This window comes from Asterias rubens, chromosome 5, assembly GCF_902459465.1.
Source record: "Asterias rubens chromosome 5, eAstRub1.3, whole genome shotgun sequence".
Classification (NCBI taxonomy): domain Eukaryota; kingdom Metazoa; phylum Echinodermata; class Asteroidea; order Forcipulatida; family Asteriidae; genus Asterias; species Asterias rubens.
Window position 1 is genome coordinate 11,569,862 of NC_047066.1, and position 60,948 is coordinate 11,630,809.

The window sequence follows — 60,948 nt, forward strand, 5'->3', positions numbered from 1 at the left end:
GCCCCGCCCCATGCTGTTAAGCCATCTTGAGGGACAACATGAAGTAGACCATACATGCGAAATTGGTTCAATTTATGATTTCAAAGAAAAGTGGTGAAAGTTCACCTTTAGTCGATGCTGAATTTGCAAATACATCGTATGTCGCACAGATGTGGGATTACATAGTTCACCGCGGTCACTTACCGAGCCCGCTGATGACGTCACAGCAAGGATGCTTTGCATAACAGTCATGTTTCTGAATTTGGGACCACATTGGTCACACAAAGAGGGGATGCACACAGACATACACTACACAAAATGTTTTTTTTTTAATTGACATCATGGCCTGGATACCAAAAAAAGAATCAAAGTTGACACCATGGAGGGTGTTAAAATAAAAGTAATTTCAGCCATCAAAAGTGTTATTTTAAAGGCATTGGACACTATTGGTATTTACTCAAAATAATTATCAATATAAAACCTCACTTGTTAACAAGTAATGGGGAGAGGTTGATAGTATAAAACATTGTGAGAAAAGGCTCCCTCTGAAGTGACGTAGTTTTTGAGAAAGAAGTCATTTTTCCTGTGGAACACTTTCGTTCAAGGTACCGCGTTGGTCGATCTACCGGTTTTATTATTCTTGGATTGACCATGGTTTAACCTGACAGTATTGGTATTTCTGCTGTCTATATTGTGGCTAACTTTGCCTGGCTCCTTGACTGCCCAATGAAAACGGTAGTGGGTAAAGTCCATTGTTTAAACAGGGAAACCATACTATTTTTCTTCCAGCCTCAGTTTGGTTATAGAATTAAGTGGGTAACAATCACCGCTTTGAAAACGAATCAACTTGGCAACATTTCTTTACTGCGCTGGATTCGGATGTTGTTGTTTACGATGGAATTTCAAAAAACAGCATAGAGTACATTTGACAGACTTAAATGTTTCTATAATAATAGCGAGATTTAAGATTAATCTCGTTAACCTTGTTCAAAGCCCATAGGCTCATCCCATGGCCACCCTTCCCAGAAAGTCAATTAGTAAGCTGCTTTAAATCCCATTTACACAGATAGATGAAGACAAGGCAAAAACACCTGCTCCTTTTTTGTTAATGCAAGATAATTGTTCAACTTCCTGCATTGAAAACAACTACACGGTAGTATCGAGTTTAACTAAAATACCCAAGCTGATGAAGAATATACTGTTTTGAAAAGTTAATTATGGACTTGACAGGTTCTATTGCATTTATGTTATCGCCAAATGCATATCAGTCAAGCAACATATTGTATCAGTCAATATCCACAACTTCAGTGCAAGCCTTACCAAAACATTTATTTGCGAACTCTTCGCACTAATTCTAGCCTTAGCTGCAAGAGAATAATCACATCAGTCATCGCCGAGGTAATGTGAAGTTGTAAAAAGGAGGCCGATATTGTTCAGAGGTTCTCCGAAGGACAGGCTATCAATGTTGACAACTTATTTTCAATACCACTGTGATGAAGAAGACGAAGAAGAAGAAGGTTGACAAGAAGACGAAGACAAGTGAATGCCCTTTACTTCCTTATCCCTTTGTTCAGTTCAATTTAATTCGGTGAGCAGGGACTAAACGTGTTTTGTTGGTCAAGTTGTGTTTGACACTAGAACAAAGAAAGACCTCGCGATGGGATTGATGTTTGGGAATCCCACTCTATATAAGTGTCTGTCCTCACCAGGGACATCTCTACAGGTTCTCTTGAAAACAAGGGCAGGATTGATAATGCTCTTTCATTCGTACTGCCGACGTCCTTCTCGGATAAGTTTGAAAACAATACGTAACAGTCAAAGTGACCAAACTAGGACCTGACTATTTCCCATCCCAGTATCATTTTGGATATCACGTATGAAAACGGATAAGGAGTACCGTCGCTCCTTGCGTGTAACTTATGGCCACTGGTTACATAGAGTTACCAACAAACCTCTGATCAGTTTCCAAGGTCAACCTGATCCACAACAGTCTAAAGTCCTCAACTCAACCAATGGAGAACCAAGAGTACGTACATGTCATGCCTCGGTTTTCTTCCTCCATGGTCATGCCAACCATGGTGCCAACTGAGTTCAACTGGAGTATGCGTGTCCTCGAATGGTCCCCGTGTTGTGCTCGATATGTAGCATGGTGTCCCCCTCCTCGTCTTCAATGTGTTCTGGGAACCTAAGGAATTCGTTAGGGGACTTTAGGGGAATAGTGTGTGTACACCCCTATCTCCGTACTTGAGAAACAGAGTGTGTTGGTTAAGTGTGGTCAGGTTGGTGTATGGAGTCTTCCACTTAAGGGACCCCGGTTCGAATCCCACATGTGGCACTATGTGGATTGGGTATTTAGTCCCTCATTGACTGCGTGGGTTTTCCCTGGAATAATTCTCTTGAGTATTTTCTTAAACATCTAAAACTGAAAACTCGTCATTGTCTTCTCCCCTCATTCAGTTGTTGATTGACCAGGCTTTGGTGAGAATGATCATAAATATTATGTAGATATATGTGAATGTGGAACTACATATTGGGCATGGTATGTAGTAGGCCAATAAGATAACATGTAGATCTCGATTATACTTCTACGATCACCAGGGTACAAATAGTGTAAAAGGCCCGTGTCAAAGATCCCTCATAGCTGACTTGGAACGTAAACAGTTCAACCACAAAGGTTCCGGGCTTCATAGCTCCACAGTTCAGCCATGGAGGAAAGGTTAAACCATACGGCTATGGCATTCATAGAGGACTTGCCTTGTGGTTTCAACGGACCCTTGATAACTACGGATCCTCCGATCAAAAACATCAAGTACAACATCCCGTTAGGTCATTGAGAGTTCAACAGCTTCCATTTCTGACGATGTTTGACAGCAATTGACACTTGAGAATCTTCTGCAAAAACAAGTACCATCATCATTGATTTGTGTAGGCCGCAACAAATGTATCTAAACAAGTTGATCTACGTACTGGCCATGATACCTCTCGTGACTCCACCATGATCTTGTTTTGTCCACTTTGTCTGCACGCAGATGTGCACGACACCTGTCCTAGGATTAGTTACGTGGTGCGACTGTATCTGAAGAAACACATAAGAATCACATCCAAAACAGAGAACTTCACGCAGTGACACCCATCCAAAGAAATTTCCCTTGCATCCTTTATTTTGTTAATTTATTTAAAAAATTGTCATTAATTCAATTAAGAAGGGATCCTCTTTTTTAAGGACTTGGTGAGGGAGAATTCGGAAGTGCAGTGGCGTCCTTTTAAAGTGAGGCCTTTGGTTGCGATTGGACGGTGTCCCCGTGCAGTCTGGACACGGTGGGGAGATCCTCCAACGAGAGGTCACACAACATGATCCACTTCATCAATAGTGCAGGAAAATCACCTTGCCCTGTCTGAGATAAACTCTCAGCTCGGTGCAATTTAAAAACGAGGTGTTTACAATATTATGAATATTGCCCTCTTATCTTCCTGTTATGCTCCCGGCAGATTCCAATCTTGTCATAACAATTTTGGGAGACGTTCTGTCGAGCGGTGAAGTCACGACTGGTGCCTATATAGACTGAAGAGTTTATTTTAGTTGCTTATACTTTTAGATTGCAGGTGTTTCTTTGTTGGTATCTCATCTAAACTGTGTATAGATAGAGTCGCTAAACGTAAAGGAAACAACTTCACAGACTGTCCTTGCTCTATCTACACAGACTAACACACACCAAAGTTGAAATATCATCTTTGAGATTATATGTTGTTTATTTTGTGGATACAAATTTTTGTCTCGACATCTTGACCACTGATCGCGTTTTGTAATCATGTCTAATTTACTGATAAATATTATTATGATGGAGACATTCGGCCGGAACCAGACTGCCAAGATAAGCTTTCGAATACGATGCTTTCGAATACGATGCGACAAGAATGAACTGCACTTAAATAATATCGAGAAAGGGAAACAACTTCACAGAAAGGGAAGCACCAAACGTCATGCATATACTTTGAAAACTCGCAAAACCTTCTGCAAATCATAGATTTTGACAAATCCTAAGAAAGCACAGGTCTGAATATAAATTTTTGGATTTAAAGGCAGTGGACACTATTGGTAATTACTCAAAATATTTATTAGCATAAAACCTTACTTGGTAACAAGTAATGGGGAGAGTTTGATAGTATACAAATATTGACTGCTTCGAGTGCCATGGTTAAAACTACGACTCCCGAGGTGGTCCCCAGAGCGTTCTATTTTCACAAGGCGCAGCCGAGGGAAAATGGAACGGTCCGGGAATCACCGAGGGGGTCGGAGTTTTAACCATAGTACGGGTAAAAACAGACAATATTTGTTTTATAACACCCCATCATACCATTTATCATCCTCGTACCCGTAACGTTCGTACGGGCGTTTCAGATACACAGATGCACAACTGATTGGGTTCGAGGTGGGTAAAAAGACGTCTGGGTACTGCACGCCGTGTGATAGTCGTCGGACTATCACACGGCCGTCGTTTCTAGTAAAACTAAGACATATCATGTGACGCGCTCTAAACCAATGAAAAGGCAGAATATTGGTAAGGGGTGTTATATAATAATTTATAAAACATTTTGAGAAACGGCTCCCTCTGGAGTAGAGTAGTTTTCGAGAAAGAAATCGACCCCTGGCCAGACAGAACTTCTTTGATCTGGGGTTGATATTTCCAGAAGACAATATCCGGGAATCCGATCTCCGAGCGTGACCTTTGTGCGTGTCTCAGAGTTCTCAAGGGCGATTTGTCAAACAGGGCTTTTGTCTTCACCCACTGACATCACAACTGATAACGAAAGGTGTGTTTGTTATATCCAGTAATCTATGGACGGAACAGGTGGTCCTCCCTGTCAAGGGGTTATCTACCAATGGGAAGGAAACATCAAAGGAGGAAACTCAAGTGACAACTGTTTTCTAGCGATGAGGCAAGGTCGAACACCGTTCACACTTCCACAGACCACAAAACTTACATTTGGCATGATACAAGATTGAAACAAATAAACAAACTCCCTATGGTGGGAGATAAGGAACAAGCGAAACACAATGGATTTGTAACTGCTGTCAAGCGGTCAGGCGGGCAACTTAAACAATACTTTAGGCGCAAGGATGATGTGACCGCATTGACCGATAATGTGTCACTTCTTGTTGTCAGAGAATGGGAAAGAATGGATAAATAGGTCTGTCATCGGCTGCAATCACGCAGTTGATTCAAATTGTTTCAAAGTATATATATTTATACATCATATATAATGAATTGGGACAGGTGCGTGTACAGGTGTTGTGATCTCTCGGGTTGACCTCTTGCATGGGTTGACCCTGACCATGGAGGTAGAATGACCTGAAGTAGGTAAACAGAGCATCGTCGATACATAATAATACGGGATGCCGCGCTTCGCACGGTATCCTCTAGTCCGGGTGATTCTCACGTGAATGTTGGAAAATGTAAAGTGGGATGAGAGGGGGGGATTCTGGAGGGACACTCAGAGTCAGAGGTAAATCATTTTGTACAATAGGCTCGGTACGGTAGGTAAAATCGATACGCAATGTTGTCTTGTCTTATGATACAATTTTGACCATGCAAAATAATGCCCACCTCACCCAACTCATCCCCTTTCTCCAACTATACGAAGCATAATTTGGGGTGTATGCCCGGAGTTGAGTTGTAATAGGCTTTCTTTCATATAGGGGTCAAACTGTGACCCCGTTACTATTATCTAGAAAGGTATACGGTCCATGGTCAGAACCGGTTCTTATCCTGCTAGTGTAAAAGTGAACAAAATTGTGGCTTAAAGTGCACATAACTTAAGTTGTATTTTAACCATTAAACCTTTTTGGGGGACACCGGCTCTAAAACAAGGAATCTGACGGAGACAGTATAGAAGTTCTTCTGTCTGGTCGGATATAAATTGTGTCACCATTCACATACCCATCTATTCACATCAGGAAGAGAAAACAACTTCTAGTCTACAGAAAACGCCCATTACAAAACTAGCCTATTGTAGTCTTGTTAACATCTCCAGGAGTGATTCTTGTCTGAGATGTGATAATTGCAACATGACCGGCAGACGACCAAAGCAAATGCAATCCAGATTTACTTTAAAATGTATCCTCAAAGAACTCATCACTCGAGCTGGTTTAGAGAATCCTATTATTAGAATGGGCTGTGATCGGGAAATTGAATTGTTGGTTCTATATACTGCTGAACCATAACATCACCGTCGAATCATTATATATGTCTTGTCTATCATTCTCTAACATTGGTTGGGGTTCATCGGAAACTACGGCCCCTTTCGAAACCACGGCTTTGGCTTTGGATTCGGCTCAGACTAGCTTGGCCCTGCGGTTGTTTTGACAATATTGCGCGTGCTTTGCAGAAGCGGTCAGGGGCTTCATACGAGAGAACGGAGCCTGAAGCCGAATCCAAAGCCGAAGCCGTGGAGTCGAAAAGGGCCTATGTTCCCGTGGACACCGGGGATAATTTTTTTCTACTTTTACCTTGTTGGGTAATCCTCGAGGTGTGTATATTAACTAGTTTTGATGTTTCATCAAGCTGGCCAGCAGGACCACTTTGATAGAGTTTTGACTGGTCTTCAGGGTGTTTTTAACCTCAAAATGGAAAGCGGACCACTGAAAGCGCTTGTGCATGCCCTCCATGTGTGATTATTGATAATAATTAACATAATACCGTTGTACATTGCTGACTGCACTTTCTGTTGAAACATTCTTGGTGTGTCTGTATACTTCATGGACACGAGAAGTTACGAGAAGTTACGAGAGTACACTTTTAGTTAGGGGCCAATACTTTTTAAATAATAATGACTCATGCCGTCAAAGGTTACGAACAAACCCCTGCCATGTGCGTCTAGCTCTATGGTCAGACACTGATGGAGGGTTGGTTTAGCACTTTTGCACAGGAAAGCTGCACCGTGAATTTACTTTTTAAAAAAACGTTGCTCCATGGGCTTATATATGCTTCACCAGATTTACAAACGAGGAACGCTAAGCTCTCGCAAAGCATTGTGTCATCGTTTTGAAGAGATTGTAATTATACAAGGGGAAGGGTGCGAATCTCCTTATAGCCTAAATTCACAGGAAATTTGTGGGTATACAGTACAAGGTTGCTTAAAAACAAAAGGCGACAGTAACCTTCAATACATCCAGTTTCGTTTGCCGTTGCTAAGTGCAACATAACACTGGTTCATCTATTAAATACTAAATAGGGCCTATCATTTCTTGTGACACTAAAAGTGACCGAGTGAGTTCAAACTTTCACCCCCCCCCCCCCTAGTTAAACGACGCAATGTGTATAGGATATATACATGTACATTCCTTCTGAAAGCGCCCTCTTTTGAGTCCATCTCTTTCAGCCCATGTTAATTTCCCATTATGAGAGGACTGAATCTCCGGCGGACAGATTTTCCTTAAAATGGCACGTCAAGATTTTTTGCACTTGAGAACCCCCCCCCCCCCCCAGCCCACCCCCGAATAAATAAGGCAATTGTGTAGAAATGTCGTTTGACAGCGTTCTCTACCGAATCAACCTCCATTCAGTTTTTTACCATATTGAGGGGGGGGGGGGGGGGGCACACACACACACATACACCGACATTTCCGAAAACATCCCCCTATATGAAACCGGAAAGATACACACACCACACTATAAAGGCATTCATCGCTTCAAGTACAGAACAGGCCATCTTGAATGTTTGAACTTGGATCTGAATAACTAGTTTCCTGCATTTATACGAAGGAATTCCTAGAGTCAGTGACCTTTCATGTGACCGACGCAGCTACCTCCGGAGTATTCATTCATCATAATACTTTTCGCAGATAAGCAGATCTATGTGTTTAAGGGTTCTGACAATAAGTCCATATACTAACTGTGAATGACTTTGTAATGAAATAAAATTTACACTTAGAATTTTCAGCTTTATTAGACATAAAGTTTTTGAGAAAAAAAGGTGTAAATCACTCAGCGATGTTTTTAGGAGAGTCGCGTAAATACGGTATGAATTTAATACTTACCAGTATTGATAATATACCAGTTAATACGTTGTATCCTTTGCTAGAATAACGTTCGTGACATTGTTTTACACATTTCTCAAAAACTACAGCACCTCGGCAAGTAATATTGTAAGGGAATTCTTTCTACCATCATTATCTTCAAACCGTGTGGATATTGTGCTTTGTATAATCACTTTGGTTGTATGAGTTTTCTCATGGAGATAGGGCCTACCTCCATGGTCAAATCATGTCCTTTATGGTCAATTAATGTACATTATGCCCGGTAGGTCTAGTGTCGTTTTGTTGCAAGGCCGACGCAATGGAACCATACATCGATGTACGCGATTATCGGCAGAGGGGCGATCAAACAATAACAACACGTTATCCAAGACGCCAGATGTCATTCTGGAATCTCAAAGGGGCGTTTAGAGAAATTATTCAAAGATGATGCGATGAAAGGTTGCTGCTATCAGTCCATTTTGAATCAAATTCACCGAGGGGTAATGCATCTTGTGCTCATTATTGTTAAAAGCAAAAAAAAAATGTCATCCTGATATGATCATGGATATGATAATAAGTAAAGGTTCGTGGGTTCTTAAAACAAATTGCCGATACAAATCAAAACTTGCTACTAATACCACCAGTTTTGTATCTCAACAAGGAACAATATTTGTCATGTAAATCACATTTTGTCACATTTATACTGAAATTACACGTATTGATTAGATTAAAAAAATAAAAAAAATTACCTTTAAAGGCTTTCAGCGAACACCATGCACTGTATAAACGAGCCTTTAAAGGTAATACTTTAATGGTGGGTTGGTATCCAATAAATAATGATATATCCAGATGCAGATGATCCATGAAGTAAACCCGTGGGCCTATATACTAAAATTACTACGCGGTTTACATTCACATTCACCATCAGGCATGTATATGCGTTTTTGAAAGGGCAATTGGGGCAAGGGGGAAGGGCACCAAGGCATTTTCTCATGGGCAAAGGGCGCCCTATGACTATTAGGAAAGACACAAATTTGAGCATTTCAAGGGCATCGCGGTATTGACCAGGGGGATGGAGGCAATCGCCTTCGTAGCCTTCGTTAGGCGTAATCAGGCCTGCATCATCTGGGCCCAATTTCATGGTTCTGCTTACCGTAAGCACAGAATCGGCGCTTACGGAAGCAGGGAAATCTGTGCTTACGGCAAGCGTATTTCACGGGTTAGCGGCGAATTTGGGCTTCTGCGCGTGCGTACTTCACGTTACTAGGCATTCTACCCTTACGCAGAAATTCGGCGCTTGCACGTAAGCGGGGAATCGCGATCGTAAGCGCAGAATTCGGTGGTAAGCAGAGCCATGAAATTGGGGCCTGATCATTATGATCAATAATCCCATGTTGCATTCGGTCTGAACCTTGGGTGTTGCCCTACAGCAAGTGATACATCCCCTCGTTATATGGGTGACATTTACTCAAAAGGTTATGTCTTCTCGCTCGGTGTTTGCTTACCATGAAATGTCTCCCTTGATAAAAACAGGATTACCAACCAACCAAATTTCCATTGATTGCATATTGCTCAGCTGATGTTTGCTTATCCTGAAAATCGCGTGTAAATTTGGTTGGTTTCCTGTTTTTATCAAGGCAAACATTTCATGCTTACCAAATTGTTGTGCTTAGCAGCTCTATGAAATGTGGCGCAGGTCGTTTGACTTCATAGCATCGTGTCAATTTAAGACCTTGATGAATTCAGCGTGATCCTGCCTTTGTTTGCGTCATCCTATAAACTCTTCTCAGTCAAAATACAATTACAGTGTAATTTACACATTAATCCTGGTTTCCTGAATCTCGTAATGATACATAAGACAGACGCTCAGTAATGTAGGCTTGTACAAGACAGGGTTTGACTCGGCTTAGGCCTACACAGTTAAAGGCACTGGACATCCATTATTCTCACTTGGTGTATCCATGGAGGAAGGTGGATCCAAACAAGCATAAAATAACCAATCTGTGAAAATTTGGACTCAGTTGGTCATCTAATTTGCCGGAGGATAATGAAAGAAAAAGCACCCTTGTTACACAAATATGGGTGCTTTCAATTTTTTTTTTTTTTCATATAGCTTCAGGCCTGAAGTATTTTATTATTTGGTTGAGAAATTACCACTTTCTAAAAAATAACTACATTTCTTCAGAGGGGACCGTTTCTCACTGTTGTATACTATAAACAGCTCTCCATTACTCGTTACCAAGTAAGCTTGAGTAACTACCAAGAGTGCCTTTAAATGTAGGGTTCAGAGATTAGTTGTTAACACAGTTCAACTTCGTAACGGAATATATAATAAAAGTCACATGTGAAAGTTTCATTTGATACAGTGTATACTAGCTGAGAAAGCAGCAATAACTGTTGCAAGGTTTTCACTCCATGCTAAATCCATCCACGTTTAGCGAGGTGACAGTGGGTACCCACCACATCTCTGGAAGCATTCGCGAACGGACACCAACCCCGGAAATCTAGGGAACGATTTTAATTTGCAAGAATGGATCGTTTCTATGATTTGGGGTGAACACTTATCCAAACCATATTTTATACTTCGAAGGGAACCCTTCCTCAAAATTATTTATACTTTCAACAGCTGCGTTTTTAACTTAAGGCTACTCAATTTATCAATTTATTTACCAATGTGTGACCCTACCTTTAATTTCACTTAATAATATTTCACAAAATAGTTGACCTGACGTTTTGACCCTATAAGGGCAGAGTTTTTCTCGAAGGCTAAATGACCAATATTTCTTGATAATAAATCAATCCACTTAGCAAAAATAAAGTGTCGGAATAGACCAGTGTGAATGTCAATTAAACTGTTTAAACGAGAAATGTTTTTGCAGCCGTTTACTGATGTTGTTTACTGATTAGGATGGATGGGAGCAATATAGATGGATGTAGCTTCTCGATAGGATTGGATGTTCAACGAGCCAGTGTTTTACTAATTAATAGTTCCAGTTTCACGAATGATGGTGAATATCCTTTATTTTCAGTTTCACGAATGGTGGTGAACATCCTTTAATTCCAGTTTCACGAATGATGGTAAACATTTACTGGATGTTGCACTCCTGCTGTCGATTTCACAAAACTCTTCACTTAGGACGAGTCCCAACCCTGCACTGTAGCATGCAGACCTTAAGATTAATCCTAACTTAGGACGAGTTACTCATCTTAAAGGAACACGTTGCCTTGGATCGGACGAGTTGGTCTATGAAAAGCGTTTGAAACCGTTTGTTATGAAATGCATATGGTTAGAAAGATGATTTAAAAGTAGAAAATAATAATGATCCACACAAGTATCACTCAAAATTGCACGGATATCATTTTACGTCGCGAACTAACACGGTCGGCCATTTATGGGAGTCAAATCTTTGACTCCCATAAATGGCCGACCGTGTTTGTCGACGACGTAAAACGAAAACCACGCAATTTCGAGGCATATTTGGGTAGATCATTGTATTCTACTTTTACAACATCTTTCTAACCATATCGATTTTATAACAAACGGTTAAAAAACGCTTTGCAAAGACCAACTCGACCGATCCAAGGCAACGTGTTCCTTTAACTCGAGATAAGACGAGCCCTAACTCTTTGTGAAATCGACGGCTGGGTCAGAATTGACCCGCATTCCAGGACCAAGGAGCCCTGACCCATTTCTTGGTCAGGCTGACCAAGAATGGAATGGAATTTTGGCTCAGCCACTATACGTCAGTTTGACATAAGCTAGGATCATAACTGACCCATAAATCGACCAGAAACAGATACCATAATCCATCCGATTTAAGGTTGTCCAAATGCATTGGGCATGCACCGGGTTTATGAGGGTTTTGTTTCATCGTAACTCATCGTACGAAGGTCGCTCAACGCCTCGCATCTCGATACACTTTCTAATTCAGCAGGTTGCTTATAACATTGAGGTAGCCTACCTAATTCTACATCCATACTGATTATAAGTCTTTGAAACTTCTAGCAGACGGGTTGCAACTTGTAGACGGATTGCAATCCGTCTCATAGTCATATCATGTATGTTCGTCCCCCATGCTTAAACTGAAAGCCATACAAATGTTGTACCACTGTATGGTTGTACAACGGTTGTACCCTCCATGGCAATACCATCGCACTTATGGCACCACAGTCAAAAACATCATTTCGGGATTTTCTGATTCCATGCTGAGTCTTATTATTACTTGGTAGCAGCTCTATACCCATTATGTACATAGCTCTATACACGATATTATACACTTTCACTTCCTCATATACAATTCGAACATCAGATATAGACATTAATCTATAAACCGTACTCTCTGACGACGACAATGATGACAAAACCACATGTCAAAGCTTGTCAATGTCACATCAATGTCAGGGCATGTATAGTTGACTCGGGCTTTCCACACCTCCTTGATGTTTACAAACACACAAGGCTTTACAACAGTCTGCAGTGCTCGTCTTTCAAAATAACCTGAGCCTCTGGTAAATTTAGACTGAATATTTGCCAAAGTTTTAAGCTTGGAGTGCAAAGTTAAACATGTTGACAGCAGATCAACTGAGCAACATGGGTTTTGCAAAGGAGAATGTTTGGTTTGCCGGTTTGTGTTTGGTTTAAAACACATTTTACACACACTCCAAATCACTTCATGTGAGCATGTGAGAAGCGTTACCAATCAGATGTTAAAGGTACTGGACACTACTGTAATTACTCAAAATAATTGTTAGCATAAAAACTTACTTGGTAACGACCAATGGAGAGCTGTTGATAGTATAAAACATTGTGAGAAACGGTTCCCTCCGAAGTAATGTAGTTTTTGAGAGGGTGGGATGTATATAATAGATGTTAAGTTTGCATAGGGGATAAAGAATATTAATTTTGTTTTTTACCCATACACCGATGTGTGTTAGCACTGTACTATTAGTACTTTCCCGAGTCCTGTGTAAAAAAATCACAGGCATGTTACTCGGGTGGGATTCGAACCCACGACCCTTGCAATTCTAGAGCAGTGTCTTACCAACTAGACTACCGAGGTTGCCCGGCAGCTAGAGGCAGTTCGAATCCTATGTTTTGGCAGCGGGTACCGCAACGATATAATAGATGATAGAAGTGGGCATACTGGTCTTTGACAATTACCAAATGTGTCCAGTGCCTTTAAAACAGCAGATCCACTTATATAAGCAATAATGTGTTTTCTTACCGAGATAATTTGGTTTGCAGGTGTGTGTGGTTTAAAACACGTTTTACACACACACACCAGATCACTTCATGACAGAAGTTTTATCGCGGTCTAATTTACTTGATACAGCTATTTAAATTCCTGGATGAATCTGACACTTGCCATTCTATCTGTGATTGGACAGGTATGACTGGCCGTTCTTTATTCCGATCTCCCTATTGACTTGTTGTGATCACAGAGACGATTTCTGCATCAAATGACCACTGGTCATGAGGGTTGAAATACAATCATTTGACATTGATGAATTCTAGGTCAACAGACAGTCACAGCTGTTTGACAAAATGTTGCTGGTGGCCGGTTTAGGCATAGCATGGAGGACCTTCCTTCATGGGCATACAGCAGGTTTAGGTTATCCGGATTTAAAGGAAGAGGGGCATTCAAAACACTTCTCTATTTATTTCTCTGTGGTCGGACGTTTCCTAAAGCCAGGTCGAAACGTCGAGTGTTTTACACAGACTGTTGTTTAAAGAATTTATATATAAAATGTTTAATAAAATACTACAATATGGCGGCTAAAAAGCCGAAATGTACAGTGTCCATTAACGTCCATTGTGTTGTTTCTAATGATAACAGATCTTTTTGAATTCATATGATAAGTTTTCTCAGTTTTCTCAGTTTTCTCTTAGCTAGTTAAAGTTAGAATGTTGTTTGTTTAGCTAAGTGGCGACAGCTCACAAGCTAAAGTCCCCATGTATACTTCTTTAGATGCGCCCCGCAGAGTACACTGCAAATTGCTAAAAGTCTCAAGAACCAAAGAAGGAACCTTTCACCATAATAAAGTATACCACCTACCTGGACTGTGAATGGTAGCTAGTGGACGCTGATGAGGAGTAGCCGGGGCTTTGGCAGCCGGCTCCCGGCAGGAGTAAAGACGTGACGGTGAGAATCAGGAAGCCCGACCAGATCAAACAACGGACTATGCCCAGTAGGGTGTCCTGGCCATGGTGGTGTACAACCCAGCAGCATCGGGACGGTAGAAGCTCCATGCTGGACGAAGAAGAAGATGTCATTCCCTTTGACAACAAAACACACTTGTGTCATCCACCAAGCAGAGAAACCTGTGTTGAGTACTTTATGGTGAGGTCACTGCCGGATGGAATACAGCTTTGGTGATGTTGCACTCGAGCTCGGAGAAAGAGAGAAAGAAATCACATAGCGTTGGATCCAGATAGTTTATGAGCGAAGGTGTCCGGACGAAGTGGGCAATAATCCATTCTGCTCAGTAGGAGCTTATTTTTGTGATACGAGCTACCGGTGATTGCATGCCAAGCTACTTAGTGTAGACTTCGCTGCCGCTGATTTGTGTGTTGAGGTCGGTGGTGGAAGACACAATGATTGACTGGTTGTTGATGACTGCCAGTGACGGGGGGTGCCTGCTGAGATTCACCGAGAGTGCTCTGTGTGCACGCACGGCCCCTGGTGATGTCACACGGCCTATGTATACTTTAGTAGTCACTAAACTGTGTACCTAGACTTGTGGACAAGTCGTTATAATCTGTCGCGGTGAGATAACCGAGTCGTGGTGGTGGCGTATGAATCAGGTTTCCGCGATCGAATACTGCTCTCGTGAGATCTATGCTCTCGCCCAAACTGTTGGCTCACTGCCGACTTCTACTCCCCCGTTAGCGCCGTTTGTCACATTATTTTATACAATCAACATCTCCCCATTACTCGTCACCAAGTAAGGTTTTATGCTAATAATTATTTTGCCTTTAATGCTGGGGTTTAACTCGTTGTTACTTACGCGGCGAAATTGTCAGCCTACTGCGTTCAAATGCGAATGACAAGAACAACTATAACACTTTGATTAATTATTTTCACCAACTTGGATTGAGACAATTTCCTCGATTCAAATTGGATGTAATTGACCATTATTCACCACTCGTAAACCCAAATCAACAATTCTGCCGGGGTTCACATCCGTAGTGAACCGTCATTTATGACAACAAAATAAGCTTTGCATGGAGCTCATCTTTAAAAACATCGTTAATCTTGTAAAATAAAAAAGTCCATCTGGTAAAATACTTATTCGAGTTCAAATCTGAGGACATTTTTGACATTTTGATTGTTCGCTACTTTGTGTATGATTTATAGCTTGGTATTCAAGTCGTTCGGCAAAGACACACGCGAAAAAAATAAAATAAATACCCAGATGGGCTCGCATTCCGCACAAGCAATGGACTTGAATTCTACATATTATGGACTTCACCATAAAGTGTCGCGTTTGATTCACTAAATCATAAATTCCAATTAGTCAGTAGTTAAAGTGACAGAAAGCTTGTCATTCACTGCGCATGGAGGGTGACTGGGACCGCCCATCCGGTCCAGTCGAATTTGTCTGCCTGACCCGAGCAGTCTCAACTCACCACCCCTCCCCCGAACTGTCCCATATATCTCTTTTGCATGCAAATAGCTCCAGAGTCGCACATGTGGTTAATTTCTCTTCGTGTATGTTATGAGTTCACGGAGTTCTGTGTATTTGTTTGTCTAGACCTTGGAGTACGTCTGAAACTGTCATTAGAAGTTCAGGGTCCACATCGTACTGATTCATGTTCTCAAATCACGTAGACCTTTATGCTGTCTTCATCTTGGTCATGTTCCTTGTATCGAATAACAATAATGAATGCTAATAATCATTTTGCAAATAGGAACCAGACTATTGTGTTCTTCCAGCCTCGGTTTGGTGACACTGATATCAGTGGGAACAAATCAGGATGGATGCACCATGATTAAGGTTCATAACAGTATGAACTCCTCGGATCATTGATATCGGTATTATGATCTAACGCAACTTTAGTTGACACTTTTGAGTCCACTGTACCCCTAGCAACATAAACATTTTTTTCCTAATGCCTTTAACGACTGTTTTTTTTTATGATATGCATTAATTTGGTGGAACCCCCTTCACTTTTGACGAGTGAGGGCAGTATTCAAGTGCGCCAATGCACTATAGCCCCTTTTCGAAACCACGGCTTTGACTTGGGCTACGACTTTAGGCCAGCGCATGTAGCCTTAGCTGAGAGCCTGATACCAATCCGTGGTTTCGTAAAGGTCATAATGTTGGCTAACGGAGCAATTACAGCATATTTTGCGCAAACATCTCTACTTTGATGAATTTAGTGCGTTAACCAATTAAAACAAAAGTATATTGATCAGATTAGCATTACAACAATAACAAATGAGCTGTCGCATAATTAATTGGATGATTGGCTCTGATTTGTTTATTTCTGTTCTAACCAACAATAATATCAGTTTATTCATCATCATCGATTGACTGAAAGAACTTGTGCTTGGGCAAGCACGATGACGGATGCACCACGTGTCCCGTTCCATATCATCCAGAGTCACGAAAGCAACACTTCGGTATAATCTCCATGATTCATGTGTAATCCCATAAAATGTTGCATTGTTTTCGTTCATCTGAAAAGCAACGTTTAGATACAGGCAACAACGCAATACGTCATTGACTGATTCATGCTTGTAATCCCATAACAATGTTGCATTGTTTTTCATCTGCAAAGCAACATTGATATAATAAAGGCAACAACGCAATACGTTATTGACTGATTCATGCTTGTAATCCCATAACAATGTTGCATTGTTTTTCATCTGCAAAGCAACATTGATATAACAAAGGCAACAACGCAATACGTCATTGACTGATTCATGTTGTAATCCCATAACCATTGTGCATTGTTTCCATTCTTTTGAAAACTTGAAGCAACATTGAGATAAAGGCAACACAGCATTACGTTGATTCATGTTGTATAGACTCGAAAATATCCATTGCGCAAGCGCTAACTGTGAAGGTGCATGCTGGTCTAATTTAGCGATCATATACTTGATCGCAAAACAGACCAGCATGCACCTCATTCCACAGCTAAAACGTGCATACCGAGTATTTGCGATATAAAGCTTTCGATAGTACAAAGCATTTTTTTAACCATTCTACTTTGAATTAATGTGATTTATGGACAAATTTATCAGTTTTTATCACCAAGTTGAATCTGAGCCCGTTTCTCAGATTGTGTATTCCATTTACGGATTAATTATCCTGCCTGATCATAAACCGCTCAGGATTTTCGACGATATCTAAAAAAAAAAAAAAGTTACAACTTGTTGCAATGAAAAGTTCATATTAGGTTAACTTCATTGTTTATAGTACATTAAAGGCAGTGGACACTATTGATAATTGTCAAAGACTAGCCTTTACAGTCGGTGTATCACAACATGTGCATACAATAACTAACCTGTGAAAATTTGAGCTCAATCGGTCATCAAATTTGCGAGATAATAATAAAAGAAGAAAACACCCTTGTCACACGAAGTTGTGTGCGTTTAGATTCGTGGAAATTACTTCTTTCTCGAAAACTATGGCACTTCAGAGGGAGCCGTTTCTCACAACGTTTTAAACCATCAACCTCTCCCCATTACTCGTCACCAAGAAAGGTTTTATGCTAATAATTTTTTTGAGTAATTACCAATAGTGTCTATAATAAAACAATATTGACCTGTTATAGAAACCAAAGGTATACGTTTTCTTCAGACCTTTACAGGCTTGTTACTACACAAATTGTGACGGGTCACATGAAGTGTGGATCTTGTCTTTGACAAATTAGGATGTCCGCCGTGTACTTTAAAGTTCAATGTCATGTTTTTATCATTTGCAGTTGTGTTAGAGGAACCATGACGTCATCAGCCACTACATGCCTTATCTGCGGCTTTAGCCACTCACGGTCATGATGACACTAAATTCACAACCTTCAATGATGAGACATTGTCCTGGAGACAATAGCCGCCAAGTTCATGGTTTCTAACCGCATAAAGACTGTTCGACAGAGGATCAGCAGCTGATGTATTGAACAGGTCACCGAGTATCTGACCTCAACATTGACCTTAAGGTTAGTCATTTTAATAATTTTTGATTGATGCATTTATTTCAAGAATAGGCTACCCGTTGTCAATTAAAATCAGCTTCTTTCTCAAACTTTCCCCAGGTTTGCTGAAAATAGTATTGCTTAATATTAACCCCCTTTTACAAATGAAACGGGTGACACGTTTGGACGTGTTCAACAAACCAAAACCTTCACATGAGGCCCTTTAAAGCAAAAAAAAAAAAATTGCCGCTTTTCGCCCACCTAAGTAAAGCTTGATTTCCGGGATCTGAAATGAAAAAAGGAGAGTAAATAGAAAAAGAAAATTGCATTTTCACGAAACGTTTAACCTGCTTTTCTACTATTCTAATAGCAGAAAAGCAAATGGCCACTGTTCGTCTGACAGCATAAGCAGATAAACTAAAACCTGCTTTTGTGGTAGCAGAAAAGTAGAAAAGTAGAAAATGCATGTCCACAAAACGGTCAATTTGCTTTATAATGTAGTAGAACAATTCGTACAAAAAGCCCATAAAATCTGCTTTTCTGCTAGTCTGATATCAGAAAAGTAGATGGCCACTTTCGTCCTCCCTACACTGTTGCAATGATTCTTTGAAAAAGATTTGGTATAGCTTGGCAACTACGTACAAACAACGTGGGTATTTCGTTGCGAGTTTTAATCAATTTGAAATTTGCTTTTGATTTCCTGAAAAATAACTAATGATCCTAGTTGGGAGGAATAATTACTACACTGTGTTGTTTGCTGTTGATGGCACAACTGAGAATGTAATCTGCCTTAATAAAATACAAGAGGGCGCTAGATAACTTTCGCGTGTTCCGAAACCCATCCATTGTAAGGCATGTTTTGTGGGTGCTGTACACGCCGAGAAAATCATTTGCAAGCCTTATAATTTATTTTCTGTTAATCGAAGATTTGAAGGTCATTACTGGGATTGTTGCAATGAATGGTGCGACAATGCGCTTTTAATGTTGTTGACCTGGGACACTTAGAGCCCACCAGTCCTCGAAATTGCCACATTTTGCAGACAACCTGGTGGCCAGTGGTCTTGTAGTAGGTAGGGAACTTTGTCCCCCAGTGGTTCTGTGAGAACTTCTCCTGTCCCACATTGGAAACAAACATGCACTGAAAGAACGATTCAAAAGAGGGCGCTATATACGTTTACACTTCCAGGTCGCAGTATGAATCTCCCGCGCACCGGCCGGCGTTGTGATTATTGTTAATGTTAGACATTGGAGAAGGGACACACTGGTGAAATTAAACAGTCTGTCTGATTAGTTTGGAAGCCTTCAACCTTTAAAGACAGTGGGCACTATTGGTAATTGTCAAAGACTAGTCTTCACAGTTGGTGTATTTCATCATAATGCCTAAAATAACAGACCTGTGAAAATCTGGGTTCAATCGGTCGTCGAAGTTGCGAGATAATAATGAAAGAAAAAGGTTGTGTGCTTTCTGATGCTTGATTTCGAGACCTCAAATTCTAAACTTGAGGTGTCGAAATCAAATTAGTGGAAAGTTACTTCTTTCTCGTATAAAACTACATTACTTCAGTGGGAGCTGTTTCTCATAATGTTTTATACTTTCAACCTCTCCCCATTACTCGTATTCAAGAAAGGTTTTATGATGATAACTATTTTGAGTAATTACCAATAGTGTCCATTGCCTTTAATAACTGACGTGGAGCAAGAGAATACACAAGTTTACAATGCAAGGGAAGTGGTTTTAGATCAAGGGATCTCCTATGATTTTATACCCAGTCAGGCATTTAGGTGATCAAACACATTGGTCGTCAATCAATTCGTCACCGACAGCACAAACTAATACACGTAGATACCAGTAAATCGAACAAAACAGCGTTTACAGTTGAATGATTTTTGAAAAATCAAACTTAGGTGTCAGTTCGTGAAAACAGAAGTTACCAGAGTTCGGTGCAAAGTTGACTAGCCTCATCATCGTTCATAAACAAGTAAAGCTCCTAATGCCTTTAATCTTCATTAAATTGTAGACCTCGATTAGCATTATCTAAATGCAACAACAAGAAAACTTGCGAAAAAAACTGTGTGTCATTTCGTGGTTTCAGTGGCAAATACGTAAATAGATGTATACAATTGCTTGCGAACGTGGTCATTCAAAAATAAATTCATCTTCTTTCTAAACCATGGAGTTTAAACAAAAACATGTTTATTTATTAAAAAATGTCTTCTCAGCATACCGCCGAATTGGGACATACTTAAAAATCTTTAAAAATATTACAATACTATTTATACCAATCTTCTTTATACCAATTGTTTATTTGTTATAAAGTTGTGCACTGCACCTCATCACACCCCTCTGGATGGGCACGGATGCCCACTTTGCACATTGCCTCTGTGATCCTCCGTACCTGGCTGGCATCGGCCTTCTACCAGTAGATTGAATGTTGTTTCTGTTGATGTTAGTCGATCACCTGTTCGATCCTTACACTCTTGATGTATTCACATTCATCGCCGTTCTCGGTGCTCATTTACAGTTGATCAACCCACAATAATAGGCTATTTTGCATACAGCCTAGAACCTTAACAAAAGAGTACTCCCTGCGCGTTCAGCTGGGCTTGGGTTGGTTCTTTGTTAAAATTGTTTACCCTCCCAGGTCACTGCATCGTGTCATTTAAAACTACAGTTTAAAGTCCACCGCTATACCACACACTGGTTGTCTCGCTTAAGTAAGGCCTGTATGCCCTTGATGTCGTGTGGTGTGGCACTGCCTGCAAAAATAAATTCTGGTATTAATTTTGTGTCATTCCGACGCCACATTACACGGGTTCAACATTGGATCACTACGACGTATCCAGTTCATCAGCAGCTGTTTGGACGAGTTACCGGTTCAACATGGACAATGATGGGTAAGTAACCTCACAAGATCGTCCGTTACCGAAATAGAGAGTTGTCTCAATTAGTATCTAGGCCTAACAGCCTTTGTAACAACAGATCGGCTGAACATTATCAAGAACGTTTGTCGGATCCATGATGTTGTACCAAATGAGTTCACATGGAATGGTGCCATATAGTGAGGGTGCAGTTGTTAAAGTTATATTGGAGTTATTTTGTATAATTATAATGTGCCACTTTAATTGTTGGCTCACATAAGTTAATGTGGATAGGGAAAAGTGTTGTCTCCTGGTTCAGCTTGAGTAGTATGATATACATTTGGCTCTTCCACAACATGTATAATTGTTTATTTATGTTCAAAGGTTGTTTTAAATAGCGTTTTCGGCATTTGTCGTCAGTTGTCGGCTTTGAGTGCGACCGATTCATCGACCTGCACTGAAATCGGATGTTCAATATCATGTATTCTGTTGGAATGCAGCTTCTTTTTGCGTTGTGCCGCACGATTGTCCTTGCGTAAAGTTAATTTGACACTGTGAAGTGTGAACTAACAATGGCTAGTTGAACCCGATGGAGGAATCCTCCATTTCAACCATGGAGCGATGAACCATGGGGGGGGGGGGGGGTTGAACCTGTTCGAACTGAGCATATCAAAATTAACTGCATGGAAGTGATCTCCGTTAGTGAAACATTATTAATACAATAATTGTGAGAAATTAGTCCCCCAGTGAAAAAGCTTGGTGTAGAAGTACAGTATATGCAACATTTTCCGTTAATCCATGGTGGCGTTGGTAGTTCTGTGTGTCAATTGGAGACTCCGTCTTTTATTGCTATATATTCATCGAAGTTGCAAGAAAATAATAACAGAAAAACGCCGAAGCCAACACAAATGTGTGTGCTTTCAGACGGAACAAACTACGCTACTTCACAGGGAGCTGTTTTTTCACAACAGCTCTCAGTTGCTCATTACAAAGTAAGTTTTTTATGCTAATTATATATTTTGAGTAATTACCACACGTGGTCTGTCCGGTACCTTATTACTAGGTCAGGTTGACTGGGAAACTGGTTTTGCTGCGAAACATTCGCTGCTAAAAAAAAACATGTTACTTCAACATTTAATTCGCATTCGCAGGAAGAATGAACCAGGCTTTACTTAAATTCGTTATAGTTTCTGGGTCAATTTGATACGGTCTCCTGCACATGCCATGGACATCTGTGCACATACTGAACCAGAAATGGGACCCGCCCATATATAATCCGAAATCCTAGTCAAATCTGAGCTGTGAGTCAATGCTTTGTGAATAACATAAGTATAGTACATGTACATGGATCCATAAGTTTTAGAGTGCTTCGTGAATAACATAAGTATTATACTATAATAATCATAAGTTCAATCAAACACAAATTAACACATACTATTCATGATGCTGTTATTTTCTTTTTCAAATTCTTTCGAATTATAATTGAATAATAATCAGTAGTCCAACGGGCGGACCTCCATTTAATCAGTGAACATCAACAAGGATTTGGTCCAGTGTTGATTTAGATGATAATAATAATCGTCCATGCCGTTATATTATAACATAGATGTTGCAAGCTTAAACACTTACCAAACATAAGGACCTATATAATAACCAAACAAAGTAATGGCCCAACTTGTTGTCCCCGGTACGTTGAGACGTGGGGTTAACCCAAAGGCTGATAAAGTGACAATTAATGGTTGGATATGACCGATTGGTTGTCTATCAAACAACCAACTGTTTGTAAAAGTGGATAACCTTCAATAAACACTAACACGCTTTATATAACACCGGGTTTTATTTGTGCATCAAAGATGAAGATCAGAGCATTCAAACTTTAATAACACCCGATTTCAAAACAAGTATGGGCGTAGGGCAGTGCGTAATTTCGCATATGGAAACATATATTACGTGGTTAAGTATATATAAGTTTGTGGTTTACTTATTATATCAAATTTTGGTTATGAATACATTGATGTTGTGGAATTAATGTTTACATGAGCCATGTCAGATTGGTATAGTTCACGACGTAAAAGAACCCAGAACACTTTTATGGAAGAGTTGGGGGTAAACTCCGATGTTTCTTGTTCACATCAAGCACCCTTGTTTACAGGTTTCCTCAGCGTGCGAGCTACCAGTGATTAAGTTCACTTCATGATGATGAATCCTTAGTTCCATTACCAGAATTATATACATTTTGTTTTTCCTGCAGTACACCTTTAACCTGTGTGCAATTTTCCCAGACTGAACAAATTATGATCTGGTTTCCACCAATGTTATCATAAGCCGTTTGCGTCAATCATTACAATTCCCATCCACTGCAGCTCCCTGGGAGTGTTTACCGCAACCATACCCGGAGTAACACCGCCGGGGTCCGCGCCGAACTCACGGCCGAGTAAATCCGTTCAGTCTACCTCCATGATTCATGAGGTAACCTTTTGCCCGAATCTTGAACTCAAAAAATGATCCGGTTCTGCTTATTTCACGTCCATTGGCTTAACATTGATCTATTGGAATGTTCACCTAGTCAGTTTCTTACGTCATGTATATCAGATAAAAAGACTATCCCCCTTTAATAATAATAATATTAATAACCTTACTTATAAAGCGCTTTTTACAAAAGCGATACAAAGCGCTAAGGTTGTCCCCTACTTGCCTTTTCCCAGGTTCTATCGTGTAAACTTGGGTGTGATCCCTTGTATATCGGTGAAAGTTGTATGGATTCTGACTGGAAGCCCGGAACAATAATGAAAAGGGATGGGGAAGGGTGGAGAAACAACCAACAAATAGGGCTGCAATGTATATAGCTCCATTGTAGAGCGCCGGCACGACATCCAAACGCATTGGTTCAAATCCTACTCTAGTCTATTTGTCACCAAATCGGCATATTTTATTTGTAAAATTTTGAATACGGTCTACGTTGCCAGTATATGCCATACTCATGTATAAGACAATTTATGTCAGTATGTTTTTGCTTTTTCTCAACAAGTAGACACTGTACTTAGCTGAACCTTTCACATTCTTATTTTATTTTTAAAAACCATCATGAAACCCTGTTCACACGAAAGCAATTCAGCAAAGGTCCCATGCTTAACTTAAGCATGGTTTCGAATTTTTTTTTTTTGCACAATTGGTGAAATGACAACTGTCCATAAAGGACGGCAGAACTTGGTCAGTCCATTCACAAGAAGTGCACTTTGTACACCTTCACAAAAATCAACCATCTAAACGCACACAACTTCGTGTGACAAGGGTGTTTTTTCTTTCATTATTATCTCGCAACTCCGACGACCAATTGAGCTCAAATTTTCACAGGTTTGTTATTTCATGCATATGTTGAGATACACCAAGTGAGAAGACTGGTCTTTGACAATTACCAATAGTGTCCACTGTCTTTAAAATTATAACCACTGGCTAGCTACACACACACACACAGGGAAGCGGTGGCGACGATTAACTCTCAGTACACCGTTGTCTCAGTGAAATCTCTACTCTGGAGATTCTGTTCCTCATTCGGGAAGTTAACATGGGCTGAATTTTTAAGAGGATATGGTTTAAAAGAGGGCGCTATCAGAAGAAGTTTATACACGGCTCGCAGTATCTGCTACACCAGCGGCTTCGTGCTCCTAAACAAATAATAGTGCTCGCTGTCTATACGGGGCGATAATGCTGTATTTGGCCTAATATTAGCGACATCATTGTTGTATATACCTTTTTGTATCCCATTCCGCCCCAATTAAGAACCAATTGCGACCTGTCAATCTAAATGTGTGCGACGCCGCCCCGACCAGGGAGCTGGGACTGTCTGGTGCTAGAAAGTAGAACAGAAAGTGACAGATCTGTCTGCATTTGGGCCATCCCAACATAACCCATTAACCAGTTGGGACCGATCCCAAGTCATAAGCCTGTGTGTGGAAGTTGTGATTCAAATACAGTCTTGTAGTCACGCTTTGTTCTAAACTTCGCACCGACCCCATCCATCACACCTCTCATACCCAATTCCCACCCCACATTCGCACTCGAAGCTTTACGCTCTTCCCGGCCCTAGTCCCGACAGGCGAGCAAAGTTATAGCATTATACCTGTACAAACAATCCATTTTCTCCTACACCCATTCACCAATACACCTGTTTCACCCTCACAGCTTATACCCCCACCCCACCCACACCCTGCTCGAACCCATGCTTCATACTTGTACCATGTTTCACAGCAACCCCGTATTCAACTGAACCGAGGTTGACCTTCACTCATTCATACACGTGGGCGTATAGTTGATGCATGATGTCGTATCATTTCCATTGCTCTATTAACCAAACCACGAGTTCTCATGACGTATCAATGGGAGCTATTGACTGATGACGTCAGAAATATTCGACCTTCATAATTTGCATATTAAATTCCCACCTTCCTCTACACACATCTCTACCTCCATGCATACACTCTGTACGGTGTAAACGGGTATTATATGTGAGTTAGGGAATAATATTACGGGTGTGCGTGGGAATAAATGCAACCATCCAAACACACACATCACGGCCATTTTGAACCAGTGAGTTTGTTTACTAATATTCGAGAAAAGATTAAGACGTCCTCTGGTGTTTGGGAAAAAGTTTGAGTAAAAATCATGAGTAACGGTTACGTGTTGTGTAATGGTTCAGGACGAACACCCCATATAAGGTATGAAGTTATAAATTGCTGTTATTTGTAGTATGTTGTTTGATAATATTTTGAATGCTTTGCATGGTCAGTGACGGTATTTCTTAGAATCACGGAAACGTGTATACATGACGTGGACCGTGTGACCTTACTCTATGGTGTGATGAACTGTCTCTTATTTAGATCCCCGTTTATGGTCGTGTCGTATACTATAAACCACGAGGAAACACTATTTCACCATGTTACAAACCGATAGACACCGTCGTGTTTATCTTTCAGTTTGGAAAGACAGTAATTTTCAAGTTGGACTATTTTACACTTTAGCATGTTTAGTTTGTAACGAACCGATAGTTCAAGTGTAAGTTGAGTGTAGATTTGTGACAAATAATCTACACTTTCAGCAATAGAATGACGTTACAGAAATAGTTGAATACAAACAAAATTCTGAATTGTCTCGAATCTTGAATTGTCCCTTCTAGAATATTAGTAAATCCTACCTCCATGAGTAGGCCTGATTTTCTGACTGAACTGTACCATCTAGAATTGGCAGAGATTTTCTTTAAAAATAGAACGTACATGTATACGAGATTTTCTGAATTGTGACATGTAGAATATTATGAGAGATTTTCACATAGAGAGCAATTATTACAAAGGTTACTTTGGATATTATGTTGCTCGATAAGACCATCTATGGGTTTGCAGCGTTCTCCCGTTCATTATACTGCACGGAGCCGACCAATCGTAGTGACTTGTCTTCCTCATTGCAATTGTGTGTCATCATTTGCCAGCAAGTTCTCAATGTCACCATTATTTTACCATCCGCTGTCCAATTTAATTAAGACTTGCTTGGAATAGTAACTTCAAGTCGGATTCAAAGTCTGGAAAATAAATGTTGCCAACTGCCTACCAAAATACCAGTTAATTAACTGTCAACAAAAATATCACTCTATCAAGCCAAGGTTTCATAAAGCCCTAAGATTCATCAACTAAGATGAGTTCTCAGTGTTGCCATTGTGATTTATGGCGACCTCATCCTTTGCTTAGCAATTTTTGAAACGACCCCTTGCCCTATAATCTCACAAATTTTCTAAACACTTCAATTATGTTTTTTTTTTTCATTTAAGATGTTCTATTTATTTTCTTTTTTGAACTAATTATTATTGTGACAGACCATTTCTGGCTTTTAACAATGTATTTTCTATTGAAATAATATTTTAACTCCTCTTAATGTTTTTATAACGCTGTAGATTATGTCGCAGTTCAGCGGTATACTGCTTTGACTTTTTGCAAACAAATAAGCCAATAAGGCTACGGAGAGCAACAGATAAAACTGAATAAACATTTGCGTTAAGCTTTCTCACTTCCTTTATCTTTACAATACGACAATTTTTGTGATTTTATTCAACAGATATGAAGATCCGTCAGGAATGGAAAAACCAAGCAAGCAGGGGCAACCACATGGCTTCGATGACGTAGAGTAAGTATAGTCTGCTCATTAAGTAGTATTTGATGAAGCGTTGCACGATGTGGAATTTTTATATATATACATTTCCTTTGTTGATGAACAAACCGCCTTGGTTGGAATGGACGGCAGAATGTAAAACACTCAATCGTTTTAACAGATGTTTTAACCAAATTCACGATTTCTGCAAACTCGCAATTAAATACAACACCTCCCATAATTATTTGTTTTGTTTTCAACACATTCAACAATTTTTTTGAATGTTTTTGTATCATTGTTACAAACAGGAATCTGTGTTTGGATTGCATTTATCGCTTCCCATATTTTCCAACCTGGGTTGGCAAAAACTTGGGCTGTGACGTTGCAAAAGAAAGGTCCACTAACTAGAAACTAGTCGTAAACTTGCTAGAACATGTACAAGTAATAAATCTCTTTTGTTGGGAGTGCTGGCTCTGAAATAAAAAGCATTCTCCTGAAGTGGAGCAGAGTATACTGTTCGAAACGTTCAGACCTCACCGGCTCTTTTCAGATACAACGTTCTTTACCCAAGAGACTTAATTCATTGTTATACCTGCAAGTTTTCTATTTATTTATGGTTAATTCTTAGCTATACTCACCTTATTCGAAGAACTGCTCTTGGGTTGAACCGTCTTTCGCTGAAATGACTTTGTAAGGAATTTTTCTCTTTACACATTTTGATAGATGATGTTGTTTCAAGACGAAGAACATACACACTGTTTGTTTGGCAGGGGCCAGGACGCTGCACAAAAATACATGTACCATGACAAAAAAAATTGTAAGAGGAACGATAGACTTAAGCAGCACGATAAACTTAAGCAGCCAAGATAGGATGATCTCAAATATATAGATGTTACAGTTTTCTAACAGTTGGGGTCCATAGGAAACATTAAAAAAATATATTGAGTCTCTTGTAACAAGGGTATTACGTAATCATTATCATTCATAAGTAGTTTTTGACTCTCGGCTAAAAAAGCCGCGCGGCTGGGTGCATTTTTGACTCGAGTTATTAACTACTACAAATGTAAATGCAAATTTTTAGAGTAAAATGGTTTGTAACTGGTATCTACGATGTCTATTTGGTAATAGTTGAAATATTGAGGACATCCCTTATTGGCTCTTTAAGCAAATTAAAAGCCATTTTAAATTTAATATCTTAACTTTCTGGTCAAATGTGCCAAAAAGCGGAACTAGCATTTTTTTTTTTAGTATCCTTGTAGATTTGCTTTCGAAGTTTTTGTTATTTCCACAATCATTGGTTGAGATAGAGGGATCCCTGGAGCAGGGGGGGGGGGGGGGCTGCAAGGCACCTCCTTTTAAATGGTAAAATACGCCTCTTGCTAAAAAGCTTTATAAAGCACAATCTTGGATTAATAGGGGTAAAGCAATTTTCTTGTGAAGGTACTGAGATAATTGTCTTCAGTTTGTTTACTGATGTATTCGGCTGTGAGTGACTGACATTAAAATGAATAGGGATGGCAAATAATTTATTAATTGATTTTTAAAAATATTTTCCAATTTTGTGATCAAACGAAACATTGTTACTTACTCTTTGTTTTTATTTTCTCAGCTTAAGTGTATCAGCCAGCGTTAAGAAGGGAAAACACCATTCGGATCCCCCCAAATACAACGACGATGTGTAAGTAAATCATATCTAAACTGAGTATAGCACTACTAATGTGCATTTTTGTTATCCCAATTTTTTTGCGAGGTTATTACAAAAGTGTGACCCTATAACCTTCAAAGGATGACATGAATTGCTCTTCCGAAAACAATCCATGCTACATGTTGTTGATTTTTGGTTTAACATTGGTTACATCTTTCGTATGTAATGATAATTCGGTTTGCTTTAATGTGTTAGCTTTTGGAGTGATCAGTTACATTCTACATAATAAGTCATTAAGAGTCTTGATTTGGCGAGAAGATGAGGCGTTGTACTTCATACACAAGCTGCGCTTTGGGCACGCTTGTGTTCTTTGCTGTGCCCCTACGTCATAAAACTATTGTATCACTTTCTTGCATTGTATTTATATTGAATAATTTCGAAATAGATGTTTGTGTGTTTGATTTGAGTCTCATTTTTATGACACTGTCCCTATCTCAACCTCGTCCACAGGGAGGCTTCTAAGAAGACAGCAGGCGACAAAGAGAAACGAAAGGGCGTCCCCTCGTGTTGGTTCGTCGCCTTGGTGTTATTACTCGGTGTTGGCATCATTGCGGCCTTACTGGTTGGGTTATACCTAGGCCATCCCGATCCCGCCTTAGATCCTTATCAATTTTTCGGAGGAGCCGTCTCGTCCGATCACAAACTCTGCTCAGAAGTCGGCAGGTGAGCTTAGACAAGAGAAGAAATATCTACTTTGTATATGTGTATATGTTTGAAACTTTGCATGGGGTAAAAAATTATAACAAACTATAAATATTGTAAACAAAAATAAATCTTTGTTAAGGGAGTGTTGGCTTTGGAAGGAGCTTGTTTGGTATCGACGTTACTAACAGTAACTCTGATCGTCTTCAGGGGAAAAAGAAGACGAGCATGCAAACTATACTGTTCGAAATGTCGAAACCAAACATACTCCTTTCAAAAGTTGTCCGTATAAAATGAAAAGTGTCCATGAATATTTTGTAGATTTGACTCGTACGTTTAGGTCATCCATAACGATTTTGTTGATAACAGTGTAGTATCTCAATCAGTTAACAAACCACTCTGTAATTCTTTGGTAAATTCTCCTTAAATTAAAAAAAAATAATGATCAAGATTTTTTACAATAATAATGTGGTGGTTTTTTTTCCACACAGAGATATCATGATAAATGGCGGCAATGGGATTGACGCTGCCATAGCGACCGTGTTCTGCGTGGGCGTGGTCAACCTACAGGTTGGAGGTATTGGTGGAGGGGGTTTCCTGACTTTTTACCTCAAGGCCAATGATACTGTTTTCACCATCGACTCCCAGGTTGCTGCTCCCGCCTATGCTGAGCCTAACATGTTCGACAACACAGAAGCAGAAGCTTCTAAAGGTAAAGTCAGGAAAAATAAATTTGGAATGAGTTTTTTTTTCTTTTTTTTTTTCTTTTTTTTTTTTGTATGCAAGTCGCCTGACACACAAGGCCTGAAGGCCACTTCAAGATGCTACAATTATATTTTCCAGAGGCCACCTACACCTAGGTCTGAAACAGGGTTACCCCTCTCACAGTCCATTCGAATGTAGGCTTGGGTATCATCAGTCCGAAGCCTGGCCGGTAGAGCAGAAAGCACTACCTCCCCAATTGTATGTAGCAAGTGTCACGACCGGGATCCGAACCCACACCCTGCTGATCAAACACCAGTGCTTGAATCCGGTGCTCTTAACCGCTCGGCCATGACACTGCCAAATGGCTGTGAAATGTATTTAAACTTAGTTTGTTATTCTGCCTGTGCTACACCTGATGTTATGTGTTATTGGAGTACAGTAGAACCTTCTAAATGCCTCACAGCCTTATACATAATTACAAATAAAAAATTTATGAAAATTTATATAGCTCACAAATCCAACAAAGTGCGCATGGCGCTGAATATACCAAAAACATACATATTGTAGGCCTACATATAACCAAAATTAAAGCCTAAGCTGAATATCTATACAATACAAATGCAATATCTTTATAAGAAAACATCCAAGTGAAAAAAAAACAATTACAACCATTTACTCAAATACTTGTTTGAAAAGATGTGTTTTAAGGTTTGTTTTAAGTTGGGTAACATGTAGATCACAACCTGATGTTTCTTCATACAAATATAATCTTAAACTCTGGAGATGCCCGTTTCCCGAAAAATGGATTAGTCTTGCTTTATTATAATTGGGTTTTTTTAATGTTAAAGTCAATGTTTGTTTATGTTAAAGGCAGCAGTGGCCGCTATTGGTAATTGTCAAAGATTAGCCTTCACAGTTGGTGTATCTCAACATATGCATAAAATAGCAAACCTGTCAACATTTTAGCTCAATCGGTCATCGAACTTGCGAGATAATAATGAAAGAAAAAACACCCTTGTCACACGAAGTTGTGTGCGTATAGATGGTTGATTTCGAGACCTCAAGTTCTAAACCTGAGGTCTTGAAATCAAATTCGTGGAAAATTACTTCTTTCTCGAAAAAGTGTCGACTGCCTTTAAAGTGCACACTATTCATAATTACTCAAAATAATTATTAGCTTAAAACCTCACTTGGTAACGAGTAATGGGGAGAGGTTGATAGTATCACACATTGTGAGAAACGGCTCCCCGAGTGACGTAGTTTTTGAAAAAGAAGTAATTTTCCACGGGTTTGATTTCGAGGCCTCATAATAAGATGTTGTGGTCTAGAAATCAAGCATCTGTAAGCACACAACTTCGTTTGATAAGGGTGTTTTTCTTTCATTGATCTCACAACTTCGACGACCGATTGAGCTCAAAATTTACCCCTCTTTACAGGTGGCAGGGCAATCGCAATACCCGGGGAAGTAGCCGGTCTCTATAACGCATCCAAACTGTATGGGGGCGACATATCGTGGGCCGCTCTTCTGGAACCTTCCATTCGTTTAGCAAAGGGAGGTTTTGCAATAACCGAATCGCTAGCCAATGCAATGAAAGCCAACAAAGACGATATTCTTGAAGATGTGTATATGAGGTAAAATCAAATAATAATAATAATAATAATAATAATAATAATAATAATGAACATTTGGAACATTTTTGTAGACCTGAATTTTTTTTTTACATAATTGCAGTTTAATTTACCAAAAAAGATAAAAATCTTACTTTGGAAGTTTTTGCTAATAGAATGGTGCCAGTACTGTTTTTCAAAAATGTGACATAATTTTGAAAATTACTTGATTTGACTTCAGATGACCAGAAATGGTTGAAGTAATGTGTATAGATTTGCTCAAGGATGGTCATGGTCGATGGAAAACTTTCATTGTGCATACATTACATTGATATGGCAAAATATCAACCAGGTTATTCATGTTGAAAGTGTTATAATACCAACCAAAACGAACTATTCTGAAGAAATACTTCCAGTTCTTCTTAAGATGACCTGCAATGAATTGACTTATTTGCATTATTCATTACAAACTTCCAGAAACATCCTAGCCCCTGAGGGTGACCTGAAGTCACGTGGAGACACCATTACTCTGCCTCATCTGGCTGATACTCTTAAGAGAATCGCTAAGGATGGAGCTGAAGGCTTCTATGAGGGAAGTCTAGCCGAGGACATCGTGGCAGACGTGGCAGAGGCAGGTAAGGTTATCTCAATGTAGAGTGTAGACTTGATTCAAGTCCCGTTCTCGTGTGAGGGGTTCCTAAGCGCCAGCTACACCGTATAGCAGAGCGCGCTCGCCATCAAAATGTTTTCCCGAGAACAGGTTGGTTGCGAATGCAGAGCATCACAAAACAATAGTTTTTCTGGCGTTTACACGTGATTGGGACTTGAGTCAAGTTTAGGTTAAAGGGATGCTGCAATGAATTCAACCCTCGACGTCACGTCGGGAATTCAAACATATCGGCGGCAAAAAGAGTCTGGTCTCTAACTACACGCGCCTAGGTACCAGACCACACAGTGCACGTTTATGCAAATGAAGGCTCCCTTTAATCTCGTGAAAACCATTTTTAAAATACTTGCGCATTTAATACAAAATATAAAAACATATTTCAGGTTTTAAAAGTCATGTTTAACCAATTAAATGAATACAAAAAAAAACACCGCAGCCACCTTTTAAGTGTGAACTTCTTACACTTAATTGAGTTTTAATGGCGCTGGACCGCTTGGTAATTATACTCAAAATAATTGTCATCAAAACGTAATTGGTAACGAGCACCAAAGGAGAGCTGTTGAAAGTGAGAAAATGCTTTGAGAAACCGATCCCTCTGACGTAACGTATTTTTTGAGAAAGGGGTATTTTCTCACTCGAGTAAAACATACTTTAGGCCTGAGCCTTTTATTAGACTTCTTACAGCACACAAATTTGTGCAACAATGATGTCTTGTTTTTGTATTTGTTTATGCAACTTCGATGATCAATAAATTAGTCAATATTATTTTGAGATACACCAAGTGAAATTACTCGTCTTTGACAATTAACAAAGGTGTCCATTGCTTTTAAAATTTTTATACGGGAATTCTAAAACGCTCCACAAGAAGTTATATACAGCAGTGCCCTATTCTTTCTCAAGATCTGTTGAAAGACATTATAGGCGCCATTGCTCGCTAGGAGTTTGAGCAAATTTGGATGAATAAATAAAACTTGACGAGTATATTGAAGGGCCTTTTCCCAAAATCCGGCTTGTGCTCCCGATCCGGCTTGTGCTCCCGATCCGGCTTGTGCTCCCGATCCGGCTTGTGCTCCCGATCCGGCTTGTGCTCCCGATCCGGCTTGTGCTCCCGATCCGGCTTGTGCTCCCGATCCGGCTTGTGCTCCCGATCCGGCTTGTGCTCCCGATCCGGCTTGTGCTCCCGATCCGGCTTGTGCCTCCGATCCGGCTTGTGCTCCCGATCCGGCTTGTGCTCCCGATCCGGCTTGTGCTCCCGATCCGGCTTGTGCTCCCGATCCGGCTTGTGCTCCCGATCCGGCTTGTGCTCCCGATCCGGCTTGTGCTCCCGATCCGGCTTGTGCTCCCGATCCGGCTTGTGCTCCCGATCCGGCTTGTGCTCCCGATCCGGCTTGTGCTCCCGATCCGGCTTGTGCTCCCGATCCGGCTTGTGCTCCCGATCCGGCTTGTGCTCCCGATCCGGCTTGTGCTCCCGATCCAGCTTGTGCTCCCGATCCGGCTTGTGCTCCCGATCCGGCTTGTGCTCCCGATCCAGCCTGGGCCCTATCAAATGTTTGCACAGTGTCCAACTTGCACAGTGTTTAAAATTAAACTGTGAGACTGGACGACGGCCTTAAAACTGACATAATGGTGATGATGACGAACAGCACCTGAAAATTCAAACCCTGTACGAATCAAGCTGTCTTTTTTTCTTCAAAATTGATTCAAATTTACCAACTCAGTCAGTTCCCATGTCAATTTCAGTGACTTTAGAGCTGCGTTGTCTCTTCCAATCCAAACCACTTCAATTTTCTTTTATTATGTTTATACTTTATTTTGTCTTATTTCAACTTAATAACCAAATCCCATTTTGAAATATTGGTTGCAGGTGGAAACATTACCTTAGAAGATTTGAAGCATTACAGTTCTCTGGTTAAGAAGCCTGTATCTGTAGAACTTGGCGGTGGACAACTCTATGCAGCTGGGGGCATAAAGACCTACGCACCACCTCCGCCATCTAGCGGAATTGTTACAACTTATATTCTTAATATTTTAGAAGGTAAGTGTCAAGGATGAATAGGTTTTATTTCGCAGGTCTCTGCAATCAATAAATTCAAGGTTTCTTAAAAAGTATTATGGCAAAGGCTGAATTGAGTCATATACATGTACAGCGATTAATTCAAAACGCGGAAAAACAATTCTTTATTTCCCATAAAATATTGCATTTCAGACAGAAATATTTAAAGAGATGTTTTCTACTATCATCATCAATATACCTTGTAAGTTTTTCGTAAATCTGTGATCTCAGACGAGTTTTTTTTCTTCTAACCAATTCTGTAATGTTCCTTTAATTTAATAGATGTTAAATTTGTATCAGGGATAAAGGATATTAGTTTTTTTTTTTTTTTTTTTTTTTTTTTTTTACCCATATACACCTATGTGTGTAGCACTGTATACTAAGTACTTCCCCGAGTCCTGTGAACAAAACCCACAGACATTTAATACTCGGGTGGGATTCGAACCCACGACCTTTGCAATTCCAGAGCAGTGTCATACCAAGTTGGTATGACACTGCTCTGGAATTGCAAAGGTCGTGTATGACACTGCAAAGGTCGTGGGTTAGAATCCCACCCGAGTAAAATGCCTGTGGGTTTTTTTCACAGGACTCGGGAAAGTACTGAGTATACAGTGCTACACACATCGGTGTATATGGGAAAGAAGAAAACAAAAACGAATGTTCCTTTAATTCTTTAACTTTGTTTATTCGCGCCTTTTATCTGTTTCCGTAGGCTACGACTTCTCCCTGTGGAGTGTGGAGCCTGATAAGGTTGTAGAGACCTACCATTATATGCTGGAGGCTTTCAAGTTTGCCTTCGCTAATCGGTGCAGGTTGGGGGACCCTGCATTTGAAGAATCCGTAGGGGAGGTATGCTTTTGATGCTCTAGTTTATTTGTTGGTTTGTTTGGGCTTGTTTGTTGGGGGTGGGGTGCGGTTTTTTGTAAGTTTGTTGGGTTGTTTGTTTATTGGCTGGGGTGTTTGTTTGTTTGTTTGGTTGTTTCTTTATATATATTTTTCCTCAAGGGAACTCGGCAAACTCCCACTTCGGCAAGCTAGCAACAGTCAATCTCTTTTATCACACTTATTTCTATGGTTTTGTTTTTATTATCATAGGCTGTCAAAGAGATGTTGTCATCATCAACTAGTGAAATACGTGCAGAGATCAAAGACACCGCTCAAGATTTTAGTCACTATGGCAGTGTGTACGCCACTCAGACCGATACCCCTGGAGGCGCCACTCATGTGTCTGTAGTAGACAGGGATGGAAATGCTGTTTCCTACACAACCTCAATCAGCCTCGAGTAAGTCGTTCCTCGTCCCGTGTTTTCACATGTATTTCATTTTATGAAGACATTTTTAATCTATACTTATTGGGGAAAGCACGTCGCCATTTAAATGATTTGGGTACTCTTTATTCAAAACAAAACACAATGGCTAAAGATTTTTTAAACTGACACGGTTTGAAGACAGTGATGGTAGCACCTCGGTATTGTTTGCCGAAGTGCTGTGGTTTTTGAGAAATAAATTTTGTCTTTTGGAGAAGACAATTGTTTTAGCACGTAAAACGTGTTTACGCGACTCTCTGGAAAAACATAATATTGCTCTGAGATTTTCAATTTTTTTAACACACTAATCAACTAATTAACACACATTGGTGTATATGGTATAAAAAAGAATTAAATTCTTAATCACCTATACAAACTTAAATGTATTTTTTTTTTCAAATTGTTGCGGTACCCACTGCTAAAATATAGGATTCGATCTGCCTCTAACTACCGGACAGTTTCGGTGATCTAGTTGGTAAGGCACTGCTCTAGAATTGCAAGGGTCGTGGGTTCGAATCCCACCCGAGTAACATGCCTGTGATGTTTTTTCCCCAGGACTCGGAAAGTACTGAGTACACAGTGCTAACGCACAAGTTGAGGTTGTTACTTTGCCATAATCATGAAAATTATTCGTCTTATAATTTGTCATGATATTTATTTTTAAATTGTTTAGTTTTGGCGCCAAAAGGCGGGGCAACCGCACTGGTATCCAATTCAACGCAGGGATGGGTGATTTTACGTTACCGAGCAGTCCAGAAGTAGACAACCTTAAACCATCGCCAAAAAACTATATCATGGCAGGGAAGCGCCCTCTCTCGTCCATGTCTCCGATGATTTTTGTAGAGGCATCGGGCGAGGTGAAGGCCGTGGTTGGTGCATCAGGAGGATCCGAAATGATTACATCAACTGCCATGGTAAGCGAATAATTGAGAGTCCTTTCCGGTCTATGGGAACCAATAATTTGTACTATGTGGTTTGTGTTTGATAATGATAGGTACAAATAATGAGTGTCAGAGGTACTTTTTCTGGGAATGCTGTAGTGTTTATTCAAAATAATATTTTGTTAATTCGCGATAATTTTGTTTGCTGAACGATTTGAAGAGTTAAAGATGTGTTCATCTGCTCACTTTCCCAATGTGAACTCCATCCAAATTAAACATTGACAAATGTTTGGGAATCAATGTACGATTAAGTGGGTATAGGGATACACACATCTGTTGGGATTTAACATAAGGTTTAAACATTGACATAATATTATCTCCTCGGCATATTAAATCACTAGTGCATGAGATATTAGGAAGGTTTCGCATACGAGCGGATACGGTTAGTGCGACGGATACGTCATCATTTGACGTCATACGCTACTCGCTATCCGCTATACGTACAGACGACACCTCATTGAACCCAAGTCTCGACACTCATGGGGTGACAGGTCTTTTTCTTCAGCCGCGCCACGCATCTGGAACTCTCTACCACTTAATCTTCGATCTTGTGTTTGTACCGCAAAATTCAAGTCTCTTCTCAAAACTTATCTTATGTCACAGGTTTTCAATGACTAATTTTGTTGTGTCTGTTTTTCTTTGTGTTTTGTTTTTGTTTTTGTTTTTGGTTTTACTGCGCCTTGAACACCCAGCAGGGTGGATATGTGCGCATTACAAGTCTTATTATTATTATTATTATTATTACTGATATCGTGCTTGCTACACGTACGTACGTTACGGATAGCTATCCGTATGCGTATGCGTATCCGTTCGAGTGCGAAACCTCCCTGTTGCCAATTCTTGACTAGCAGGGTTTATTACAACGTCCCACTTCAACTCTTGTGCATTTGTGATATAGGTATTGTAAGCACTTTGTAATTTGCCTTCCTCTTATAGATGGCGATACAATCTATATGGTTTGAGGAGAATGTCATTGCAGCGATGAAGCGGTCCCGAATTCACACGGAGTTGACCACAGACAATGGAAAAGTGATGTTTAAATATGAGCAAGATCTGCCAGAGGTAAGTTTGAGCTTTAAGAGATAACAACCATTTTTGTGCTCACTGTTTGTCGATATATTGAGCATTGTTGGTTACCAAATACTTAGGTTAGCTTCTCTTTATCATGTATGCATCTCTGCCTTGTTACTAAAAGGTTGTGTCACGTATTGGCGCCATTCTACTTACTCCTTCTACTAGTCACTTTTGTTTTATTATCTGTGATTCATAGTTATTAATACTATAAACGGTATTATGTTTTCTCGTAACAAGTACTCTCTTATTATTGAAACAAAATATTTATGTTTACAACGAGTACAATTGACCTAACTTTCTAACATTTTGCTTTGCTACTTTTCACACTTCACCTTCACAGAATATAAAGACTGGCTTAACATCAAAGGGACACATAGGTGACGCCTCTGCTCCTCCTCTGACGTCATCTGTTAACATGATTATGCAGACGAAGAAAAATAGGTTTTACACCAACTCAGATACAAGGGTAACAGGTTCAGGATACGCAGTACTCTAAGAAAAAAAACTTCGTGGTTTAATACATTGTATAACTTTCAACATTGATTTATATAATGTTCTTTTGGAAGTGTACATTTCTCAGAAGTGAGGACCCAGCCCCCTTTCCTCTAATAACTGTAGGAAAGAGCCTTCTCTGGTTTTGACAACCGCGGGGCCAAGCTAGCCAGGGCCGAAGCTGTGGATTCAAAAAGAAGGTCGTCTGTATTTGCAAACGGAATCAGGGCAAACATATTGAGCCGCTTAAATTTAAGAATTTTGTGCGTTCTTTTATATATGCCGATCACTTGATTTTTGAAAATGTAAATCTTTCCATGTCTAACTTTTCTGTAAAAAAATCTGATTAAATGAAGGGTTCCCAAAGAACATTGTCTAAATAATATTATAGTGTCACATAGTAAATGGTAAACCTTTCTAAATGGTTCCATTTCTCTTTCAGACAGGTTTAATTTTAAAGGCAGTGGACACTATTGGTAATTACTCAAAATAATTATCAGCACAAAACCTTTATTGGTGGCGTGTAAATGGGGAGAGGTTTATGGTATAACACATTCTGAGAAACGGCTCCCTCTGAAGTGCCATAGTTTTCGAGAAAGAAGTAATTTTCCGGGAATTTGGTTTCGAGACCTCAGATTTAGAACTTGAGGTCTCGAAGTCATCCATCTAAACGCACACAACTTCTTATGACAGGAGTTTTTTTCTTCTTTCATTATTATCTCGCAAGTTCGATGACCGATTGAGCTCAAATTTTCACAGGTTTGTTATTGTATGCATATGTTTAAATACACCAACTATGAAGGCTAGTCTTTGACAATTACCAATAGTGTCCACTACCTCTAAATGAAATCAGGCTTCTCTGTAACTTGTGTAATCGTTGTCCAATAAAACTTTTCTTTATTCACATAATAAAAATAACAACAAAAAATATTGCTCATAAGGAAAGTTTGAGTAATAAAAGTGAGTGTTTTATATATTGAAGTAAAGAACGTTTTTAAAAAAAAGATCGAGCCTTTTAAACGTAGCGGATTTTTGGTCTCTAATTATGTAAATTGCCACCATTGTACTATATTTTGTTTTCAGCAAATGTATTTTTTTGCTGTGACAGTGTTGGCACCTATTGACCTACAGTTAGTAGTTTTCTAATGTAGAGCTAATGTAAATTATTCCTTGAGAGATTCTTCAGGACTTCCTTTTGGTTTCGAAGTTCATAATTAGATGATATGCACCACCGCATGTATTATTATTATATTTTACTCAAGATAAAAAAGTCATTCTAACATTATACCCAGTGATATGTATATACCTGTGTACTATAGGTAATTCTGGTTGTTTTTTATAATTGTGTTTACCATGGGTGTTGGAAAATTATTTTTGAAAATATGCCATTTATAAATAAAATAAAATCTTATCTGAGTTTTACCTAATGAAAAATGTGTCCTGTTGGTATTTTGTATTAGTATTCAAAAGAAACGTAATTCTGCCGAAGAATTGATCGGAATTATAAGGTGTGAGATATTTTCTTCCACGGTAATAAAAAAATAAATAAAAACAATGTGTGGGGTGGGGTGGTGTGTGTACATACATTGTAGTCTTCTCAAACATGCATGTTTTGCCCGTTTGTGTAAGTAGCCAGTCTCTGTCTTAGGTGTCTGTCCTTTTTGGACTACAGGCAAAACACATTTCCATTATGGCCAAAACAAAGAAAATATGGTCGGAGCAATATTTTTGAGACTCTAACTTGGTTCGTTGGTCTTTCTTGGGGATTCGTCTTGGGATTCCCCCCTTCCACCCCAAGAGTTCTGATGCTCTTGGACTACAGGCATAACAATGGTCATTGAGGCTTAAACAAAGGAATTTTTTTGTTTGAGCATTTCCTCGAGAAGTACTAGTCATAACTTAACCGCACTTGGTTTGTGGATTGGTCTTTATTTAAGGATTGGTCTTGGGATCCCACAGAAGCCTATTGCGTTTGGACACTAGGCCAAACTTTTAGGTCATTACGACTAAAACAAAAGAAATGTTGCCATAACCGAAATGGTTGAAGTTACATTCGGCAGTGACAACAAGATAGTTTTGAATTTTAACGTTAGTTTATTTTGCGTATAGACTGTGCAAGTCTCGCGCGGATTTGAACTTCCGGGACCATTGTGGTCCCAACCATTGATCTCCATTATACTGAAATAGCCGGCTTCGTTACTTGTGACCGAAATGAAAGTATTTATTTCTGGCGAAACAGTAAAAAATGTTATGAAAACTGTGCTGTTGGGATTGTTTCTATTTCTTGTCCTTTTCCCTCGATTTTAGCGAGTATGTAGTTCTCCCACTCTAGTCTTAGTTTGCATAGGCCTACTAGAATTTTAAATTATAGGAGCGACTCTTTTTTTGTCTTTAAGTTTATATGGTTTATTGTCAGTTACTCAATGAACTGAAAGAATTATAAAAACATGTACCTGAATCCCAAAACAGTTTCTCGTCCGAGTTTTTGTTTAGAAATAATGTCATTATCATAATACATGTATTAATAGGGCATTTGGATTTTGATAGACAAAAATGTAAAGTATTATTAGTTTGCTTTATTTGCATTTCAATCAGAAATTTTTTCATACTTATCAAACTATCGATCGTCATGTTTTCCCCTCCGTTCTATTCTCAATTTACAACTTCAACTGACAGACTCAAACCCGACCAAGTGCACATTAATTTACCCGTTTGAAGTAATTGCGCCGCCGTTGTTCGGCCGCGTGTTTATGCATGCAGCATAGCACAATGTCCTATCCAGTCAGTATAATGGAGATCAATGGTCCCAACCTTATGGAGTTTCGTTGGGGAGATTTAGTTTCGTCCATTACTTTAGTTTAATGTAGTTTATGACATGTTGTTAAAAATGTAATACTAATTAACATCATACATGTATATAAAAGTAAAAATAAAGTCAACATAATAACGAAGAAAAACCGATATTTAAACTTGACCTCAGGTCAGGTTACTTGGTAAAAATTAAGAATTTTGTTCCCATCTCCGATCACGAAACTGACGCAGACGCTTGTTTTGGTCGCGCGGGGTGAAAAGCTTTTTCATGGGTCGTTTAGGCGTCGGCTCCCTCTTTAAACTGCGTCACGCGTTTATCTAACGCCCTTGCGACCATCGTGCGTCCACGTATAAACCAGCTGTGAGTAGTTTCACATTCGGGCGTACATTTACAAAAGGGATTTCAAAAAATTTAAGATCAAACAAACATCCTTGTCCCAGAGTTTTTACTTTTGTCTATACATAGACTTTAACCGATAATTGTGTGTTTTAAACGAGCTCTTTAGGGTATTTTTGTTGTTCAGATTCAGCATTAAGAATAAATTAAAGCAAAGATTTGATTCATTCAAAAAATAAAGTTCTTCAGTTGTCGTGTTTTCTCGCTCCGGTGCGCGCGAGACTTGCACAGTCTATTTACAGGCTTGAGAATACGAAATACGAATATAATATACGGAACTAAAACGACAGCCATGGTTCTTTGAAATTTAAGAAAGAACCAGGAAAAAGTACATTGAAATAACACAAGTGTAAATATCTCCCCATCTTTTCCAAATAGGATTCCAAATGGTTATAGTATAGCCGTTGAAGGTTTGAGATATGACAATTAAAACTGCAACATGAAATTAGAAGCTAATAAACAGCGAATCATTGAGTCGAGTTTTTACATCAATCCACAGTAATTATCAAGTAAGTAACACAGTGTTGCATTAAAAGTGTACATATAATTCTGCATCTTTGATTAATAACAAACGGACATATTTTCACTCGCAAAATTCTAATGCGCCTACCTATACTTCCGTTTAGCGATACCGTGTTTATATTTTAGCAACAGTTAAGCAGTTTTAAAAGGGTGCAGGTTGTCTCCGATCACAGTTTTTAATATCAATGTTTCCCCAGCATACGACACATTTAAAAAGTGTTAACAATATTGAAATAATATTATTTACAAGATTAACGCGTTTTCTACGTCTAGCACAGTTATGCATTTTGTATTAAAAAAAACTGACAAGATTATTGCGAATAAAATCACGAATGCGTGCAAACGCCTAAGTTGTGCACTTAGCAGACGCGCAAATGCGTCTGTGGCACGTAGCCATTAGCCGTGTACAAACAGTGCGATGTTTCCTCATTTTTGCCAACCCTTGCGCGTCTACACGCATACATCAAAGAAACACGCAGCACGCAGCAATTGATTTCTACATAGCATATAATATTTTATATTCTATATCTTTGGGGTTCTACGGCACAAGCACGCACGCATACACACACACGCTAGCAGACGCCATCTTGTAGGGCAAATATTTGAGCAGTGACGTCATATTCATCACGGTCTATTGCATCGAAAGAAAGAAATGACTGTAACTTGTTTTTGCCTTGATACTTCCAGTCCCTTGTTCAATAGACCATCCACAGGAGTGATTAACGGATATCACACCGTGTTCTGCAGTAAAACCTTCTTCTCAAGAAACAAGAAACTCTCCTTATGATCCTTGAGAATACAACTCCCCTACTAATAATGGCCCCCTCAAGCTGAGTGTCAACCCACGGGGAGGATCCCGCCCCAGCCCAGCCTGGTAGGGACCAAGAGGCCAGCCGCATAGCACCTGGGCGGTCCCGGGCGGCATGGAAGCTGTGGCAATCTGCATCATCAGAACGCAATGGTTGGGCGGCTAGGTCTCCCATGATGGATTCAGAGAATGATGATAATGATGATGATGTCCTTGCAACTCTGAGAGTCTGTCAACAATAAAGTCATCTTTTGATTACAATATAAGCGCTGAACTTCAAAAGTAATTTTTACTTGCGCGTGAAATTGTTTAGTCCTTTAAAATGCTGTAGAAACAGTTTGACATGCAACAGTCAATTATATTTCTCCAATAACTTTCTGGATTTGTAATCAACGATTATTATTTCACTTTTGTCCACTATCCGATTGGATTTCATTGTTGGTTCTCCATTTGCCTGATTGTGATTCTCAAACAGTGGGTATCACCCCTTCTATACTGATGTTATTGTGGGTTGAGGTTCCTATAAGTATTGTTTGAAGCTTTGCATGGTGTGGAGAAATAAGAAGAAACTATAAATAAATAGTGAACTTGCGGGTACAGTCACGTGTAAACGTCTCTTAGGGTGAGTGTTGGTTCTGCAAAGAGCCGGTTGGGTCTCGACGTTTCGAACATAACACTCTGCTCGTCTTCAGGAGGCTCCTATAGTTCAAACAAGTGGTCACAGATGGCTCCAACATTTTCTTCGTCAGTCGTTTCTAAGTGGTCTTGTTACCAGGTGGGCAATCTTGTTCCATCAGCTTGAAGGAGTGACATCGAGGGTGTGATCGGCAAGACTCGCTGCACGACGCAACACCATTGCCCATTAGCTCCTTCATGGCGTGGTGTAGCAGGCACTGAGGAGTGAGGCGGCCGTTAATGTCGGTCTGCGTGGTGGATACTAGACTTGTGGACAAGTCGTTAAATCGGCCCCACGCGCTGAGATAGTGCTCCCCCGACAACACTGCTCTCGCGCGAACTCACTGCTCTCGCGCGAACTGATGGCTCCCCGATTTTGACTCCTCATTAACGACTTGTACAAGTTGTCAGCGGTACGTATTCATGTATTCAAGTACGACCGCGGTATACCTTCACCGTTGCCGCGGAGACAATCGTGCAGACGAGTCCATTTTTATAAGAGGGTAGTAATAGTTTCTAATACTGTAAAGCTTGAACCGGAGGGCATCTGTGAATCTTTTTTATTTTGATTTAACTGCTTTATTAGTTGATTAGGGCCTAACTTTACAAAGTCATCTTCAAATGCATTACTATTTATCTGTTTAATATCCGTGAGCTGCCTCATGCAAATAAATAATGCCCACGGTCAATGGTAATGGTCCAATGCAATCCTTTAACCCGATGTGTTCTGCTCGGACTGTGTACACTGGACAAGTTGCAACATAAAAATATAGTTTGTATTAATACTACCAGTCCCAAAATTCATTATTTGTTTACTGACAAATGTTTTTTTATTTTAAGTTTTCATCTAAAAAGTGATTTTGAAAACCATGGTCGACATGTGGAAGTTTGATATGTGAGTCTTGTGGACAAGTTTCATAGGGCAGTCGTGTGCGGATCGCAGGGATTCCGGAAAATTTCAGTAACTCTTTTCAGATGTCGATGTATTTTAAAGGTATTATAGCTAATCATCGACATACACTCTACTTGCCCAAGATATTGCAAGACAAGGTTTCATATAGCAGCTGTACTTTTGTTTTGTTTTAAGCAACTGTAACCACGAAAAATACTTCTCACTTCCAAGCAATCATAACAATTAATATAAGGCTCAAATAGGGTAAAGACACCGTGAAATGCAAAAAAGGAACAGTGACTCAAATTGTAGTTTGCCTCAAACAAAAACCAAGAAACAAATTTATTGATAAATCGATCAACAAATGCAAACCAGTGGTTGAAATAAATAAATTAAATTGAGCAATAAACAATGAAAATACCTTCAGACTAATGGATATTGATGGTAGAAACTGTAAATAAAGAAAATGTGGAGTGTTTCCCTTGCACCTCCAGGTTGCTATATAAACATAGTGAGTAGTTGACTTTTGCAAAACCTGTTCATTACAAAACACTTTAAACAATTTACAAACTAGGCGAGTGCTAGAAGGGTTACAGCTCGATGGCCGAAGGTTCAATAGTCTGAATGTTCGATAGTCCAAATTGACAATAAGGTCCGATAGTCCGAATTGACCATAAGGTCCGATAGTCCGAATTGACAATAAGGTTTGATCGTCGATTCAGACTATCGGACCTTATTTGGACCAGTGAACCTTCAGATCAATGAACCTTCGGACTATCGTATCAAATGTACGGTTTAATGAAACCTACTTCATTTTGGGACTAATGAACCCCCTGTTATGGGAAATTTGTGCGTTCGGACAATCGAACCTTCGGACTAACGGACCTTCGGGTGGACACCGCTAGAAGACCGTACAGAAATGTAAACGGTGGTGGATATGGGAAAACTAACTTGAATGAACATTTTAAATGGGTCTTCTACCTATGTTGCACAACCGCCTAGCCTTTATACATTATCAAACCCTCTCAGTCTGTGCTTTGGATATTTAAGTATTTGGATTGGAAAGAATAAATTTTAACTAAAATGAGCAAAATAATTGTTGGTAATTGCACAGTATAAATGTCATTCTTACATTTGGAACCATTCAGAATGCACCATCCACATCAGTCAAGAACTTTGGTGCATATTTTGATTGAATTGTCTATGACTGATCAAATAGACCTGCTTTCGTTTACACCAAACTCTTTCCAACTTGTGTTAATCTTACGACTTGAGTTGAGTCCCAGCCTTGCAACGTAACATGCAAACCCTAAGATTAACGTTTCGTGAAAACGGCTCCAGCTTTGCAAGTCTGTTCGATTTCATGTGTCACAGATTAGGAAGTATGTATCTGACGATTCATAACATCATGTGATTCGCAGCCATGTTCTTTCTCGGTTAGATTGTTGTAATGGGCTGCTTACAGAAAACCCACATGCATATTTTAAAAGAGACTTCACAGTTTGCAGAACTGGGCTGCTCGTGTTATATTTAGGTTAAATCGCCGTCGTGATGCCATGCTCCTTCTAAGATCGCTTCATTGGTTACCAATTAAACAGAGGATTGCAATTAAGATTATTTTGTTTGTATGAACATTTCTTTATAAATCAGGCACCAGAGTAATTTAATGAGTGTCTAGAGTTGTATCAGTTTTTGCGTACACATCTTCACTCCAATGCAGATCCATCTCGGCTAACTTTTCCCATGACTCGCAGTAAGGCAGGAGATCAAACTTTCACAGTTTTTACAGCAGCTTAGGGGTAGGGGTGGAACGAACTTCCTTCTTAAACGAGGAGTGTTTCCCTTGCACTGTCAGGCTGCCATGTGACCCTGTGGAGAAAAGAAAGAAACACACAATGTTGACCTGAACTTATGTTGATTGTGTAATACTATCCGTAGTATGATAGGCTAATACTTATTGCAAGCAAATAAGTTAACGTAAATGTCAGAAAATTGTGTTGTTAAAATCACACATGAAGATACCATTTTTCACGTCAGGTACCTCTCTGTGCAGACGTCTTACGTGAGCATGAAATAAGCCCAAAGTGGTGACGTCACCTAACAACACAATGTTTTGACCTTCACGTTCACGTGTTTGCTGGCATAACATGCAGCTAATAAAACCTACCTAATACTTACGGGCTAAAGTGAGGTTCGAGGCAACACCATCACAAATAAAGACTCTCATGTAATTTCAAATCTTATTTAAGTTTTAGTGTTTAAATTTTTTAAACATTTTGTTATTATGTTTTATTATTGTTTCTAAAAAAAACAACAATTATGTTTAATTATAAAAACCAACAACAACAAAAACAGTGAATTTGGTACTTTTTGCATTGCTTGAGACTCTACTCTCTAGATACAAAAGTTCCAACAACAATGCAAAACAAGTAACCTTGTGTAGAACTAGAACTTTAGAAGTAGGGGCTCAATTTTAATAACCTGTGTGTGTCGGTGCAACCGCCACTGACGACAGTGCTTTTTGTGGAACCATGGAGGTAGAAACTACCTCCATGGTGGAACCAGTGAGTTATATGAATAATAACACATGTTTTGTTCAGTTTTACTTCAAAACAAAACTTGTTCTTTTAAGTAAGAAGCCCCAAACCAAGTTACCGGTAACTCCATGGAGGTAGATTTTTGCAATATTATTTGTCAACGCAAATTTATTAGTAGTTTAATTAAGAAACTTAACAGCAAGCTCACCTGTGTTGATTTCATGATGCCAACACAGTATGCACCAACCATCACCACTGCCTTGAGCAAGGCTACTGATTACATCGAATATTCGGCCGGTGCAAATCATTTGTTTACAAAAGTGTCATTGCCTTTCATCAATCAATACACGCTGTGTGCAGTGTGTGTGTGTTGGCATGATGCATATAAATGGCGGCTTCTTCTTCTTCTTCCTTGCGACCTGTCGTCGACGTGAGCAGATCTCTTGCATGTTGCATGCCTTGAGAAAACTGGCTACTTGACAGCTGCTTCTATATCTTGTTCTTCAAGTTTATCAACCAAGTCAGACCAAGTTAAGACGAAGTTATTTATTTAATATGCACGTCAAAGTTCCCGATGAAAATCCGTACTCAAAAGTACAACCATACACACACGACGTCTATTGTGTAGGCATAATAAATACACGCTGACAGGTTTGTTGATCGTTCATTCATACATGTGACTTCCCGAACCCATCCAATACAGGGTGTGCTGTTTGATAGCATATACATGTTGAATATTCATTGATTTAACGACATCGACCAATCAGATGCGTCCGTACGATTTCGGCTGAAGTGCCCATAGGCTGTGCACAAACCGCTGACAACTTGTACAAGTCGTTAATGAGGAGTCAAAATCGGGGAGCCATCAGTTCGCGCGAGAGCAGTGAGTTCGCGCGAGAGCAGTGTTGTCGGGGGAGCACTATCTCAGCGCGTGGGGCCGATTTAACGACTTGTCCACAAGTCTAGGTGGATACCGGTGTGTTCTTCACATGTTGCATACAGACTGCGTAAATGTCTTTACGACTGCATTGAGTATCGTCCCATTGGCCATTACGTGTATCCCACATTTTGACACAATCTGAGTCGCCTCCGTTGTTTGGTTCTCCATTCGCCCAATTCCCATATCCTTGGTGCTGCCACTTTCCCTCCTCCTCGATGTCATTACAATCAATCCAGAGACTGGTGCTTGGTGTTTGATCGAACTCGTTCATGAATAGTTCCCATATGTAATCCTGTTCGGATTGAGAGGTTGGGATGGCTAGGTTTGCTCGTGACTCGGCACAAGTTCGATTTGCTTCATACCAATCCATCATGTCAGTTATAATGAAGTAACATGACTCGCCATATCGTTGCCAATCAGGAGGGCAGATTTCAGCAAGCATACAGCCAAAACAAACACACAGTACGAATATTGGTTGAATAATATTCATGGTTTTAAATTATATGGGCGGCCAAAAGGGCCAAAAGCTAAATAAAATAAAAACTAACTATATTTTTTAAAACTAACATAAAAAACGAAAATTAAAGAACAATTACAATTAATTAAAGATAAACAATAATACCAATAATAAACAAACGAAATTTATGTGTAAATCGTAAATACAGAGCACAAAAAGTTTAAAATGAACAAAATAATAATAAAATAAAAAACAGCATATTGTTAATTTAGATTATAAAGGGAAAAGATGAACAATTAGTCAAAACTTGAAATAATATGAAAAAATATTAATCCACTCGAAAAAAATATTACACTAAATATAAAAAAAGGTTATAATAAAAACATGTTTGTCCCTTTAAAAATAAATACACAAAATGTTTTTAAATTAACAGTAAAAGAAAACTATCAAAAAAAAATGCATTAGAAAAAAAAAGACACTAAATTAAAAAAAATCACTAATAATAAAAGAAATGTTTGTCCCTTAAAATTAATTACACGAAATGTTTTTAAATTAACAAGAAAAAAAAAACTATCCAAAAAAATCATCCTTAAGAAAAAAAATTCACTAAATAAAAAATAAAGTTAATTATAAAAATTGTTTGCCCTGAAAAATAATTATACGAAATGTTTTTAAATAAAAAATTTAAAAATTATCCTTAAAAAAAATTACACCTCATATATTTTTTTAATTCTTACCTAAAATCCACCAAGGTAAACTAAAATTGCACAAGCTACGTTAAAAAAACCGAAACAAACATTGAGGGCGTCAAACTAAAGACAAATTGTGTAAAGGACAAATTTTGTAAAGGACAAATTTTGTAAAGGACAAATTTTGTAAAGGACAAAATATTTCGGAATCAACGAACAAAAGTTTTGACGAACTGACCATAAATGAACATAGAGGGCGCGGATGATGGCGAGTCGCGAATTTTTCTCTTTTATTTTAGTGGGTTTTTTTATAGGCCAAGATTTTCCCATTCGCTGCAAAAAGCGAATTTTTCATCATACATCTGGTCTCAGATGCTGGCCATGCATTTGCAAGACGACTTAAAACTAAAAAGTTAAAAACTATTGGTGTACGTGTATAAGACCATATTGAGCATTGCCATAAGCAGCTGAAAGCTGGCCTACTGCGACTGGTGGCTTACGATCAGGGATAACATGAAAATAAAATAAAGTCAGTGATACAATTTGCTCTGAAAACCAAATGAAGAGAAATTGTGGACTTATGACTGGTGCCCGACTAAATTTGTTGATAGTGAAGAAATTTTGTTAGCAGTATTTTGCTAACAAATGAAGGTGGGCCCTGTTAGTATTCACAGTAAAAGATTTTTTAATCTTGGGGGAAGGGAATCTTGAGGGATTCAAAAGTGTCCATAGACCTTTTTTAGATCGTTTTTTGAAACGTAAGTGATGCTGCAAACCTTGAATCGTGAGCCTATCGACTCGGATTGAAAGCGTACCTGTTGATATTGTAGCGTAACTTGGAACCTAAATGTGTCTTGGAATGTAAAGCGTAGCTGCGTGCTTGGAACGTAACCATATCTTTTGGAACGTAAGCATATCTTGGAACGTAAGCGTAGCTGTCTTGGAAAGTAAACATAGCTGCATATGGAATGTAAGCGTAGCTTGACTCGGGCTATGTACACCGTTTTTATATTATAGCGTAACTTGAAGGAAAGTAAGCGTATCTTGAAACCTAAGCGTATCTGAGTAGCTGCGTAGCTTGGAACAACCATTGTTATAAGGTTGGAGACTTTTTGTTAAGTTGAAACACATGAGCAACTGTAGATCTGGGCCCACTTTCATGGCTCTGCTTACCGCCGAATTCTGCACTTACGATCTCGATTCCCCGCTTACTTGCAAGCTCCGAATTTCTGCGCTAGCCTTGTAAGCATAGAATGCCTAGTATCGTGGAGTACGCATGCGTAGAAGCAAAAATTCGCCGCTAACCTGTGAAATAGGCTTGCCGTAAGCACAGAATTCCCTGCTTCCGCAAGCGCCGATTCTGTGCTTACAGAAAGCAGAGCCATGAAATTGGGTCCTGGTTGTGTGACATACAATGGGCTTACTTAAGCATAATATTAAAAGCATGAGTGTAGACTTGTACAAGTCCTTCGTAAGTATTATCACAACACCATAGGAACGTAGTCGTAACCATATCTTTTTGAACAACTCATGGGAAATTGCGGATTTTGATTGCTTAGTCGAGTCGCGCCTTCTGCTTTTCAACCCACTTGGTTTATAGTGCGACTAAAGCTACGTACTATGAAAGTGTCGCGATGAAATTCCCCTTGGTTAACTCATGGTTATAACCACTTCTGTCGCTCATGATTACAAGACTACAAAACACAAGAGATCAGTGACACAATTTCTTTCAATCCTTTCAGCACGAGTTTTACTTAATTGCACCTTCATAGACCCTAAATGCTCAACGTGAAGTGCACATGGGCACAAACCAAAAGCCCCGCTAACCTGTGAAAATGCTTGACAAAAGCAAATAATTTCGTATTTTCCAAAGCGTTGATTCTTTGCTTACGGTGAGCAGCTGCTAACGCGTAGAGTACGAATGCGCACGTGCCGAAATTCCCCACTATCTTGTTAACATGCTTGAATGACATAAGCGCAGAAGAGACCCTTCCCATGAAATATGTAAACTGCACGTAGCGCGTGCGCACTAACGTTTTGATTGGCAAAATGAGGGGAACATCGCGCTGTTTTGTACACGGTTAATGGGTGCGTGACGGAGACGCGATTGCGCATCTGCTTATAGTGCACAACTCTATGGCGTTTGCCAACCAACAGGGTCTGTACGCATGCGTGAATGTAATTAGCATATTTCATGGGAAGGGTCCATCATAGATATAGAATTAAAATAACTAGATCGGCCGCGCGTACATACACGCCATTGCCTGTGTAGAAAAAGTTTTTGTTCGCTATGGACGCGGTAAAAATTTCACGTTCGAAAGGCGACGCGCAAAAATTAACACGGGAGATAGGCCTTGACGCGCTAAATGTCACGTGCTGACGGCAAAAAGTCACGTGCTGACGGCAACGCACAGAAAATGTACACGGGAGATAGGCAATGGCGGCCCCCATGCCAGAACCCGCGTATGTACGCGCGGCCGATCTAGTTATTCTATTCTATATCTATGGGGTCCAATCCCTGCTTCCACAAGCGTCGATACGCACAGTAAACAGAGCCATGAAATTGGGGGCTCCAGTGCAGGCTGGGCTGTGTGTACTTTAAGAAAAAAAACATTCCTGGGGAATTCCCGAATTTACAAGAGCTTTTCTCACACACATGATCAGCCTTGAAAGCACAGGTTTTTATCAATGATCGTACGATCTTTGGTTTTTATTGCACCACCATACATGGACTGTACATGAATATGTACACCTACCCATGTAAAATAAAAGTTTTTATTTTATTTTAATTATGGCTCCATGAAATCACATGTTTCAACCCATAGAGCTATTCTAATAACATGATAAAAGCTTTAATAATAGGGGAACACTGGCCCGGCGAGTACGATGAATGATGCTGTCTTGCAGCCAATGGGAAAATCTTGGACAAAGTCATTGGGAAAAGAAATTCGCGACTTGCCACAATGTGCGCCCTCTATGTTCATTAATGGTCAGTTCATAAAAATTTTTGTTCGTTGATTCTGAAATTTGTCCTTTACAAAATTTGTCCTTTACAAAAAATTTGTCCTTTACACAATTTGTCTTTAGTTTGACGCCCTCAATGTTTGTTTCGTTTTTTTTACGTTGGTGGTTTTTAGGTAAGAATTAAAAAAATATATAAAGAGTAGTTTTTTTTAAGGATAATTAATTTTGTATTTTTTATTTAAAAACATTTCGTGTAATTATTTTTCAGGGCAAACAATTTTTATAATTAACTTTTTTTTTTATTTAGTGAATTTTTTTTCTTATTGATTATTTTTTTGGATAGGTTTTTTTCTTGTTAATTTAAAAACATTTCGTGTAATTATTTTTAAGGGACAAACATTTCTTTTATGATTAATGATTTTTTGTAATTTAGTGTCATTTTTTTCTAATGGATTATTTTTTTTGATAGTTTTCTTTTACTGTTAATTTAAAAACATTTCGTGTATTTATTTTTAAAGGGACAAACATGTTTTTATTATAACTTTTTTTTATATTTAGTGTAATATTTTTTTCTAGTGGATTAATAGTTTTTCATTTTATTTCAAGTTTTGACTAATTGCTCATCTTTTCCCTTTAATCTAAATTAACAATATAATGCTGTTTTTTATTTTATTTTTATTTTATTCATTTTAAACTTTTGGTGCTCTGTATTTACGATCAACACATAAATTTCGTTTGTTTATTATTGGTATTATTGGTATTATTGTTTATCTTTAATTAACTGTAATTGTTCTGTAATTTTCGTTTTTTATGTTAGTTTTAAAAAATATAGTAAGTTTTTATTTTATTTAGCTTTTGGCCCTTTTGGCCGCCCATAAAATTAAAGGATTTATTCAATAAGAATGTTTCGAAAAAACACTCGAAATAAAGACTGTTATTCGTGCGACCGAGTCCTTTTGATGAGACAGACCATTTCAGAAATGGCTGCTCTCTTTGGCTCCAAGTACGTTTGTGTCGGTAGAGCTGAGTTTACGTATAAAGATATAGTAAATAAACCATTACTCAATTATTATTTGTAACCCTGGCAACGAGATTTAATTATAAAACCAACGAGTGGTTAATTCCTTTGTGTAGCTTTTTACTAGTCGATATCTTGTCATTGACCTTCTTTAACAATTTTACTAACTGGTTGTTGTTACCAACTGAAATACCATATTGTGTGTACCTATTAAATGGTCCCCCTGCTTGTTATTTGATCTTTAGAAGAAAAAAAAACAGTATTGTTTAGTTATAAACTAAAATATTCCTGATTGTAAAGTTCACACTGGAACTTGTTCTTCTTCTAAAAGTGCTTCCTTAAAAAGTTAATTCATTTTCAAGAAAACTGTACATGTATTATGGAAACTTAAAAACAGAACTGCTGATGTCGGTTGTTACCGCCAAACGATAATGCTGTGCATGGTTTATCACTATGTTCTCCCTACTCATACCCAGACACTGATTTACTTCCCTAATTAGCTATTATATCTTCTATTAGATCTTGAGGGTCGTGGCCGACCCAATCCCGGCGAGCATAAGGGTCCTATATTTACTACCCACACCATCCAATATGGACTATATGAAATTTATAAATCTTGCGTAAATCCCAATAGGCATTACATCCAATTGACTTCGTTACAATCTCAGTTATTGTCAAGATTAATAATTGAGTCTTTGAGCAACCCAGTAACCGGTATATTTCTCTTGTTATCTAAACTCTAATTATTTGACCATGTTCCGACTATACCCCAATGAGTGAACAAGACTAATTTACTTTCACACCATCCAATTAAAAAATGATGTAGAAACAAAGAACCACAACAACAAATTACTGTCGGGCCTCACCCCCCCCCCCTCCTAAAAAAATGAAACGGTCCCTTCAAGGATATCAAGGCATTTGAGTTCCTTGTAAAGGAATGAGTTAATTATGTCGTTAAATCAATTGGCCCGTTCGCTCATTAACTAACGTTGTCATCTTTTTTTCCCTTATTAACAATTATTTACCTCATGTATAGAATCCTCTAATCTGATTGGTTAAAACGGACGTCATGGAAATAGCGTTGCCCGCGTTTTCTTTCAAGATGACGTCATAACTGACTATGCTATGCCCGGGGCGTAGTTAATCGATTATGCCCGCCCTGGAAAATAATGGAACCGTCTAAACACACTGTATTCCTACATGTAGGTCGCGCATGCTTCGCTTCGGGCATAGTCATGGTTTTGACTACGGTTAGCATTGTTATGAACATTGTTTTAACTCGGTTAATAAGATTAATAAGGATGCAATTTTTGCCCTATATATAACTGATTCTGGATGTTTTACCTTGATATTTCTAGATCCTTTTAGTTAAATGTACCATCCTATGTTATAGCGATAGATGGAACGTTTGGTCACCACACCGCCCTCTGCTGTTCAAACTTCTCCACGTAAAAATCTCATATTTCATTAGGAACAAGTCCAATGAGAGGCTATCTGAAAAAAATATAGTTGTCGTTTCTCTTCCGATCAGACACGTTACCAGGTGGGCAATCTTGTTCCATCAGCTTGCAGTCGTAAATGTCTTTACGACTGCATTGAGTATCGTCCCATTGGCCATTACGTGTATCCCACATTTTGACACAATCTGAGTCGCCTCCGTTGTTTGGTTCTCCATTCGCCCAATTCCCATATCCATGGTGCTGCCACTTTCCCTCCTCCTCGATGTCATTACAATCAATCCAGAGACTGGTGCCTGGTGTTTGATCGAACTCGTTCATGAATAGTTCCCATATGTAATCCTGTTCGGATTGAGAGGTTGGGATGGCTAGGTTTGCTCGTGACTCGGCACAAGTTCGATTTGCTTCATACCAATCCATCATGTCAGTTATAATGAAGTAACATGACTCGCCATATCGGTGCCAATCAGGAGGGCAGATTTCAGCTAAGAGTTGGTCAGAGTAGACCCAAAGAACAAAACTTAACACTTGAAACACGCGCATCTTGGAAATTTATCAGACTGTGTGCAGTTATTGTAATGGCGAAATGAGTTAAATAATAGAACTGTTTCAAGTTGTAACTGTCGCCTGAAGATGATGGACTAATTGAGGGTGGACAGCTTCAACCAAAGCGCAAAGCAAGACACACAATTCAGCCTAAATGTTAATCTCGTATTGGTCTTAAAATGTGTGAAATACCTCGTAATTCACCGAACAAAACCCAGTAATTGAAATGATTCCAAACTGTTTCCATAAATGAGAACTCAGTGTTTTAAAAAAGGCGAATGTTAAAACGCGTATAAATGACTTAGCTATATACATTGGTTTATAGCTGGTTGTTATCGAGCCGAGAGTAAACCGTGACTGATTTCGCGGAGAGGCGTTCCAAACAAAAAAACAGCTTTGATCGTGACTGCACAGTAGATGTTTCCAGGGCAACAATAAAATACAAACGACGAGACAAAAACAATTAATTAAGCGCAAAGTTCAACGCAAAACGACACAGCACAACTGGATAGAGGCTGCTGTAAAACCAAAGAAACAACCCAATGCTTGATGCAATCTATCCTTGAGTTCGAAAGCTCCTCCGTCGAGTGAAATTAATATCAGCTATACAATTCTGTAACACTGAAATTACCTCCACTCCCACTCTGCATAAATACCTTCAAGAGGTGAACTGCATCGCACATACAATAACCGAGAATTACTAGACCGTGTAAATTGACCTCTGAAGTAAAGTAGTTTTCTAATGACTGCCAGCCAAACAGTGCAGAAGTTTTTCAGTATAAATATGTAGATGATGCAACTCTTTTTTACCATTCGGGAAGTAAGATAGAATAGCTGTCATGCAAAACGAACTTGACAATCTCAAACAGTGGTCTGATAAGAGTTTTTGGGGGTTTAATAAATCCAACATGATCCATCTCGACGATTTCAAGACCCCCCCCCCAAAAAAAAAAAAAGCATTTAAATACTTGCGTCTAGAAAATTCACAGCAACAATGGACAATTGATGCGGCAAGTTTGTCTGAGTTCTATTCCAACAAAGAGGCAAGTTTGGTGGCGACAGACTGAAGACTAGACCGACTAGACTAACCAGAAACCTTGGAGCACAGGGAGATTGACTTTATCGAACCATGCACTGGAGCATGGTCGATATGGTCAATTCGAAAGCTACGTCACAGTTTCTGGTCAAGTCTAGTCAGTCATCCAAACTTATTGCTCAACCTTCATCTTGGCCCCGCGAGTGTGTCACAGGTTGTCTAATGGAAGCAGTTGATAATAGTTGTTTTGTATATTGTGTGGTACTCTAAAATATAGGGCCATGATTTGCTGTTGTAAATAGTGCTAACGCGACCTGCTACTGTGCAACTGCTGGGGCAAGCGCTACTAGCTACTGTGCAGCTGCTACAGCTACCGTGTTGAAATGTTGTAAATAGTTTGGACAGGTGGGCAAGTGCTACTGTGCAGCAGTAGAATTTGCAATGCAAGCACAAAGGCTTTTTGTTAGGGGCGGTCCTTTGTTTTCCTTGGGGCGTTGGCTCTCAGGAATGTCTTGAGAATTTCACTGGTATGCTTGAGTGTAGATAGTGGTGGTGGTGTATATGAATGGGAGAAAGTGAAGTGATGTGCAGAGTACCAGTTCTGAAGTGAGTGGGGTGATGTGTAGGAAGTTGGGGCTATGCATTGAGAGTTCTGCTCGCGTTGCTACAGCACAGATGTTAAGTTCTGGTGAGGCACAGAGGAGGACTGAGCTCGACAAATCATGGCCCTTATCCACCCGACTTTTAAAGTCCGGGAGTGACTGATTGGACGCCCCTGATGACATGATAAATCACATGGGACCGTCACGCCAACATTTTCATCACTAGAGTGGAGTTGGAACTTAACCAATGGCAGGGTTTTCTAGAGCTGGAAACACAGAATGCACAGATGACCATCCAATGAACAGTGCACTTCTCACGACCATTGAGGAACTATGATATTGTAGACTCAGGAGAATTAACGAGCCTAAGGAGTGGTGTGAGCCTTCGAGTAGACAGTTTGTTAAATATTGTTGAAATTATTGAGAAGTTGCAAAGTATTGGAGATATTGTTGAATTATTGAGAATTTCAAAGTACCGGAGATATATTGTTGAATTATTGAGAAGTTGCAAAGTATTGGAGATATTGTTGAATTATTGAGAATTTCAAAGTACCGGAGATATATTGTTGAATTATTGAGAAGTTGCAAAGTATTGGAGATATTGTTGAATTATTGAGAATTTCAAAGTACCGGAGATATATTGTTGAAATTATTGAGAAGTTGGAATTTGAGATCGAGGTGATGCAAGGCGTAGAAACTTGAATCAACTACTGGCGAGTTAAGGTTACTTGAAGCCAGTAACTGTAACTCACAAGTTTAAGAGTCGGGTTGACTCAATTTAAGGTTTGGAATGAGTGAATTTTGGAAGTTGAATTTATTGATTTTTGAGGTGTGGCCACTGGAAATAATTCAGATTGCAGAAGAGTTGCGTTGTAAATAAATTGTAATATTTTGTAAATATAATCTCTAATGGCTGGAGTGCAAATTTATTTCTGCAGTGTTGGTTTCTTCCTCGGTTGCAACAACAACCCCGATGGGTTGGTTGTGACAGAGTGTTTTGACATTGGCGCGTGCCTGGCGTGTTAAACGTGCCCGGGGCTTCAGACAACAAAAGGAGTCTGAAGCCGATTCCAAATTCGTATACGTGCTCATAAGGGCTTCAGACAACAGAAATGAACCTAAAGCCGAAGCCAAAGCCGAAGCCGTGGTTTCGAAAAGGGCCATAGACAAACTAGACCAATGTGTCAATAGGAACTTAGTAGTCTGGCACCCTTTTCAATAAAGAGGCTACTGCAGTATTCATTGTAATGTGTTTTCATCATGACCTTGATGAATATGGAAGGAGGCAGTGATTAAAGGTCTATTGTTCGTCTATTGTTCTCAGACTTCTTCTTCTTCTCTCTGCTCCTCTTTTCCCGCCCACTCTCCTCGACACAATTCAATTGTTCTTCGGATAATTTTGAAGGTTTCGAGCATCAGAGAAGAAGTCAGCGAATTGCAGTTTTCGAGAATTGTATAGATGTTGATTTCTCTCTACGGAGGAGCTGCCAGACTCAAGGATAGCGATTGGATCAATAATTGCATTGCGTACGACTGCTTCTGTGTTGTTTGTGTTTAGATTTTCACCTGGAAACAGCTCACTTGAGGTTGAGGTTAGTATTCTGTTTCAATTGAACGCCTCTCCGCAAATTTCAATATCGATTTACACTTGGTTCGACCAACAACTTCAAGCTACAAAACCACTGAAAATAACCAAGTCAGATGGCCGTTTAAACACTCGCCGTCTGCAAACAGTAACTGTTTTGGATTTATTTTAAATCCCGAACTGTGTTCGATGATTTATCAGGTATTTCACACACTGTAAGACCAATGCGAGATGAGAAGCATTTTAAGTTGCGAGTCTTGCTTTGCGCTTTGGTTGAGGCTTCCACCATTTAGTCCATCATAGGCTTGAGGAATATTCAAGATGCGTGTACTTCACGTGTTAAATCTTGTTCTTTTGGTGTACTGTGACTACCTCTTGGCTGAAATCTGCCCTCCTGATTGGCACCGACACGGTGAGTCTTGTTACTTCATTATAACTGACATGATGGATTGGTTTCAAGCAAATCGCACTTGTGCCGAGTCACGAGCAAACCTAGCCATCCCAACCTCTCAATCCGAACAGGATTACATATGGGAACTATTCATGAATGAGTTCGATCAAACACCAGACACCAGTCTCTGGATTGGTTGTAATGACATCGAGGAGGAGGGAAAGTGGCAGCAATGTCCGTTGAAGGGTGATACCAATGGATATGAGAATTGGGCGGACGGAGAACCAAACAATGGAGGCGACTCAGACTGTGTACAAATGTGGCTTGCTCTCAATGGCCAATGGGACGATACTCTATGCAGTCGTAAAGACGAGTATGCAGTCTGTGAGCGACATGTGAAGAACACATTGGTATCCACCACGCAGACCGACATTATTGGCCGCCTCACTCCTCAGTGCCTGCTACACCACGCCATGAAGGAGCTAATGGGCAATGGTGTTGCGTCGTGCGGCGAGTCTTGCCGATCACACCCTCGATGTCACTCCTTCAATCTGACGGAACACGATTGCCCACCTGGTAACAAGACCAATTAGAAACGACCGAAGAAGCAAATGACGGAGGCGTTAAGGATATACAAAATGTTTGAAAACTGAAACTGATCTCGACCCACAAATACAATGGGTAGAGACAGATCCAGAAACTTGACGGAGAGATTACATCTAGCTTGATTTGCAGAAAGACACAAGACAATCAAACAATAGGGGACTTTTTGGACGCTTGGTGGCAGCAGACTGGGACCGAGTTGGTTTGGGACCGAGTTGACCGGGTTCGTTTCAGGCGACGAGCGTGGACGACGAAAATAGAACGCCTGGGATTTGGAATCATTTACGGGTGAAGTCACCTTGTTTGCGCCGGGGACCATTTGCCTAAACTAATTCAAGTATTTAGCTTTCTTTTCAGAAATTATACCATGACATACAAAAACTCTTTGGCAGGAATACAAAAGCAGCAATTTTATTATGCTGACGTTTCTCTTGTGGTTGAGTGGGTCATTTGTATAGAGCTGCTTATCATACATAGGCAAAACATTTTGCTTTATAAAAATGCAGAAATTGAGCAGAATACCTGGACTCACGACTTGTACAAAATGAGGAATGGTATTTGCTGTGTTTAGCTGCGTTTTGTGTTTTGAAAGCTATATGTAGTTTGGTCTGGTCCTGTGCCAATGACCTTTTAAAGGAAGAAACGCAGCGCTTACGTAATCAGGAATTGTGCTTACGCTAAGCGTAATCAACAGCTTAGCAGGGAATGTGTTCTTGAGCGTTATAATTCGCAACAAACAATTTACTACAGTTGACTAACTGTGCTCAATTCCTGTGAAACTGTCACTACAAAAACAGTGACTTAAAAATTTGATTTGCATTCACAGGACAACCGTGCTTTATAATTAGTTGTGCAAAAGTAGGCCGGGGCGACTAGTGTGCTTAATTGTTAAAGTCGCGACTACAAATTATTAGAGAGGTTTCGCAAGCGGGCGGATACAGATACAGATACCGATATGATAACCGTTACCGTTCACATCAGCCATGTGTTGAATTTTGTTTCGCAAACTATAGGTATGTTTCACTTGAGTGCGCTCGCATTCATCATGAGTGTTTTTCGGACATACATGACCGATTAGAGACCCCGTGTTTTGTACACTACATTTTCTCATCTTTTTGCTTGCAAATGACTTAACAAATTCTATCTATATCAAGCACGATGTGAAAGCTATTCCGTGGGAAATATTTTTGATCGAGGACAAAAATACAACTAAAAATCTGCAAAACAGTATCCATTTATCTACGACGTGTATAAGCTCCCGTATCCTGTATGAACGTACATGCAAAATACGATAGTCGCGGATACGCGTCACTTGAACACACAAAGTGTTCTCATCATTGTTGTCTTCTTCATGTCTGTCTTTGTTCGTTTTGTCAGTCCGTTCGTTCTTGTCCCCGTTTATTGTCTGTCACCAGGCATCCCTACATAAGCCTCGGCTTCCAGATGATGCCTCCATACTCTATGTATTTATTTTTCTCACCCTCATTAAATAGCTTTGTTTATTGGTTATTCCTTAAAAACATTGTTTGTACTCTGTTTTCATGAAGTATGGAAATAAATATCAGTTTGAATGAATGAAATGAAAGTGTCGACGTATCGGTATCTGTATGTTTATCTGTACACTTGCGAAACCGCTCTATTATTTGAGTCGCGACTACTGTTTTTCTCTACTCCATTATAATCATGCCTACAC

General features: G+C 39.4%; 4 protein-coding genes and 1 long non-coding RNA gene across 6 annotated transcripts; 2 read left to right on the top strand and 3 right to left on the bottom strand.

The window, feature by feature from the left end:
• Positions 1–20,727: 20,727 nt before the first annotated feature.
• On the top strand, positions 20,728–38,848 carry LOC117290805 (glutathione hydrolase 1 proenzyme-like). Of its 2 annotated transcripts, none has more exons than XM_033772368.1 (13): positions 20,728–21,032; positions 27,099–27,167; positions 28,741–28,809; positions 29,287–29,499; positions 29,970–30,190; positions 31,620–31,815; positions 32,269–32,426; positions 34,323–34,493; positions 35,224–35,360; positions 35,607–35,794; positions 36,492–36,732; positions 37,696–37,821; positions 38,174–38,848. In XM_033772368.1, the coding sequence occupies exons 1-13, from the start codon at positions 21,019–21,021 to the stop codon at positions 38,327–38,329; spliced, it is 1,959 nt and encodes a 652-aa protein (XP_033628259.1). In that variant the 5' UTR covers positions 20,728–21,018; the 3' UTR covers positions 38,330–38,848. The 2 variants fall into 2 exon arrangements, with proteins under 2 accessions (XP_033628259.1, XP_033628258.1); XM_033772367.1 differs by lacking the exon at positions 20,728–21,032 and adding an exon at positions 25,551–25,711.
• A 6,946-nt stretch (positions 38,849–45,794) lies between these two features.
• LOC117289917 lies at positions 45,795–47,578 on the bottom strand. The gene is made up of 2 exons (XR_004518998.1): positions 47,176–47,578; positions 45,795–46,299 (listed from the first exon to the last, which is right to left on the bottom strand). It is a non-coding gene; the product is annotated as an uncharacterized LOC117289917 (long non-coding RNA).
• A 351-nt stretch (positions 47,579–47,929) lies between these two features.
• On the bottom strand, positions 47,930–48,277 carry LOC117290160 (mannose-binding protein-like). Its single transcript, XM_033771415.1, has one exon. It carries the CDS (start codon positions 48,275–48,277, stop codon positions 47,930–47,932), a length of 348 nt encoding a protein of 115 aa, XP_033627306.1.
• Positions 48,278–54,525: 6,248 nt separating this feature from the next.
• Positions 54,526–54,912, bottom strand: LOC117290161 (lectin BRA-3-like). Its single transcript, XM_033771417.1, has one exon. The coding sequence runs from the start codon at positions 54,910–54,912 to the stop codon at positions 54,526–54,528; it is 387 nt and encodes a 128-aa protein (XP_033627308.1).
• A 3,670-nt stretch (positions 54,913–58,582) lies between these two features.
• Positions 58,583–59,245, top strand: LOC117290162 (perlucin-like protein). Its single transcript, XM_033771418.1, has one exon. It carries the CDS (start codon positions 58,583–58,585, stop codon positions 59,243–59,245), a length of 663 nt encoding a protein of 220 aa, XP_033627309.1.
• Positions 59,246–60,948: the final 1,703 nt, after the last annotated feature.

What these genes read in the sequence shown, in the direction of transcription:
- LOC117290805 (XM_033772367.1), top strand. Translation starts at nt 25,659, where the DNA reads ATGAGTAACGGTTACGTGTTGTGTAATGGTTCAGGACGAACACCCCAT. An exon ending in CTCTGCTCAGAAGTCGGCAG is followed by an intron (nt 29,500 to 29,969) that starts GTGAGCTTAGAC and finishes TTTTCCACACAG; the next exon opens with AGATATCATGATAAATGGCG. An exon ending in AGAAGCAGAAGCTTCTAAAG is followed by an intron (nt 30,191 to 31,619) that starts GTAAAGTCAGGA and finishes CCCTCTTTACAG; the next exon opens with GTGGCAGGGCAATCGCAATA.
- LOC117290162 (XM_033771418.1), top strand. Translation starts at nt 58,583, where the DNA reads ATGCGTGTACTTCACGTGTTAAATCTTGTTCTTTTGGTGTACTGTGAC.
- LOC117290161 (XM_033771417.1), bottom strand. Translation starts at nt 54,912, where the DNA reads ATGGATTGGTATGAAGCAAATCGAACTTGTGCCGAGTCACGAGCAAAC.
- LOC117290160 (XM_033771415.1), bottom strand. Translation starts at nt 48,277, where the DNA reads ATGGATTGGTATGAAGCAAATCGAACTTGTGCCGAGTCACGAGCAAAC.